Here is a 72,089-nt window from a genome sequence, read left to right as displayed (position 1 = left end):
AGGATATTGTTTGCTTCCTTTAGAAGAACAGCCTGTTCTTTTGCAAGCCGCTAATGTGACTTGGTTACGAAATTGCCTAGCGTCTGTAGATCAAATGCAACGCTTTGTAGCTAAACAATTAGGCCACAAACAGAGACAAATTAAGAAATATTTTGACACCAAAGTTCATGAAGAAGAACTACAGATTGGTGACAGATGTATGGTTCGAAATTACAAACATAAACGCCATACCTTAGAAGCCGATTGGTATGGACCATTCCTCATTGTGGACAAACTAAGTCCAGCAGTGTACAAAGTCAAAATTCAGGAAAAAGGCAAAGATACTCTTAAATGGTTTCACATCAATCAGATAAAAACTGTTAAGTGATCACTGCTACCCTTGATCTTTCAGGTGTTCCTGAGAGAAAATGGAGACCATGATGCTGTTCCTCGTTGGTTTCCTGGGGGCTGTCATTGATACTGCAATATGTTTACAAACAACCATGAGACTCCATAACCATTATGGGAATTGCAAGCCTAAAATTTATTCTGAATGTTGATAATCTGACTTAGATGTAGAAACTGCTGTAATAGTATCCATGTGTGTTATCCACATTTAAATTCTATAATAAGTGTTACTGGATCTGTAGTTAGTAGACACTTGGTTTGTAATATATATGATGTACAAACTTGTCGATCTCTGCCACTTGAATTTCTATAACTGTTGAAAACTGTTAGTGTTACTAATTGAAACCACATATAGACACTAAGTCTATAGGTTTTGTTTTTATTTTGTATACAGATAAAATGTGATGAAGTTCCTGCATAATGTGTATGATTTTGGTATTATTGCACATGGAAAAGTATTAACTCTACGACAATTACCTCCATTTGTAGGTCAAATGAGAACGTCATGGCATGTTGTGGATGATACTGAATGTTGTATTACCTATCGCTCTACAATGTTGTGTACATGTAACGTTACTGGAGACTCATTACAGTTTAGGGTTAATAACATTACCAATTTATCAACCATACATGCTGTACCTGTGGATAAAATAGGATATTTGCAAGCACGACTAGTAGGCAATCACACGTGGTGCATTACAACAAACCGTTATTATTTGTACAATAATTTCAAATGTCGAATAACTAACTTCACTTTCTGTGTTCAAACCAGAAGTGCAATTAAGATTGGTGATCTGACCTTGCCTTATATTCCGCAAGACATAATTTTTGCACCCATGTTGCCGGCTATGTTTGCAGAGATCCTGAAACCTGTTGATGCTGAAGGTCTTATTAATTTATAGGAACTTTCTGATATAATTCTTCTCAAACTAAAAAAAAAAAAATCAATCACAGTTCAACAGGGGGTACAACATTTGATTTCTGATGGAAATATGGAGATCACTTACAAGCATTCTTGGTGGGAATTTGCTTTTAAAGTTGCTACTTTCTTATCTGTGTTAATTGTTACTATGTGTATGTTTTATTACCCATGTCCTCTAATATGTACTTATTATAGTGATGTTATCACCATTCGGCGTGAGACATTAGTTTCATGTAATAAACTTGGTAAATCCAATCTACCTCACAACTACATATAATAGGTGCATTGGCTAAATGTTTATTTGTATTTTGTAATTCCTGTTTTTATTTATTTTTATTTATTTTTTGTTTTGTTTTGTTCTGCATTCTTTTTAAATTATTTTATTATTTACTGAAAGGTCAAACATCTATTGAATGTTTTTCCCTCCCAAGGTGGGGACTGTAAGATATTATTTGTTAGAATGTATTTTTCTATGGCAAATTCTATACCATCTGGTTTGGTAGAGGAAACAGATCTCCTCCTTTTAGCCCCTGGTAGCCCCTGGTAGCCCTGGTAACCCTATCTTTATGACCAGAGACCAAAAGGGACCTGTCCTCTGATTGGCTCTTAGCCAAACTCAAAATGACCCCCACTTCTAGATTACTTTAGCATAAGACACCCAAGTCATGGTGGTGGCAAAATGCTATTGGTTGGAAGGAAACCTTATAAAAGGGAAAACAAAGAGAATTTTAGTTCTCTTAATTTCTTCATCTTGCAACGAGAGACAAGACAGAGCTGGAGAGGAGAGACAGAGAGAGACACACCGCTTCCTGCCTGACCACACTGGCCTATAAGCTGTACTGTGAGGAGAAAGAAGAAAATGGGTGTTATCTGTTTCTTACTGTAATCCAGCAGAAGCTTAATATTACTTATTTTCAGTAATATAATTGAATGATATTAGTTTCCTATTTTTGTCAAAATAAATGATTATTGCACATCTGTGACTTGACCGCATCTTCCCTCTAAAAAGAATCTTAAAAGAGAAACCAATTGACCTATGGGTTTTCAGTTCAACAAATTATTTAGATTGACTGAAAAACCAAAGCATTTCCAAATGCTCTTACAAGCTGAATCTCGCTGCCTCGCTGTGTGTAAAGTTATTTGGACAGCAGGTCTGTGATCCTGCTCTAGCTGTGAGCTGGTATAGCAGTGGACCGCTACCACTGTCATGTGACATGAATTGCATCCTGCACCCTGAGAGACATACTGTTGATTTTGTCATGGTAGAGCCTACTGTTGTCCTGCATTTAGCTGCGCCAGTATGTAATAACTACTCCCGTGTTACACGGAGTGTGCCTGGTCTGTTCCTGCACCAAGCGATGTGTACAGTTATTATGACAGCACAGCGGAGTTGTGTTGACGAGGCCCCCTAGCAGTACACTTCGGGGAAGGCTCCCTTATCAGCTAGCGGCCTCCTCCCTTGCGACGGTTTTATTATACAGTAACCCCTCCCCCTTGGCCAGTGCTTCCGACTTGAAGATAATGATAGACTGCGAATGCAGCTCCAGTTATCTGATAAAGGAAGCACTGCCCAAGGGTTGCAAAGTCACGTGGGAGTCCTGGCTCCCAGCAAAATAGGACGAACCAGCGCTAACGTCACCTTTTATGCAAACAGGAAGTGGAAGGGATCTGTTTGTGTGACGTGCACAGGGGCCAATGGCAGCTTTGACAGAGTGACGTTTTTGGTCAGGTTTCTACGGATCTATGGATGTGCACAGAAACCCCTCCCCCTTGGGCATTACCCCCCAAATGAAGCCCCTGTGCATTACTGTGGCCTTTAAACAAACATGCCTGTGTCATGTGTTAAAGTTGAGGTCTGCTGTGTGAAGTCCCTATCAGCAGCTGGTCATTGTGTGCAGCTGTCCCAGTGCCAATTAGGCACTTAGCAAAGTTCAAAGTTCAGTCCATCCCAAGAGGAAAAAAATGGCAAAATCCTGAAATCAAAACACGGACAAATGAATTACCATATTACAACAATCCCATGATTTTGCTAAGGTTAGGAGTAGAAATATAGTGTAACCAAGACTGTTAAGAGTGAATAATAATAACAATGTAATAATAATAATAATAATAATAATAATAATAATAATAATAATAATAATAATAATAATATAATGCATCGTGCAGTCTGATCTCCTCCTCTAATATAAAGTGAGTGATGCTCTGTGCTGAACACACTGGCACAGCAGGCTGACAGCACTGTACCCTGTCTACCCCAGCAGATACTGGGGACGGCCATTCTCTCTGTCAGCAGCAGCGACGGCTCACACTGGGTTCTGTACCTGCTGTTCTTATAGAGCCCCCCTGGTCTCTGCCAGGATCTGTCATAGCAGAGAAGAACCCAGTACAGGCCCAATGAACTCGGCTTTCTCAGTCAGCTGGTTTACAGGCAGAGCACATGCTCAGTCATGCAGTCAACACCACCACTCTGCTCCTGCTCTGTTAATGGAGCCCTGTCTCAGATTTAATGGCACTTGATACGATTGAAACTAGCAGTATGGCCTCCTGAGCAGTAATTGTAGCTACAGGACTCAGGTCACAAAAATACATTCAGTGGAGGGAAGTGAGTCTGGAGGAGAGGCTGTGGGTGTAAACATTCAGCTGTGGTCCTCTGGAGGCCACGTTGCTGTTCTTCCCAATCCTGTAAATCACATGACTATCAGGAAGCTGTATTAGATAAGCCTGTGTCTCTTAAGCACCCAGCGCAGTTCTCATGTCCCCCACAAAACTGCTTCTGCCTCACGGGGACCAGGGCACCCCTATATATCACTTTAGCCCTCATCCTCCCTTCCTTCCTATCTCTGCTCACCTGCCCGTTATTCCTGCATGCAGTTAACCTCTGACCACAATCCCACCATTAAGAGTTTATTGCAACTACCTCTCAAATTATAAACATCCTGGCACCACATACACTACCGGTCAAAAGTTTTAGAACACCCCCATTTTTCCAGTTTTTATTGAAATTGAAACTGCCAGGGGTTAAAAAGAAAAGTTTAGTTTACCAAAAACTGAAACATCATGTACATTTCAGAGTTATATACTGTGTTCCTGCACCCTCTTAAGCATTATTTGGCAGTGTTACACGCAGCTCCTGTGCATAGAAGTGACACTGTATTCCTACAATGCGTGCATCATTTGAAAGCTCATTGTCTTGGCTATTGTTTCATTCTCAAACACATCCGATTTACAGTTTCTGTGTCGCCTGCCGTCATTCAGAGCCCGGGGGGTTAACGCGCAGTCTGCTCTGGGGGGGTCTCATTCAGATGGGCACAGATCACTCAGGTTCGATTGGATTTCTTTGCAAATAGGTTAGATCCTGTACAAAACATTTTCTTTTTTTCTGAAGTCTGTGAGGAAATGTGATCTAACCCTCAACTCTGAACAGAGACATGATACAGACACCAGTGTTCAGCATCAGTTATTGATTTTATTTGATTTTTTGGACATTGATTTTGACCATTTTCATCCATAAGTTGAAAGTCATCCTGGCTGTTTTTCTTCTGATATTTTTGTCTTATAGGCTTTCTACAGGGTGCATCTATTTCAATTATTGCATAGGAAATGGTTAGAAAAGGCTTATTGAAATGAAACCGATTAATTGCAGATTTTATAGCTGAATTTCAATGCTTGTTTTATGTGGGAATGAATAGCGTGCATTATTCAAAATAAGCTTTTTTAAATGAAAGAATGTGTAACACATATAACCAGGATGAGGTTGTTTAACTTTTCATAGTTTGTCAATGATGAGCAGTTTCTTTTAAATGCATTTATTTTGCTTGTGTCATGTTTATATTTGGGAGAACGAGTTACTTAAGTACACAGTTATGAAGACAACTGAGAATTTGTACTTTGTTGACTAATCACAACAGAACTGTACTGGGTAACAAGTAAAGAAAGAAATACAAAAATGTGTCCCCAAGAGGACTCTTCTGTGAGAACTTGTTTTTACTACTGAAGAAATGTTTATGAAATAGTAGAAAGCCAGCTTACCCAGTACTGAGTGTTGTTTAGACATCCCTGCAGTGCGCAGTGTTGATCAGCCCAGGTTGCAGTGTGTCTGCTGTCTGTCAGTGTCTCCCACAGTGTTAGTGTTTCAGTTAAACCCCCGTCTCTCTTTATATCTCACACTGGGACAGCCCTGGACACAACCCCTGACACACTCACCCAATCACAGCACTGGATTTGTACAGAGGGCAGCTGATCACACTCAATAGGAGTTACAACTCTTTTTGTTTTCTAATTTATTGGAACTCAAGGGGGACGTGTTTTCTGTTCCTGGAGGTTTCCCCTCTCCCCTCTGTCCTCAGTGGTTGGCCTGCTCTGTGTAAACAACGATTCAGAGCGGAGCGATTCGTTCCTGTCTGCAGCCATACATCCTCACGGCAGACTGTTGCCAGTGCAATTTGTCCCCACGGCAACTCATCCCCATGAGAACGCATCCTGGAGACAGAAACCCCTTCCAGACTGCAGGGCCACCTGGTGCCCGTGTCCCCTGCCACACCAGAGCTGACAGACAGATAGACAGACAGACAAATAGATCGATGTACAGTACATAAATAGTTAGTGAAAACAGTCAGAGAGACAGATAGATGGACAGACAGTTATACATAGTTAAAGAATGAGAGACATAGATGTAGAAGCAAACAGAGACAGATACATGGACAGACAGACAGACAGGCAGTGAGAGACAGAGATAGCTAGGCAAACATACTGACAGAGCGAGACAGATAAATACTGTGATTATTATGATTATTACTACAGGGCCTCATGACACAGTTGAAACGTTGTACCTCAGAACCCGTCCTCCCACAGGAACAGTGTTATAAATGGGGAACTGGTTCCAGAGACCAGAGTACCCTGTTCTCACCACAGTAAGCCAGGCTTTGTACTCAGTCAGCCATAGACCAATAATACAGTACACTCATTAGCATATAGCGAATCGATTAGTCTGATTTCAATTAAGTCATTTCCAGCTGGTCTGGAACACAAGCAGGAGCCCCAGACCAGGCTGAGGAGCACTGCTTTACACTGATGAGAGGAGCAGGATTTTTACATTCTGTAGAGAGAGGCAAACTCTCTGGACCTCTTTGTGTCCCGCAACTCCCCACGCAGGCAAGGGCAGAGAATTGAATCAGTTTCACATGTCCCTCTCACTGTTTCTGTGGCATAAAAGTTTAAACCAACACCACAAAGTGAAAACAGGGAATCGGGTTTATGCAGCTCATAGACGCAGTTCATCCTTCAGGACTATTTGTATGGATATTATTAGTATTGACTCTCTGTTTTGCAACACCGATTACAAAGCATTTCTGTTCTGCTGCTGTTGTGTTTATAGATCCTGCATCAGGAGGGTTAATATCAGTTTATATGGTGAAGTATTACAGCAATATGATCTGACCAGTAATCCTGACTGCAGTGTCACCTGTGTGACAGCTCAGCTCTGGACACATGCAGGGGCACACAGCCTCCTCACAGTCACACTGAACACACTGGCTCTGCGCCCTCAGGGGTCACTGACTCTGGGTCTGTCAGCACCATTGAACACACACAGCTTCTTCACAGTCGCATGGTTTACAGGATTGGGAGGGACAGCAACACGGCCTCCTGGGGACCACAGCCGAGCAGCACCTGAGCCTTTCACATGGGCCTTTTTACAGCCTTACCTGGTCACATGCTTTATAGAAAACGGCTGCAGTTTTCATTCCCGCAAACCACGTGATTGTCGAGAAGCTGGGCTAACTGTTTACCCTGAATGCCTCCATCAGAGGCAATACGACAGGGAGAGGCCATAGCAACTGCAAGTGCAAGAGTAACACACAGATTCTCTAATATGAAAGTAAATGGTTTCACAGGAGAACAATCTCAGCAGGCAGCCGCCCTGTACGTAAGAACAGGGTCACTGATCATAGAGTCTGAATAATCTTTGAATCTACGCCCTCATAAACACAAACTGCTCCTCGCTTAAATTAATGACACAGGAAAATGGACAGCACTAGAGCGATCAACATAATTAAATATTGTAACAGACTTTTACTTCTAGTGGCTACTAATGTAATACAGGTAGTAACACCTCGCTGCCACCACCTTTGTTCACCCGCCAGGTCCAGAATAAGTGGATAATAATAGGCATCGAAAGAGAGGAGGGGGTCCACGCCACAAAGACACCAGGAGCAGCGTCTCCAGTTAAATGTTTATTATCTCACAGATTTCAACAAACGGAGACAAGCAAGGCACAAAAAATATTGGCTTCAGAAAGGGGCAAACACAGCCACCAAAATCTATTCATTGTAAACAGAAAACCAATTAGCAAATAGCAAATACAAACAATACAAAAACAGCTGATGTTAACAGTAATTATACACAGTAAACCTAATGAAACAAACCAAATAAGAAACCACATTGGTTGCGCATGGTCTCCATAGCCTGATTAAATCAATATAGACTAAAACAGCACAATACAGATAGATAGATCATGTTAGATAGAGCTAAAACATCTGGACATTATAATCTAAAAATGAGAAAGACTGCCCAGTCATGTACTAATCTGTCAGTCCCCCTACGAAATTAAAATTTAGGACCAACGTTCCTCACTCCTCTCAGTTGCAAGTCCTTCTGAAGTCCCTATCAGCAGCTGGTCATTGTGTGCAGCTGTCCCAGTGCCAATTAGGCAATTAGCAAGTTCAAAGTTCAGGCCATCACAAGAAGAAACAAAATGGCAAAATCCTGAAGTAAAAACATGCAAAAATGAACTACCATATTACAACAATCCCATGATTTTGCTAATGTAGGAGTAGAAATACAATAACAGTGTAACCAAGACTGTTAAGAGCGAATAATAGTAACAATGTAATAATATAGTAATAATAATAATATAAAAATGCATCGTGCAGTCTGATCTCCTTCTCCTCAAAGTGAGTGATGCTCTGTGCTGAACACATTGGCACAGCAGGCTGACAGCATCATACCCTGTCCTGCCCCTCATTCCTTTACACAATCACTGTGTATATTATTACTGTACAGCTATACGGTCATTGGCAACTCTGTCAGTGGTTTGATAGTCGACCCCAGCAGATATGGTTCCTGAGCAGTAATTATAGCCTCAGTGGGTACAGGACTCAGGATTAAATACATTCAGTGGAGGGAAGTGAGTCTGGAGGAGAGGCTGTGGGTGTAAACACAGGCATTGCTCAGCTGTGGTCCTCTGGATGCCGCGTTGCTGTTCTTCCCAATCCTGTAAATCTTATGTCTAAGGAAGCTGTATTAGATAAGCCTGTGTCTCTTAAGCACCCAGTGCAGTTCTCATGTCCCCCACAAAACTGCTTCTGCCTCACGGGGACCAGGGCACCCCTATATATCACTTCAGCCCTCATCCTCCCTTCCTTCCTATCTCTGCTCACCTGCCCATTATTCCTGCATGCAGTTAACCTCTGACCACAATCCCACCATTTACAGTTTATTGTAACTACCACTGTCTCCAATCATAAACCTCCCAGCACCACATACACATTCTCACACCTGACCCAGATCACTACAATAAGTTGAAAGCAATAACAAGGACAGAGAGGGTTTATTCCAGATCATAACTTTGTTGCACCCAGATCATAATTACCTAATACCTAATAAAGCATAAATGTCAAATCACCTGTCATCTCCAGGTGTCAATCAGTAGATAAAGGACACATTAAACACCTGCAGGAATCCGGCCTTGGAGGACTGGAGCTGCCCAAGAGTGGCATCAGACCGGTCACAGCGAAGTGCCAAAAACTTCTGCCTTGTGGTGAGCGAAATAGTGTTTGGCTGTCACATCGATATAATGTTGGCCCTATTTCTGTGCACTGTGCATGTTTCAACACAATTGTAAATAACTTAGATATAGACAATATGTCTTATAAAGCAGTTTACAAATCTAAACATTTGAAGTGAAATACAGCTGGTGTCTAGCATATCTGTACAATATCAGCCCTGTTTCTGTTTACTATGCATGATTATTTAAGGTTTGAAAAGGGTCTTTTTGAAGAATTGCAAAATCAGAAGTTTTTCTCACACTCGTACTAGAAGTGTTACTTATTTGCAAAAACATTGCAAAACCGTAGAAAGAAATACTTAAAGTCAGACACACAGTTAAGAACTTCATAGAATTTATGCGGAACATAATTTAGAGATGTTACTGAATGATATTACTCAGTAAGGGTAGAGATAGAGGATCTAGTTTTGTGTTGTTGATAGAACCATACAGCTCCCTGAAAACCCCACCGCGGTGCTGAGAGCAGGATGTGCTGCTTCTAAAGCCCCTCCACTGCAGTGTGATCGTGTCAGGGCCTCAGACTCTTCTCTTTTGGAATGATTGTTGTGGAAGGAAAGTTAGAATTATTTCCCTCATATCTATTTTACTCTCTTGTATACTTAAGAAAGATAAGGTCAAGCCAGAAGGACAGGCCAGAAGAAAGCTTGATTTCTGATTGTTATTTACGATGAGAATCTTGGAGACAATGTCAAACAGCATGATTGCAGTGCCTGCTCCCTAATCCATGTGTTGACCTATGAACTCTGTCTTATAATGATATAAATTCTGCATAGCTAACTCTCTAAGATAATATAGTAATGAATTTGTGATTGTAACCAGATCTTTGATTTTTGTGTATAAAAGCCTCTGACTTTTAAAATGAAGGCAGAGCGACTTTGGGATCTTCTTGATTCACTGTTCCTCTCCATGCTGCGTGTATTAAAGGCATTGCAACTAACGTTCCAACCTGATTGAAGATGTTTTTTCTTCCACACTGTGTAAACTGTTTTGGTGAAATAAAAAAATCAAAAGTTGAAAAGTAAATTCTTAATAAATCATTCAAATAGTTGACTGTGTTGGTTTTTTATTTATAACTCACACTTGTCCCCTCTTATTATGTTTATGTTATTGATTTATGAATTGAAAAAACTGTATCTTTCTGTGTCTCCCTCATTCCCTCTGTTTTCTCAATTTACTAAATTACTAATTCGGTGCATTATGAATTCTGCTTGGGCTTCCAATAATGTATTAAGTTTACTTTTAAGTAGTGCCAGACTTTTCCATTGTTTTTTAAGACAATTTTTTTATTAAGTTTAAGTTAATTTTCAATTACCATTATTTGCTTCTCTAACGCAAATATTTGTTTTATTCCTGGAGGAATTCAAATGGGGGGTGAAGGCAGTGCAATGTCCTGTTAAAAAACATTTAGTTACCTCCCATTGATCTTGAGGGTTAGCGGCTGAATCTGAATTAAAGAGCAGAAATTCTTTCAATTTGATATTTAATTTTTTTAATTTGAACAAAGCAAGGCAAGGAGTATTATTCAACTGCCTTTTAGGGATAGTGGGAGTGATATGTGTTGAAGGCTACTGAGTAAAATGAGTTGGACCAGGGATAACGGGGGGTGTCACCTGACAGGGGTGTGGTGCCCTGTTAGAGAGATGTTTATTTGGTGTCGCCTGACAGGTGTGTGTGTGTGTGTGTGTGTGTGTGTGTGTGTGTGTGTGTGACTGGCCGCTTTTGTGTAAGATTGTCCTGGTAGAGTGTCAGGGTATGGTATAATTGCCTTTTTTGTGGGAGTGTCTGGAATTTGGAGGGATTGCAGCCAGATATCATAGATCATAGAGTGCCTCTGTATACAGCAACCAGGGTCAGTGGTTGTGATCAGGTGATTCTGATATACATGCAAGTCTGTTCGGTAAGGCTGGCTTGATGACAGTATAGAGCATTGTAGAGGATAAAGGAATTAATTTGAGGTGTAAATAAAGAGAGAGAGACAGACAGAAAGACAGACAGACTTTGACTTTTAAATGTACTTTATTGCAAACAAGTGCATCAATCAACACGCAAATATACAAAATGCATAACAAAATAAAACCAATGCACCCTCAAAAAAATGCAGATATAAATAAGTATCAAATTACCATTAAAACAGAATAGGCATCACTCTTTATATGTTTAAAACCAAACCCTCATTCTCAACCAGGCAGACAACCCTAGCAAAGCACCATAACTTCTCAACTGATCCACACTACACATTGTTTTATGGTATTCATAATCAACATTGATTTGTGCTGCCACACTAATTTTAAAAAGAAGTCAAAACCTCACAAAACACACCCTCGAAGAAAAACACAATGATAGTTGAGCACACCTGCAGCCTTCCTGCCGAGGAGTCCACACTCATTCAGCCACCCCCCCTCCCCATCAAAACCTGCCTATAACACCCGCCTTAACCAGCCTGCTGGGCAGGCCCTGAGACTCCAGCATAGTGAGCCGCAGTGCAGGGTTACACAGAAACGGCTCTCTCAGAAGCCAAAGAGCCCCCAGCCTCTCCATGTCTCTGTGCACCCGCACTAGCCACCACGCTTTCAAGACACTATGGAAAAAGGTGGAACCCCTCTGAGATCCAACTGAGACATGTCTGTCACAAACAGCTGCCTGTCCAGCTGCAGCCCCCACACTCTGCGCAAGAGAGCAGAGCCCATCTCTGTTAATTGCGCCCATTCCTCGGAGAACAGCAGCTTCCGTATTATCTGTAACCTGAACACACACTATATCTGCCCTACTGGTCAGATATAAAAGTCCCTGCCCACCTTCCGCTACTGGCAGAAAAACCACACTCAGCTTGACCCAGTGCAGCCCATCCTAAAAGAACTGCAACAGGATCCTCTGGAGTCAGGTGCGCACACCCACTGGCAGTTCCACACACTAGCCTGTGCCACAGCATTGAAGCCACCAGATTATTAATGACCAGCACCCTCCCTCTGTATGAGAGCTGGGGGAGCAGCAAGTGCCAGCGCCCCAACCTCTGCTGTATCTGTGACTCTATCCTCCCCCAGTTCCTCCCAGCTCCACCTTCTCTCCCCCCATTGCGAATGAAACCTTTGTCCAACAGGGGGCTTTGAACTGTATTTTGACGGTCTTTCTCTTCTGTTTGCAGGGAGCTGTTCCACCAGGCCAGACGAGACGAGACGGGGAGATTCCGGTTGACAGAGCTGCAGAGTCCTGGGTCCTTGGAGCGGTCCGGAGGCCGAGGCAAGCGGAGATTGGGACGGACCAGGAGCAACAAGGGATCTAGCCAGGACTTGCCCCGACCTCCAGATTGAGAGTCTCTGGACCCTTTCCCAGGTAGGAGACTGCAGTATGGCCCAGCAAACCGCTGGTGTGAGGCGCCACAATGCGTTGCGCTTCAGCCAAGAGGCTGGAGTTGAGACCCCGGCCCTCACCCGGCTGGAGTTTAGCAGGTCCGTGCTGCAGAGGGGCCTGGGCTTCGCCCCTTCTGAGCTGAACTGCGTGGTAAAACTGCCTGGACCTAGGGATGTGTTTGAGGTGAGTTTTAAGAACCCTCAAGTGCTGTAGAGTTTTTGGAACATCTATAGAGAGAAAAAGGAATGTATGCCCCTGAGTGACTTGTAGTCGATGCCTTGACAGATAGAGAGATGAAAATCGTGACGATTCAGTTCTATAATGAAGCAGTGGCAGAGTACGATGTAGAGGTATGGCTGAGGAGACACTGTGAGATCCTTTCTGAAAGTAAGAGGGTCAATGATGAGGATGGGGTTTGGACCGGTGCTCGACGGTGGCAGGTGCGCCTGCAGGTGGAAGTGGCCGTCATCGGCGGAGTACGCCACCTGCCAAGCACCGTAGTATTAGGAGCAAACAGGGGGCTTGTCTTCTACCTCGGCATGCCCAAACTGTGTAGGAACTGCGGGGCCCTAGGTCATTTAGCCGCAGCCTGCACTGTTATTAAGTGCAAAGTCTGCGGTGGGGAACATCTGACCAGGGCCTGCAAGCAGGAGAGGGCCGGCAACCTGTGCAGTGGGGGAGGGCACCTTTTTAGGAATTGTCCCTCCTCCTATGCAAACAGGGCGCGGGCCCTCAGGGGTAGTGGAGAGGAAGAGAAACAAGTGGTGGCTCCTCCAAAGGAGACACCCCAAGATGGGGGTAGAGAGGAATCAGTCCTCAGGAGTGTCATAGACTCCCTCTCCGACTGTGGGTCGGAAGTGGAGGCAGAGGGGGAGTCGACAGTTCCACAGGCGTGGAAGAGGAGAAGGGCAGAGAAGAGGAGCGTGGGTAGGGGGGGTGCGAAGAGCAAGCGGATTAACACCTCTCTGCTCGATGACCCTCTTGATATTAAGACCTTTAGCAGACACCTCAAGAAGTGGAGGACCCTGAGGGACCTCTTTGATTCTCCCATAGAGTGGTGGGAGATGGTGAAGAAAAGGACCAAGGGCTACTTCATTCAGCTGGGGAAATGGAAAGCTTGCGAGAGTCGGGCGAGATATTCCTATCAAAACACCCGCCTTCAACCTAGCTGAGGAGATGGCCTCGGAGAGTCCTTCGCCCTCTATCGGGAGGAGCAAGAAAAGATCAAGGTCCTTTCCAGGGTCCGCATCATGGAGGACGATGAGAAGTGCAGCCGCTTCTTCTTCAAGAAAATGACGGAGAGGCGGCCTGCAATGTCCTCCATGATCGACTCCTCGGGGCAGGAGGTGGAGGGCAGAGAGGCTGTTGAGACAGTGGTGCGGGACTTCTACAGGGAGTTGTATGATCAGAAGGTGGTGGATCAAAATCTGATCCATCACTTTCTGTCCCTGTTGGAGTCCCGCAACGATGGGGACGAGGAGGTGGAGGAGGATCCAGAGATCACCACCACTGAACTCTCCCAGGTGATAAAGAGTCTTAACTCTGGAAGGACACCGGGTCCCGATGGGATCCCTGCTGAATTCTATAAGATCTTTTGGGAGGTGCTTAAGGAAGATCTGACTCAGGTCTTGGGGTCGATGTAAAGAGAGAGTAGAGTGGCCCCTTCTATGAAGAGGAGTATCCTCTCTTTTTCATAAGAAGGGAGATCCGAAGGATCTGAGAAACTGGCGGCCGGTCAGCCTCCTGTGCACCGACTACAAGATACTGGCCAAAGGACTGATGCTCCGGCTGCAGCGGCCACTCCCTCAAGTCGTGGGTCCCGTCCATGTCTGCGGTGCCCGGGGGAGCTCGGCAGCCGACAACACCATGCTGCTCAGGGATGTCGTGGCCTACTCGAACGAGAGAAGGCTTCCCCTGGTCCTAATCAGTCTGGACCAGGAGAAAGCCTTCGATAGAGTGGGCCACGAATACCTGCAGCTTGTCTTGGAGAGGATGGGTCTCGCTCTTGGTCTGAGGAAGTGGGTGAAGATCATCTACAGCGGCCTAAGCGGCAGGGTCCTTGTGAACCGCCACCTGACCGAACCATTTCCGGTCAGGTTGGGGGTCCAACAGGGTTGTCCCCTGTGGGCCCTGCTGTACGTCCTGTGCTTGGAGCCGTTCATGCAGGCGATCCGCCGGGACGTCCGGGTGACAGGTTTCCATCTCCCGGGTTCCGGCGGAGAGCAACTGAAGGCCCTGGTCTACATGGACGACGTGGCCGTGGTCTGCACGGACGCCCCGTCCGTGGCCAGGGTCGAGGAACTGCTGGACGGCTTCTGCAGGGCGACGGGGGCCGCTGTCAACAAGGCCAAGAGCGAGGTCTACCTCTCCAGGGCACCCGGAGCTGGGAGGAGGCCATATCGAAGGTCCAAAAGAAGATCCACGGCTGTAGCACAAGGACCTTGACGATGGCTGGTAAGGTGCTGGTCGTAAAGGCCATCCTCTTCCCGATACTCCCCTACGTAGGAATGATCTTCCCCCCAGACAAGGTCATCGCAAAATTAGTGACCCGAATTATATTTTGGTTTGTCTGGGGGAGCAAAATGGAGAGGCTGAAAAGAGTGCAGATGGTGAAGGGTACCCTGGATGGAGGCAGGGGGGTCCCGGACGTTGTGTGACTGATAAAGGCGCAGGGGCTGGCCTATGTGGTCAAGAACATCCAGGCTGCTGGCAAGAAAGTGAGTTTCATGAACCGCTTTTATTTTGCCAGCAGCCTGAGACCATTCGGCCTCTGCGCAATGGATAACACCAGGCCGCACTCGTGGGATCCCCCGCCGTTCTACAGGGCGCTCCGAGCCTTTGCGCTCGAAGTAGGCCTCCATAAAGTCGTGCTGGCCTCCTGGGATTATAAGACCATCTGTAGCCAGATGAGATCTACCCAGGAGACCAACCGGATAGAAGATTTCCCTCCCGAAACCTGCAGGTTTATCTGGGCTAACGCTACGCACGTTTGCCTCACGAATACGCAGAAAGATGTCTCCTGGATGGCTGTGAGTCGGTGTCTCCCCACCCGAGTGTTCATGCACAGAAGGGGCATAGCTCCTTATGACACCTGCCCCTATAAGGGTTGCCTGGGGAAGGAGACGGAGGCTCACATCTTTAGAGAGTGCCCCTCCGCCTACAGGGTCTGGCTCCTGTTTTCTCCGTTCCTCCACAGGTTTGCCGTTCCTCCGCGGGCGACCGCCCAGCAGATCTTGTACGGTCCTACCGGGGGACTAACATCTTCCACCCTGAGGTGCTGGTGGCGTGTCGTCTGCGCAGAGAAGCAGGCCTTGTGGGAGGGACGGAACATCTGTTTATTCAATAAGCAGGAGCTGGACCCGATTGTCATTGCGCGGAGGGGCATGGTGCTCGTGAGGGACTACGTCAATCTGGAGGTCCATCAGAGGGGCAAGGAGGAAGCCTATAAGAACTGGCATATACAAGATCTGGGGGAGCTCAGGATCCCATGATGGGACCCACCTCCGGAGATGGCCATCTCCCCCTCCTGGAGCCCGAGTTTAAGATCTCTTAACATCCTTTAATGAATGATTGTTTTTAAAATTACAGGCAGAGTTGGCTTCCCAGAGAGGAGCGGTGCTGTGGTCACTGAGAGACTGGAGAGGTGGACACGGAGAGGAGCGGTGCTGTGGTCACTGAGAGACTGGAGAGGTAGACACAGAGAGGACAGTGTGGTCACTGAGAGACAGGAGAGGTGGACACAGAGAGGAGCGGTGCTGTGGTCACTGAGAGACTGGAGAGGTAGACACAGAGAGGAGCGGCACTGTGGTCACTGAGAGACAGGAGAGGTGGACACAGAGAGGAGCGGCATTGTGGTCACTGAGAGACAGAAGAGGTGGACACAGAGAGGACAGTGTGGTCACTGAGAGACAGGAGAGGTGGACACAGAGAGGAGCAGTGCTGCGGTCACTGAGAGACAGGAGAGGTGGACACAGAGTGGAACAGTGCTGTGGTCCTGACCTGTGAAAAATATTCCCAAACACGGGACAATTTAATTAATAAAATCACTCTCTCCATCCCACAATTCCCAGAAATGACAAACACAGAAAAACTGTCAGTCGTGCTGGGAGAGGGACACACAGCCCCACTCGCTTCCCAATATGTGTCCACCTGTCACAGCCTGAGGGACAGTGCATGACACTGGCCTGAGGGACAGGGTACAGTATATAGACACCATGCCTGCTAGAGGAAGGGCGGGAGGGATCCTGTTCAGTTTGTATATGTGTTGTATAACAGTGGGGGGTGGGGAGTGGTATATATATATATATATATATATATATATATATATGTATGATTCCGAACCTGCCTTATCCCTTTTGTATGTTTGCCTGTCCTGTGTTCGGCTCTGCCAACCCAGGCACTTATTTCTGTTATTATTAGTGTTTGATTGGTTAGTTAGGGACTGTTTAGGTTTATTCAGTGCTCAGACAGAGCTAGGTTTAATTTTGTATACTTTGTTCACACTGCACCCACCACTGCCAGCACAAGGAACTAATTTCACTATGCACATGCGCAGTACATTACATTCGGCACCCTGGCTGAGTATGATCGCTGCAAACACTCCAAAGTTTGGTTAAGCTATGCTGAAATTGATAACACCACCACAAAATGCAACACCTTTGGATTTGGTGCAATGGAGGAAGCATCTCCAATATTCAACACGGCGTGAATCTAAAGGAATATACCATTTTTGCTGCACCAGATACAGCTAATATTCGCAGTAGCAGCATCTCACCCTCAGGTACAAAACACAGATGAGCAGACATTCACAAGAGAATCATTGTTTAAAATGTCGTTTTTATTTAAAATTGAGATCAATAGAGTAATGATATAATCGATACAATCTTTATTTGTAGAGCCAGAAACTCCATTCACTTTAGCCATGAAGGGGAAAATAAGCAAGGAGGAAGTGGATGAATGTCACCAGGCGGTGACAGTTTTTCACAGCAATATCAATGGACTTTAGCTTTGTTTGATATTCTCCTGTGTCTCATAGCACATCAGAATCAGAGCCAGCTAACAACATTATATTCCACAGTGAACTGTGTAGCATTATAAGTGTATATGGATCACACATCCTTCCGAAGAAGGCAGACATGCTGATTTTTCTTCAAAAGAATTGCTGACTTTGCATTGCAGACTCTGTTTGACATTGTTACTGGTTCCAATAACTGTCTGTTACATATTTTGTTATGTTATATTTTCTGTGTTATATTTACTTTAAAAGGTTTGGTTTGTAATTGTTTTTGTTGATCATTCCTCATTAAAACGTGTACTATTTATTTTTATAAATGAAGGGGAACTGTCTACTGGTTATAGCCTAAATGTGGCAAGTATAAAAGGTAGGGAAGTATTTGCTCTTTTTTTCACTCAAAAAAAAATATTGGAATCAGAACCTAGATTCAATAAGAACCAGATTCGATAACCAGAATCGGAATCGGAATCGATACAATTGAAACCCTACCCAGGACTGAACGCCTGGTGATGTTAAAGCCTTTCATACATACAGGGCTCTCAGCTCAACATTTACAAGGCCGTTTGGACACTATTATCAGTGAGGCAATTCAAAGAAAGGCGAGATACAGTGGTTACATTGGACACAATATTGATATGAATCTTGATATTGAAGAATTGAAATCTAACAGGTTTTTCTAATGGTCTTCACAGGGGGAAGAAAAAACAAACAACTCTCATATTCATCCTGCAGGTCTCAGGTGAAACCACATCTAGTCCTAATGCCTATATCTCAAAGAAATACTTTATACATTACAGGTCTTACTGGGAAAATCCAGCAACAGAGGTCAGTGCTTAGAGAGCAGACCTCTGCCTTCCTGTGACACGTACACCTTTTCTGGGACAGAGACTACCTCACATCTGAATACCGTATATAAGAGACTGGTCTGAAAACACACAAAAGCATGAAAAGGAGAAATATATTAAATTCAAATATTTCATTTAAATCCTTATTGATTTAAATTACTCTCGTGTGGTTTGTCTTTTTTTGTTGATCTGGACATCAGGTAATGTTAGAAAACACTTGTTATACATATGAAGAATACAAAAATAATCAATATTACTGCTGCCGCTTCATGTACAAATGATGAAATCTCCCTGTGCTGTACCTCTGTGTTCTTGCCTGCATGTAAGGAGGTGCTTTCTTCATATTCACACACAGACCCAGTCTGCCCAGCACTGCCAATTCAGGGAAACCAACACTAGGTGGCACTGTGAGATCAAACACACACACACACACACACACACACACACACACACACACACACACAGGTCTGGATAAGAAATTAGGATGTGTAGTAGGGTCTTTATTAATCTTAATTTGTGTGATGTTCTATACTGTAATTTGGTTATTAAATGCACATGTGTATTATTATTATTATTATTATTATTATTATTTATCACTGATAAGAAGAGTTGTATTTATTTTTTACCCTTTTTACCCCTAATCTACTTCTCTCTACTAGATGGGACCAAATGCGTGACTGTATGACTGAACTACATCTGGCCAAGGCACCCTCACCGCCTGGCAGTCATGTCTCCCAGTCCTGCTCTGTGCCCAGTGGTCGTGCTTCGCTTCCCCCACCCTGCTAACTGATCCGCTGTCTTTAGAAAGTTTGGATGGGAGGCTGTGAGGGAAATGATCTTGGGAAGCAGTTCCCTGCTGCAGAGCCGAACAGGTGTCGAGCAATGAAGAACAGGCTTGTTCTGTCAGTGATGAGGCAGAGGGACAGGCAGGAGGAGGAGGAGGAGGAGGAGAGGGTAGTTGAATCGGTGAGGAACAGCTTCATGATAACGGACTCGCAGGGAGGGAAGGAAGAGGGAGTAACCTGTCCTAATGTGTGTGCTCAGTGGCGGATCCTGGCCCGCCACGCAACTTTTACACATGACTTTCTTGTCTTCTTTATAGTTGATTTCAGGTAGTTTCTATCTATGGTAGTACAAGGATTGAAGTTCTCCATTGCTATGATGGATTTCCGTCAATTGCAGGGTTCCCGTGGGTCCTTAATGTCTTAAATTCACTTTTCATAAATTAAAGGCCGTAAAAAGTCTTACATTTCTCAAATAGTGTAAAAATGTCTTGATTTTTGTTTGTAGAGGTCTCAAATTTACGAATTTAGATTCACACTGCTGAGAGGATCTGATCACTCTCTCCACTCACTCCGCTGCAGCACCATTCCGTGTTTTCCATTCCCGCTCACTGAGTTAAACTGCTTCGTGTTCAGTCCATAAGAAAACTCTAAAGTTATTTTAATCTTTATTTCTTATATCACGAACGTCTGAACACAAAATCTATAATACTATATATACTATACATAAAATACTTTGGGAAAAATGTCATGCTTTATTGAAACAATGCAAGCAAACAAGGTTCACGTCAGTAGAAAATATAGGATGTAAATGACGTAAGAATAGAGAGATTTTCTTTTCTTTTTCTTGTATATGTTGTACACAGTTGTATACTTACATTTTATTAAATAATTGGAAATTATACTTTGACCTTTTTACAATTTTACTTGAGCTTGGCCACCAGTGAGTACACTGGTGCACTTAAACTGGTATACACAGTAATTATACACACACATAAACATACACAGTGTTTGTGTGTGTGTGTGTGTTTTGAACAACAGTGTATATATATGGGTGGCATCCGACTGGACCGATTCTGGATCGTAGAGGTGGGCCGTCTGGACCAAAAGTGCCAGGGCTGATTTTTGACCCAGTCCAGCCCTGATTACTACTACTATCATTCCTGCAATTGAGTAGCTTTTTCGTTTACTTGTACTTTTTTGAGTATTTTTTGAATGTGGCAATTGTACTTTCACTTAATTATGTTTTAAAAAGGCAGTAAGCAGTGAGTAAGTAGGGGTTTATATTGTTTATCTGGAATCGAAAATCGATCAAAATGAGCATTTGATTTCTACCCTTAAATGTAAAGACATGGGCGCAATTTATTTATTTATTTATTTGGCTTCACCAAACCAAAATTCAAGTGTCAGAATAATAAAAAAAAACACATAGTAAATCTCTCTGCGTGTGTGCATTTCTCCCGCTTTCTCAAATGTTACTAAATATTTGAATTAAATACCTATACGGCGGTTCAGCTTTGAACTCCTTAAATGTATTAATTTATGAACACTTTCTTCTCCAATTTTGACACGTGACAAGTACTTTGAAGTCTCATGAGTGCTGTATTAATTATGTCCAAAAAACACAGTACACACACACATATACAAACATAATTTTCTCAAATTATACATTTATTTAAAACAAATTCCAATAATTTCCAATAATTTATATAGACTATAGACTACACCTAATTAGAATAGTTGGCTGCGTTAGGTTACTTAAAAAAGGGGGCACTTCTTGCTGGTGTAGTTATTTTCGATGCAATAGGGAAAACAGCATTTTTAATTTTCACACTTGCATATTAAAATCTGATTATTCTGCACCTGGCCTGGAGAATGATAGCAGAGATTGCCGATTTGACCTTTGCAAACATGGCAAAAACAGCCACCGTTACAAAACAGGCACATAACCCTCAATCCAATCACTGTGCCCCTTCTCCTGTTCTGACTTTGGAATTATCCCTTCTTCATGTGCCCACTTATCTATTTCCACCTGGGTAATTTCTAGTAAATTTGGTAAATGAAGATTTGTGGGCCAGATTGCCACGTCTGTCTCAGGCAAACTGTCTGCCAGAGTATTTGTTTGCCTTCCGAGCCTTATTTTCAAACCAAGATGGAAGTGGTGTGAATAAAGTCTATTCAATTACTCAGCAGCCAGTGCATCTACAAAAGAAACATTAATTAAATCTGAGCTATAGAAGAGATTAGGGAAGATGACAACACATATAGTCAGAGCATTAGGAGTTTCAGATTATTCTATTCCACTTATTACAGCATTCTACACATTTTCACTGAAGAACCACAAATGTACACTGAAATGTCTATTGATCTCAAAATGAAAGTTGAACAATAGCCACGTTGATACCAAATAGTTACATAGGTTCTTTCAGACAAATACATACAAATCTATTACATAATACTACTACTACTACTACTACTACTACTACTACTACTACTACTACTACTAATAATAATAATAATGTATTAATTTTGTAAAGTTCCTTCTCAAAGACTCAACCTTCTTTATACAAAATAAATAAATAAAATAAGATACATAAATTAAATCCTTATATATATAAACAACAAAATATATATATATATATATATATATATATATATATATATATATATATATATATATATATATATATATATATATACAAACTTTTATACTATGCAATTAAATGTTTTACTGATCATACCCCTGGCATTCTGTGCTTTATTTTAATAACAAGTGGGTGATTTCCGACACAGCTCCTGTCTTTGGTTGTGATGCTGCGAGCCTCGCTTTCACCACCAGTTTCTTTGTTTTCGTTTTTTTTTTTAGTTTATGAGTTTTGGCACTGTTTTGTCGTGAATCATAACTGTTAATTTATTATGATTATTACATAAATGATAGTGAAAATAATTCAACTTGTCATGTATATTTTATTTATCATAAAGAGATAATAGAACTGTTTGTTTCCGGTGTTTGCATCCACCATTTGCCATTTATTTTTGCACTCTGCCGCCAGTTGGATTATGGGAAATAGGTGTTGGAGAGTGTACTGTTTTATTAGTTTAGGTATTTTACATAACAATAATAAAAAAACATTCAAAATTGTAATACTTATGATTACAATTTTTAAAATCCATTTCTAAATTTCATTTAAAATGAATTCCTAAAAATTAAATGAATGCACTAGACAAATCAAAACCAGAACAACATATCAAAATGAAACAAAACAGTCTAATGCATTCTTTTTTTTTTAAAGGATGGTCAATACATCAGATAACTCATAAAAATAACAAAATATTTAAACAGTGTTTTAAAAACATTTTAAAACAATAACAATAATCAATATTATTTTCAATAATTAAAACAAATATTTTGACAATCAACCCTGCAGAGGAGGCCCTCACAGTCCTGATGGAGAGTTCTTCCTATGCTTCCCAGTGCTGATGCTCCACTCCGGACTGGCTCCTGTCTCTGGTGTACTGGCTCCCACCTCCACAGGCTGTGGTCTCCTAGTCAGTGCCCTCACAGTGTGTGGATGTTGTCTAGGTGCCAGCGCCTCGGCTCCTCACAGACCTGCAGAGAGAGAGAGAGAGAAACCGAGAGCCGGTCAGGGTGCACATGAGAAGCTTCACTCAACGTCTGTACCACTGAGACCAGCGTGTCAGGTTGGGCTCTGCTCCTGAGATGGGGGCCCAAGGACCACCGGACTAGACATGTTAGGAGGAGGAGTACCTTTCAGCTCCTTCCTCCCCACCTATTGATCTTCTTAACAAAATGGAAGGAGGGGGGAGTAGGGGTATCTCTTCTCCTCTCTCTTCTTCTCTCTTAACTCCAACTCTTCCTCCGTCACTGAGGCCTTGGCCCCCAACATCTCTGTGAATTTCTCCATGGCTCCTTCCTCCAGGTATGGAACTCCTGGAGGGTGAGACCGTGGAATGGCAGCTCCTCTGTATGTACAGTGAGGGAAAAAAGTATTTGATCCCCTGTTGATTTTGTACATTTGCCCACTGACAAAGAAATGATCAATGGTCAATGCGACTGGACCCTGGTCATGTATATTGACGTGGCACTGCGGTTGTGTGTCTCGGCCTTTACAGTAGGAGAGGTCTGGGCCTCCACCGCCGCTGTCCAGCCAGAGGTCCCGGCCACCGCCATCGTCCAGCCAGAGGTCCCAAATAGAAGAAAAGAGAGAAAAAAGAAAAAGTTACCTCCCCCAGTCCCGGCCTCACCTGCCGCCGAACCAGAGGTCCCGACCCTGGCCATGCACGCCGCCGAGCCAGAGGTCCCGATCCCGGTCCCGATCCTGGCTGCCGCTGCCGAGCCAGAGGCCCCGATCCCAGTCCCGATCCTGATCCCCATCCCAGCGGTCGCCGCCGCCGCCCAGCTCGAGTAGTTGCCAACTCTGCCCTCGACGGTCCCGGCGCCTGCGTCTACGGCTCCCAAGGCTTCCATGCCTCCTGAGGCATCCACGGCTCCGCCTTCTACGGCTCCGGCTTCCGCAACTCCGCCTCCTGAGCCTCCTGTGGCGCTGCCTCCCTCGGCTCTGCCTTCGGTCCCGTCTTCCACGGCTGCACTGACTTCCTCGATGCCGCCTCCAGTGTGTCCAGCACATCCTCCACCTGACCTGCACCCTGCCTCTGCCCGGTGGCCCTCTGCCAGACCTCCTGACCCCGCTCCCGTCCTGTGGCCGCATCCTGGACCCCCTGACCCAGTCCTGTCATGTGGCCATCCCCTTCGTGTCTGACCAGTTTCGGCTATGCCGATTGTGGAGGGGGGAGTACTGTCATGGTTTTCAGCCATCGCCCTCTATCTCCACTAGAGGCCGCTGTCTCCCTGTCTTTCCTTTTCCCTTCATTGTTCATTTTTCACCTATCAATCACCCAATTAACATTCCTGACACCCTTGTGCACTTCTGCTCGTGTCCTCTGTTTTCATTGGCTCTGCACCTTTCTTTCCTGTTCCTGATCCTTGTCTTAAACCCCTCACTCGGGGCGAAGTCTTGTCAGCACAGCTTACGACTCCGAGCCCTGTTTCCTCCGAGCCCTGTTTCCTCTCCTCCGACCATCACCAGTGACCTCGACCTCATCTTCGCCCAGGCCTTGTTTGCTCTGTTTGCCCAATCCCACGACCCCCGCCTGTGACCTCGACCATGACTCTGCCTTGCCTCTCTTGCCCTGATCTGCCGGTACCCGACCCACGCCTTCCTGATGATCCCTCGATCCAGCACTGCACCTGGGTCCTCTGTTCCCAAGCCCCGAGGCATACGTGACAGCCTGATTGCATTGTTGTTTTTGTTGTTTTAATTTGGGTGTTGGTTCTCTATGGACCTTGATTTCAAATGGTTAATTTTAGAATAAGAGTTTTTTTCTTAACTTAGTATATAGAGTTTGTGTATATTCTGGTTAGGAACACTTCATTTTAACATTATATATTAATAGTGGAAATCACTTGCAGATGTTATGCTCAAGGCCTTTTCAGTGGCACACCAGAAGGTGTAGTATCCTGACATCTTTTAACTGATATAATTAATATTCTGAATCAAAATGGCTTAACTTCAATCCTTTAGTTAACTCATTTACTAGTTTAAATTAATGCTAATGTCATGATGTACAACAGTCAAGAATGTGATGGCTGCCTTGGATTTTACACTAGATTTGTTACTATAATTACTTACTAGAAACAGCACTGAAACAATATCAGGATATGGCATGCGATGATACGCCAGAGATGTGGTAAGGGAAGACATATATAATGTATTACATTACTAAATTAACTTACTTTGAGTGAAATGTATATCTTTAGGTCTCAAATTTTGTATCAATATGACTGGTTTGAGAGTCCCTGGTGTGTGAAGTCTTAAGTGACTCTGCAGTTAAATCAATTAAATATACACAGTATATATAAATATATATGTAGTCACATCACAAGCATGAATCCTTCATCACTCCAGTCACCGTCTAGATGCCGCCCTCATCCCATTCTTTTGAATTCTCTTCCATTCAATTATTGAATTATCATCGTAGATTATTGCTAACATTACCTCACCTGACCCTGCTCATTAATGCCTTGTTTATACAACTTTGTTACTCACCTTTGTTGCAAAATCTTGTTTACATCATTGTAACATTTCTTCTCAGTTAAAGTGTTGACTCTCACTATCCTTCTCTCCACTAATGCCTTTTGGATTTCCCTCTTAGTCTTGATACACCCCATTCTTTGACCTATTGCCTTTCCACTCGACCAAGTATTTCGGATCCCCCACGCCAGGAGTTGTGTGCTGGTCCTGACCCCTCCCTATATCTGGTTCTGTGAGTTCAGATTTTTAACCATACAGCTTCCCTGTATAGTTGGAAACGCTGGGGCGTGTATTTATTGACAAACAAAACAAACAAACAAAAACCTGACCTGTCTCTGGACTCTCAAATATACATTAAGTGAAAACAACTGGCCAGGGACAGCTATGTCTGTTTACCCTGTAAAGAAACCTGCCTTTGTTTCCCCTTAGCACTTTGTTACCTGTTGTCTTTTCCTTGAGACTCTCCTTTGTAGTCCCTTCTCACCACTCCCTTTGTTCCCCATGTGCTTCTTATATAATTCTCCTCAAGTGCATAAAATTATCCTAGTACAACCAATTATAGTCTCTACCAAGATGGCCGCCTTGTCTTCAGCCTCCTTACCCTGCACCTTCCTCAACCTGCAGGGTCCCAGAGCCTCCCACTCCACCTCTGGGAATGTACACTCCATCACAATATATATATATATATATTGTTGTGTTTGTAGCCTTGGAGCACCTACACCATCAGATTGTATATAAATTAGTTTCCTCATGATTTGTTTTGAATGCTGAAACATCAATCGAAGACAATGATAAGTGCGAGAGTGTCACTGTGCTAGACGTGTGCATGAGTAGCGGTGTGTGTGTGTGTGTGTAGGAAGGGGGGTTTGTCTTATGCCTGTTATTACTGTCAGATACTCTTTCTTTCAGAAAAACTGTCAGCGTTTCCCAGTCTCTCTGTGAGAAGGAGGTGGCGTCTGTTCAACAAAGACAAGCCAAGATACTCCAGTGCCTACAGAAACTGTCTATTCCTTGTGATGTGGTATGCATTGTGATTGTGTGTAGGCTTCAGATCATTATCATGCTGGAAAGTACATCTGTCACAGAGGGTTTTATTGGCTCAAATTGAAATCCCTTTATCCCTTAATTCTGACATGAAAAACAGATTAAAAGCAGCCCCAATGTCCCTCCAAACTTCTCTTTGTTTATTTACCACCAAAATCTGTAATACCAAATATCTGTGTGTCCAAAAAGTATTATTTTTGTATCTTAAATGTAGTGTGTGTCATTGTATAATGTTAGTTTTATTATGATTTTACAACACACACAAGTGTCTGTAAATGTTTGGAGGATACGATCTAGATCTATATGTATATATGTATGTAAGTTATCTCTGTATGTAACCTTCATGTGTAAGACTCCCAGAGATTCTCTTCCTCAGGCTTACGTGCCCCCGATCGGAGTTCTCGGCTCTGGGGGGGGCTGCGTGCCATGGTGTCTCTGATGGGGACGCTGACTGAGCTGAAGACTCAGAACCTGCTGGACTCGATCCTGTACCTGTGTGGAGTGTCGGGATCCACCTGGTGAGTCTGCAGCACTGGGGTGTTATAATGACATGTGTAGCAGGGTGTGCAGTCTACAGTCACATCAGGAAGATCTGTTTTGCTGAGTGTGCTTGTGTGTGAGCCTGTGTATGTGGTTACAGGTGCATGTCATCTCTATACAAGGATAAGGACTGGTCCTCTCGAGTGGAGGAGACAGAGAAGAAGATGGTGAAAACACTCACAAAAGGAACAGTTTCATTTTTGACAATATTGAAAAGAATCGCAACAGCCTTGCTTGACGAAAACTGCTCTCTAACAGGTTTCTGGGCTGGCACTTTGGTTTATTCTTTTGTGAAAAAGGTAAAACATGCCTGTCAGTCTGGTCACATGTCTTTTCCTAGCTGTGTGTCTTTTTCTGTCTGTTTTTCTCTTTGAAGTAATTGAATAGTAAAGTAACAAAATAAAAATGAAGCCACATCCTCAGAGATCCTCTGATGGCACTTTGCTGGCACCATTCTGTAACTGCTTCTCCTCAGTAGGTAATCAACAGGGCCCACCGTTTTTTTTCATTTGTAATTCAACTGCTATGTCCTAGATGTTCGTGCAGCAATTTAAAGTAATTGAATAAGCAATTAAGAAATCATGATATTGCACCTCGACTAATTAGAAAAAAAAAACATTTTGTACAAATGGTTCTTGAATAAATTTGTTCAAAAGAATGAAGTTTACAGTGGCCTAATGTGCTCAGATTTCCTGTGAGTAACACTGTCAAAGCTATCCAAGCCCGGTGAATATGATACAAAACATGGCTGCTCTACACCAATCAAAATGTGAGCTTTTCACATTGAACCACGGACATAATGAAATTCCTTATACAGACCTCTAGTGCCATCTTGTGACCAGGTTTTGAAATGGACTAAGACAAGCATGCAAACTACACATATATGCTAAAATGTATTGAAATACAATTACACACCTTAAGTAACACAACTGTGCAATCTACAAGTCTTTATTCAAATCCACTGACATTGAAACACAGACCTCAGATAACACAGGCACTGAAACTATAAATGCATGCTAAAATCTGAAACCTGCTGACGCCACCAAGTTGCATACAGCTTCTAGTTATTTATAATAATATAAATAATACAAATTTTAAGAAGAAGAAGTAATAATATAAACACCTGCTTCTCCAGACTTGTAAATGGACATGTTTATTGATTTCCCAGGAGGATGAGAAAGCGCTCTCCCGTAACACAGATGAGACCATGGTGAATCCCTATCCAATCTACGCAGCCGTGGACCAGTGGAGACTGCAGAACAAGCACAAATATGACAAAGGTAAGACACACACAGTTAGCAGGGCTCCCAGACATGGCGACATCTGTAAATATTACTGCTGTAATAATAAGCAATAAAAAAGTCTAAGCCAGTGATGCATGTTAAGGTTAGTATATGATATGTTAGTATACATTTAAAAATATATGGCAGTACATGCCTGCTGTTGTCACCTCAGACCCTTCATTCCTATGTCATGAATGACTTTTGAAACAGTGCATCCTCCCACCCAACCAGAAGACCGCACACAGCTTTCAGAACCTGAACAGAGTGAAAAGAGACAAGGGTAATAGAGAGAACCCATCTGATTGGCCGTGGCACTTGATTTGTCTAGGTGGGGAGGGAAGCCTGAAAGGTATATGAAGAGTGTACAGTAAGGAAGGGTGTCTGGGGACATTGGAAGAAAAGTAAATGTTTCTCAGAATACAGAGTACAGATTGCCATGTAGAAAGACAGTATTAGTGGTAACCCTTATGCATGTTAACTCTGGTCCCCCCCATCTCTCTCTCTCTCTCTCTCTCTCTCTCTCTCTCTCTCTCTCTCTCTCTCTCTCTCTCTCCCCTCAAAGGAATATGGTTTGAGTTCACATGCCATCAAGCTGGGTACCCTGGTTATGGTGCTTTTGTAGACACATCAGTGTTTGGAAGCCACTTCATGGCAGGAGAAATGATGGAACAGAAAGATGAGATGGACATGCTGTATCTGCAAGGTCTCTAGCCCTTTTTTAACTCATGGATCTAAATCAGGGGATATGCCTGACAGGTATCTGGGTTTAGAGCAAGGGACCTCACCCCAAACTACAGTTCCTTTCACACAGTATCATCTTCTACCCGGGTCGACCCTCCCCAGGTTATGACAGTGTCAAGCAGGTCAAGTACACGCTTTCACACCCCAGGTTCAGTAAGTTAGATCTGCGGTCACACAGTGTGGAGATCCTTGTGTCTTGCTCTACCTGTATCAGTGCTGCTGAGGGAGGTTGCTCTTGACCCAGGTCACCCCACTTTCTGTGCTGCTAAAGAGGGGGTCATAAACTGGGCTGGTGTGCTAGTGTGAAAGGGGCTTAAGTAGTAGTAGAAGTATTTTTCAAAATAATGATTTTATGTAGGTACCCTGATTTGAATCTGTATGGGAAACAGACAAAGATGAATGGTGACATTTATGTATAATACGCATATTAAAAACTACACTATACTGCATAGACTTGAACTGTTTGATCACGCTTCTCTGCAGCTGTATGTGATACTGACTAGTTACATGGTCAAGGCAATATTATATATTTTTCTCTTAATGACGTGTATGAGGAATATATAACTTTCCTAAATTGAGGTCCAGGCCAACATGGAAAAGAGAAAGGAATGAGGTGGACAATGTATTAGATTCGAATTTTTCAAAATGAGGCGGTATTCAGAAGTGAGTTCGAATGTGTTTGTTTGTAGCCTTGGATCGTGTTCTGTTGGTATTTTGTTGGTTGTATTGTATTAGTGTTGTTTGGTTAAACCCTGTGTCTCCTTGAGCACCTGCACCATCAGTTCCTTTGTGATAGGAAGTTAGAGCCCCCTAGCCTTCTATTACTATACAGCACCGAGGGTAATATGGGGGTGGGGGTTTATTTATCAAAGGGAGGAACTGGGATAGACAGGGTTCGAACAAAGGGAGAGAAGTACAAAGCTGCTACTGTTTGATATTTCTGTTTGAATATAAAAAAACACTGCCTTTAACCCTTTTATTTCCCCCTTATCTTGTTCATGCTGCCAATGCAGGGTTTTAATATTATGCCAGATTTTTTCTACTGGTTTTATGTACTTAAAAATAAAAAAATCTGCCATATGAATGTTTTAAAGATTTTTGTTACCTCCCCATCGCTCGTGTTGTAGTTGGCGGCAGTGGTAGGATTCATGCTTAATCCAATGCAATTTTGAAATTCTGTTTTGAAATTACAAAATGCATGGTACAGACTTCAAGGAGATTATGTTCTTGTTCTAGATTGATATATTGGTTAAAAGATGTATTGATATAGTGATGCAGACCTGGAGATTGGGAGCATGATAAATCCACTGTATTGTGAAATTCTGCAAGACTTGAAAAAAGTATAATTTCACATAAAAATGTGTGTTAGAAATTGTTTGGTATCCTCGCCATGAAAATGGGTCATACATTTTCAGAAGACTGGTCTTAAAGTCTTAAAAGGGAACCATGTGAACATTTTTGAACATTTACTTACATATTACTTACTGTTGTCTGGTTAACGTATACGCAACAATTTTCCAGGGTTGGCAGGTCTGGTGATGTTTTAATGGTAGGTCTTGCTTAGCCCTGTCTGTTTCCATCACTGGCCTTTCACTCTTCTTTCTGTTTCTTTCCAGGACTGTGTGGAGACATGAGAGAGAACATTAAAGGATTATGGGTAAAATAAATTAAAAACAGCTGTCAGTTCCAACACATAAAGGTGCTGTATTAAATTCAGTGTTTTGAATCTGGACTGTGGTAAAGCTCAGTGCTTCTCAACCCTATTCCTGGGGGGTCCCCATTGGTGCTTTGGTTCCATCCCAGCTCTCAATTACTTAATTGAAATCTTAATTGAACAAATCATTTACTTAACTGTATTTTTTTCAATTTTTCAGCTTACAAAATGTTCAATAATTAAAATGATTATGTAATTTTCTAGTTAACTTGATCTGTTCAAAACAATGAAAAAGCTCTGATTAGCCAATGTATGAGTTTGGACCAAATCAAACCTTTGACCTAGCCACAAATCATACATTTCAAACTTGTACCCTATCATGTTTTGTTTTATAGCTAGTAGAAAGTGGCTTCTGACAATAAATCAAACCAGGATAAGGTGCAGGCTTGTGCTTAGCTGCTAGGTCAAAGTTTTGAATGGGTCCCACCCCTCTATTATGTTGCATATGTTGATGTCACCTGTGTACTAATGAAAGGTTTCCTGTTGCAGAGTGGATCTTCCATGCCATTTTTGATTGGGGGAACAGTTGAGTTAGAAAAACGGATGATGTCATTTGAGAAAGGTGAGGGACTGGGATGTTGGGATGTTGAAGCTGGATTTCTTCAGCCAAACCATTTTTCTTTTGCCATTTGACAACATCGTACTTTGTGCTGGTGCTGTTTGTACTGTTATGTGGGTCTCAGCCGAAATATGGATTGGAATGAGCCGGACAGATGACATAGGCAAAGGAATCTGCAGGAAAGGGGAACTTTTATTTACTAAGTAAATACACTGATAACAATTGGGTCAGTGTCCCAAAATTATAATAACTAAATATTGGCTATAGCAATATTCCACTTCTCCACTAGCCTAGGTAATACTGCTGCTACTTTCAACTGCTGCTCAACAGCTCTCTGCACAGGGCTGGATCTCTCCTTATAAAGCTTATTGAGCTAGCTTGAGGAAACTCCCCTCAGGTATACACCATAGTATTAACTTAATGCAGATGGAGTCTTCCAAGAACATGTATATTTCATTGAGTTTTCACATTCAAATGACAACAAATGATGTAATGATTCTCATCCATTATGGGAGGGAGAGAGCAAATGATATAAAACAACTGGGAGCTTACTGTAGATGAACACTGCCTTGCTTTACCATGGCTGCAGAAAGTGATTTTCAAAACAATATGGCTTTCATTTTCATTAACATCTTTCATCACAATACATGACTACTGCAAACAAGGCTGTGAATTTTGACGGCCTCCACTGCTTGGCTGAATTCGAATCAAACTCAATGAATTTAATGTGTTTATTTTAATGTATTTGTCCCTCTACTCTCCTCTCTCACTGACAGGCGTTCACTGTGATTGCAAGCACTGCACTGCACTCTTCCTATTACTCGAGCTACATGAGGCCTTTCATTCTGGGAAAGACTGCAAATCCACTCTCCACTCATTAATGTCCACCCAGGAAGGTAAGAGCTATTGTCATGTAACCTGAAACCAAAACGGATGCCTTTAATGAATAGATTCAGTTGTATCAGGCTATAGCTCTTGATAGTTTGTACATATGTATTTATTTTTAATAGATTTTTTCATAGCAAAGTGTTAATCCAGCCAACCAAATAATGCTGGGGTAATAAAGCGACCACATAATGACAGGACGTGGTGGCATCATAGATTTGTAGCCTCCACAGTATCCTCTCTAAAACAGAAAAGTGTATTATAGTATTATAGAAAATGTTCAACAAAATGAACTGTATTTATGCATGCAAAATAATATAAGTGATGCCTGATACGTATTCAAGTTTCGGGTAATGGGCAGACAATGTTCCTGACAGGGGAACTAGACTTCAGATGCATCACAACAGCTCTTGACTTTTAAAAATGTATTTTAGTTTCTTATGCTTTGCAATCTGCTACTTTAGGTTAAATTCCACCCCTGTGTTGTTCGCTAGTGTTTGTTGTATGATTCTATTTTAATAGACTATACATTTATCATTCTCTAAAAATGTTTGTGTTATGTTATTTTTCCCATGTCCCCATGTAAAGGGGAAGGCTATACACTGCTGTCGGACATTTTTGAAACATGGGAGGAGAAAATCGAGGAAGAGCAAAACATTTTAGTTTCTGAAATCATCGATCATTGTCTGCGGAACAATCCAAGGCAAGTACACAAACAAACAAAAAAAACTTTATTAAAAGGGACACTGTGTGGGTCCATTTTCAAGCTTTTATAATTGTCATCTGTTTTAGGGATTTCATATGAGGTGTATCAGCAAAGCAAAGCAAGCAAAGGATAATAAGCTGCAGGCAACAGTAATTTGTTGCTGAGGGGGGGCAGCTGTATTTCATAGGAAGGGAATAGGAATGCTTGCTCAATCTCACAATGGTGCACCCCCCAAAACTTGTAGGCCATGTGTGTCTGTGCACACTAGGGCTTTAACTGTTCCCAGACCCAGGTTTACATAATGGATAGAGTCTCAACTGTGTCTTATTACGCAGGCAGAGAAACATAGTATGCAACTGTGTATTTAACAGTTTGTACATGTAATATATACCTGTGAAAACACAGATTGTGCTTGTTTCTCCATGGGGTGGGGGGCTACCCATGTGATGTGGCCACTGAATGTATTTACTGAATAGACCTTAAAAGATGAAGATTGAGGGTAAGAGAGGCGCAAATAGTCAGTGGATTCAAGTGGTTATGCTTAATATAGTTCACTCAATGTCTGTGTTTTTGAAGATAATGCTGAAGAAATTAAGAAACTATTGAAGAAGCTTTGCACCCTTGTTACAAATTGGATCTGGGGAACAAAGTACAACTTCTTGCATGATTTGCTCCACCCAGGTGAGTACATGATGATGCAATACAATCCTGTTACATTCAGAAGAGTAATATTAAACACACTGTATAATACAGTACAGTGCCATACATTATACAATACAGACACCTATATTCTGGCAAAAGTATAAACATATAATAATTATAATATAATAATCAGTAATAATGAAGGGTTCTGAACAGAGGAATTGATGACATTGGGGGCTTAGTCCAAGTGGGGGGGTCCCGGGGCATATGATTTTCAAAGCTAAATATATCGATCTGGTGCACTTTTCTGCACATCTCAGCCACCATACAGGAACATTATTTTATCACTGGAAAAAGCACTGCCTCGACCATCTCTACCCAGGTTCTAACCACTTATTCACACTGGGTTTGTTTCAAACTAAATCGGTTCGGTTAGTTTGCTTTGAAACAATGTATCAGTCAGTGTGCTCGCTGTTCACACTTGTCTTGTGTACACTCAGGGTCATTTTCATGGTTCACTTTCATGTTTTCTCAGGACTTAAATCACTTCTGTTCACATTGCAATAATCAAGTGAGCTTGGTTCGTTTTGTATTAATTAAACACTGCATATTTACACTACCATTCAAAAGTTTTAGAACACCCCCATTTTTCCAGTTTGTATTTAAATTTAAGCAGTTCAAGTCCAGTGAATAACTTGAAATGGTACAAGAAATCTTTAAACCCTGGAACAGAGGAGACTACATGGGGACTTCAAAATCATGAAAGGCATCGACCACATCAAACCAGAGGAGCTTTTCCAGATCAGTAGGGACACATGGACCTGAGGACACGAATAGAAATGTAACACTTTACAATAAGGTACCAGTATAATTCATGAATTAATATATGAATACTATGGGATTTAAACTTCAATACATCATGAACGTCATCTGAGTTCTGATGTTGAGCACATGATCCCGCACTAACCCTAAGCCTAAAACCTAACCCTAACCCTGTTATACATGTGAACATCAGAACTCGGATGAAGTGCATGACATGTTAATGTGTTTATCCTGTGGTATTCATGCATTAATTCATGAGATATACCCGGTATTTATTGTAAAGTGTGACCAATGGAAACTGGGCTTCAAGACAGAAAACAGGTGACACTTCTTCACACAGTCGTTACAATCTGAACAAACCCCCCAGTGATGTGGTTGAAGTGACAATTTGGGAACATTTAAAAATAGACTGGATAGGATCCTTGGATCACTTAGTTATTAATGGACACCAAATGAGCACAATGGGACGAATGGCCTCCTCTCATTAGTAAACTGTCTTATGTTGTTATGTTCTTGTATGTGAATGGGCTCAATGCAGTGATGCTAGAGCACCGAGCACTGCACCCTGCAGCTCTCACACCAGTCTGTTCTTATCGATCCCTCTCCAGAGCTCCCAGATGAACTGATCCAAGATGACAAGATTCACCTGATCGACGCTGGCCTATCCATTAACTGTGCTTACCCGCTAGTCCTGAGGGCAGAGAGACAAGTTCAGCTCATCCTGTCCTTCGACTTCAGTGAGGGAGACCCATTCCTGGTTAATATACTGCCTTCTAGTGCAGTGAAAAACAACTGACAAGATCAACACAGTGTTATATAGAGTACAGCAGTGAGTGCAATGTAATACAGTAACATATAGAGCTGTATAAACACACTGTTAGTTAATGTGTGGTAGATCAAGACCTAAGTCATCTCATCCTGAACCTGGCTGTTTATTTAAAGTGTCATACACAAATGCCAAACAAGTACAGGATGATGCTTTATAAAACTGAACTGTGCAGTTCAATATACTGGAACAGATTACACCTTGACACAATGCCTTAGAGAGTCACAGGTGGAGTTCACGTGTACAGTGAGACAGTTTGCTCCATCCAAAGACACAATGACTCCTCTCTCCCTCTCGGGGATCATATTTTACTTTCCATGGTGAGTGCATTGAGATCTGGGGACCAAAGATTACTAGCAAAGATGAGGCTATGCTCATTGGGAGATCAGGCTTTCGCCAGTTATGTGCCTCATCTTTGGAACATGCTTCCCCTTGCATTAAGGGAAGCCCAAGCCCAAGATATTTGTAAATCAGTTTATTGTAGCATTATGTTGGGTGTATTTTGATAAGAGCATTTTTGCTCTGAGCTGATGCAGTGATCTAAAGAAGACCTCTCCCCTCAAAGTTATCAGATTTCCTTAAAGTGTGGAACTGGTTTACATCAAAGTGACAGTTTTGGGAAGATGGCACCGAGAATAGGCCAAATAGTTTGGAATCCTGCTGTGAGATGTCTGGAGGAGGGGGCCTGTAGGTAATAAAAACTCCTTGAAGTGGACGAGAGCCGAAATCCCGACATAGAGCTACGAACCCGGGCCAACCGGCAATTCCAAAAGATGGCATGGATTGACATCGGTCATAAATCAACCCCCCCTCCAATAGGACACTGGGGGCTGAAACCAAAATCCAATCTCACAAACCCAAGAACCAATCACCTATTGATCTGACAGGCGTATAAACAACAGCGCACGGTCTCTCTCTCTCTCTCTCTCTCTCTCTCTCTCTTTCAAATAAAGAACTTTACAGACTGCGCTGCCCGCCTGTGCCCACCTGATCAGTGGAGTTATACAACTGGACAATTGACTGAGTCGACTAAATACAAAAGTGTCAGTCATTTAAATAGCTATTGAGTCTTAAGAAACTTGACCCTTGGAACCGAACTGGGCCCTGATTTCCTCAAAGACATTGTCTTCAAATAAGAACTTCCAGGTGCATCGACTGAGTGGAAGTTCTTGGACAAAGCCCAACCGGACTGCCTTTGTTCCAAACCACATGGAACTCGTGCCGTGTGCTGTTATCTGAGCCCGAAGACAGAGAGGCCTCTCTGCGACGAAGTTCAGATAAGTTTAGCAGTTTGAAGTTTGTGATTCATGACAATTGAGAAATCAATTAGAAATGTTAATCTGTGATTCATAACTCTAGAATGTGTAATTTCATTTAGTTTTCTTAAATATAAATGTGTGTTGCATTCAACTGTTTTGTTGACAATATAAGAAATAAAATTAAATAAATAAAATAAAATAAAAACGCCAAGAAATATCTTCTCATTCCTGTTTAACTGTTTAGCCTGAAATTGACACACGTTAATAGACACTAGATTATTGGTGGCCCTGCCTATCCTTAATCATTGAATAATAATCAGTTAAGGGAAATTGTGGTAACAAGTAATGATAGGATCTTTCTCGGCACCTAAACATAAATGTGACTGATATATACAGTGAGAGAAAAAAGTATTTGATCCCCTGCTGATTTTGTACATTTGCCCACTGACAAAGAAATGATCAGTCTATAATTTTAATGCTAGGTGTATTTTAACAGTGAGAGACAGAATAACAACAACAAAATCCAGAAAAACGCATTTCAAAAAAGTTATAAATTGATTTGCATATTAATGAGGAAAATAAGTATTTGACCCCTTTGACTTCGTACTTGGTGGCAAAACCCTTGTTGGCAATCACAGAGGTCAGACGTTTCTTGTAGTTGGCCACCAGGTTTGCACACATCTCAGGAGGGATTTTGTCACACTCCTCTTTGCAGATCCTCTCCAAGTCATTAAGGTTTCGAGGCTGACGTTTGGCAACTTGAACCTTCAGCTCCCTCCACAGATTTTCTATAGGATTAAGGTCTGGAGACTGGCTAGGCTACTCCAGGACCTTAATGTTCTTCTTCTTGAGCCACTCCTTTGTTGCCTTGGCTGTGAGTTTTGGGTCATTGTCATGCTGGAATATCCATCCACGACCCATTTTCAATGCCCTGGCTGAGAGAAGGAGGTTCTCACCCAAGATGGCCCTGTCCATCGTCCCTTTGATGCTGTGCAGTTGTCCTGTCCCCTTAGCAGAAAGTTGATGCCAAAGAGCTCGATTTTGGTCTCATCTGACCACAACACTTTCACCCAGTTTTCCTCTGAATCATTCAGATGTTCATTGGCAAACTTCAGACGGGCCTGTACATGTGCTTTCTTGAGCAGGGGGCCTTGCGGGCGCTGCAGGATTTCAGTCCTTCACGGTGTAGTGTGTTACCAATTGTTTTCTTGGTGACTATGGTCCCAGCTGCCTTGAGATCATTAACAAGATCCTCCCGTGTAGTTCTGGGCTGATTCCTCACCGTTCTCATGATCACAAGGTGAGATCTTGCATGGAGCCCCAGACCGAGGGAGACTGACAGTTATTTTGTGTTTCTTCTGAAGACTCTGTACAGGAAGTTGAAGAAAGTGTTTTGTGATAATTATTTAATGTTTTGTATTGGTACTAGCATTGGTACCAGATTAGATTTAGCAGGACAAGTAAAGGGTCAACAAGGTCGATTTGTTAGAAACTCCTGTTGGTAATGAAAGATTACACAGTGCCGAAATAGCCTACAGATGTCTGCTGTGAATTTGTTTATGGCTTAATCGTTTCTCCAGATAAGGCAGGAATTGTTTCTGTTACTGAGCGATTGACACTAGGTAAATGAAGACCGTGGGATCGCATCTTCCTAGTGCACATCAAAGACGGACATCTGCTTTTTGTATCCATCACCTCTTCACGGGAGGACAGATCGTAAACGGACCCGGACCTGTATCTTCTGATTGGATGAACGTCCATAAGATGTTACGTCATTTTTCCTATAAAGTTGTACTCATGTCTGTAAACATTAAGCCTCACTGAAGGAGTTATTCCTGACGTGGAGCTTCCGAGCGGCTCGATTAAAGTTCTGTTTGCTTTGTCTCCGCGACTCTCCACTTATTTCAGACTCGGTTCTACACTTCCATTTGTGAATAATCACACCAACTGTTGTCACCTTCTCACCAAGCTGCTTGGCGATGGTCTTGTAGCCCATTCCAGCCTTGTGTAGGTCTACAGTCTTGTCCCTGACATCCTTGGACAGCTCTTTGGTCTTGGCCATGGTGGAGAGTTTGGAATCTGATTGATTGATTCCTTCTGTGGACAGGTGTCTTTTATACAGGTAACGAGCTGAGATTAGGAGCACTCCCTTTAAGAGAGTGCTCCTAATCTCAGCTCGTTACCTGTATAAAAGACACCTGGTAGCCAGAAATCTTGCTGATTGATAGGGGGATCACATACTTTTTCCCTCATTAACATGCAAATCAATGTACAACTTTTTTTAAATGCGTTTTTCTGGATTTGTTTGTTGTTATTCTGTCTCTCACTGTTAAAATACACCTACCATTAAAATCATAGACTGATCATTTCTTTGTCAGTGGGAAAACGAACAAAATCAGCAGGGGATCAAATACTTTTCTCCCCTCACTGTACAAAGGGGAGATCCAATAATCGTAATCAAAGACAGTCCAGAGGTAAATCGATTGGACAGACAGGCAAAAACAGAGAGATCCAAAAGGGGAGGTTGTAAGGAACAAGCAAGAGGTCAGAAACACTAAGAGGCATGCAACAGGGGAATGCTTAAAAATGACTCTGGGAAGAAGACAAGATTAGCAGTGACTAACCGGCAAACGGGTTTAAGTGCAGGGCAGAGTGGAGTCAGTGGAACTGGTAGGGAGAGGTAGAACCAATGAGTGCAGAGGGATGTTAGGCCATTGCACATGGTGATGTGGAATGTTAATTGAATGATTGGTAATTTGGTGAGGGAGACTGGCTAGTATTCAGGTGACGAGGATGAACAAGTGCAGCGAGCAGGCCTGGCAATAATAAAACAAATGAAAATGGCATGGACAAAAATGATGGCACCCTCAACCTAATATTTTGCTGCACAACCTTTACAGGCAATCACTGCAATCAAATATTTTCTGTAGCTCTCAATGAGACTTCTGCACCTGTTAACAGGTAGTTTGGCCCACTCTTCCTGAGCAATCTGCCCCAGCTGTCTCAGGTTTGATGGATGCCTTCTCCAGACTGCAAGTTTCAGCTCTATCCATAGATGTTCCATAGGATTCAGATCAGGACTCATAGAAGGCCACTTGAGAACAGTCCAATGTTTTGTTCTTATCCATTCTTGGGTGCTTTTAGCTGTGTGTTGGACCCATGACCTGTGACTGAGAGAGAGCTTTCTGATACTGGGCAGTGCATTTCACTCCAGAATGCCTTGATAGTCTTGATTTCATTGTACCCTGCACAGATTCAAGGCACTCTGTGCCAGGTTCAGCAAAGCAGTTCCAAAACATAACCGAGCCTCCTCCATGTTTCGCTGTAGGCATGGTGTTATTGTCTTTAAAAGCTACATTTTTTCATCTGCGAACATAGAGCTGATGTTACTTGCCAAAACATTCCAGTTTTGACTCATCTGTCCAAAGCAAATTCAAGTCTGGATTTTGTATGTTTTTCTTTCAAAAGTGGAGTCCTCCTGGGAGGCCACTTTCACTCAAAAAGTGATGGATGGTGCAATCAGAAACTGACATACCTTCACCTTGGAGTTCAGCTTGTATCTCTTTGGCAGTTATCCTGGTTCTTTTTCTGCCATTCAAACTATCCTTCTGTTCAATCTGGGGTGAATTTTCCTCTTGTGGCAAAGCCCAGGCAGGTTGGCTACAGTTCCATGGATCTTGAACTGTTGTCACAGGAACATCAAGCTGTTTGGAGTTGGTCTTGTAGCCTTTACATTTACCATGCTTGTAAATTATTTTCTTTCTGAACTCCTAAGTTTGAAAAATCACTATCATCTAATTATGTATTATCTTTTCTAAGGGGTACCAACAAATTTGTCCAGGCCATTTTAGAATATGTTTGTAGAATGAGCAATAATTCATCTATTTTCACAGCTTCTTTGCTTTATGCTATGACATACCAAAGGCATGCAAGTATACATGATGCAATAGCTTTTAATTTAATCACTTTTCAGGAGGAATGAAGCATTATTTCAATGAGCTGTAAGGGTACCAACAAATTTGACTACGTCTGTATTTAGTGCTTCTTGTCAAGATGTTAGGTCAAAGTCAAGGGCCAAAGGAAAGGGAGCATAGGGGAAATCAAAATAACAATATGAGTAATAGTAACACAAGATGTATGTTAAAACATTGTAAAGTGCTGTATTACAGGAGAGTAAGGGACTAATATTACAAGCACTGTCTGAAAAGATGCATCTTGAGTAAGCGCCGGAAGGAGGTCAAGGACTCGGCTGTTTTGACTTCAGTGGGAAGGTCGTTCCACCATTTAGGGGTCAGGGATGAGAAGGAGCGGCTCTGGAGGAAGGGGAGTGGAGGGGAGGCAGAGTTAGTCTTCTGGCACCGGAAGACCGCAGTGGTCTGGAGGGGATGTATGGAGAGATGAGTGACTGAAGGTAGCTTGGTGCAGTGTGGTCAAGACAGCGGTAGGTGAGGGTCAATGTCTTGAACTGTCGGGAGCCAGTGGAGGGAGCGGAGCAGTGGAGTAGGGTGTGTGAATCGTGGCAGAGAGACACCAGACAAGCCGCAGAGTTCTGGATGAGCTGGAGCGGCAGGTAGTAGATGCAGGCAGGTCGGCCAGGAGGGAGTTGCAGTAGTCCAGGTGGGAGAGGACCAGTGACTGGACGAGCAGCTGAGTTGAGTAGTTGGTGAGGAAGGGACGGATCCGGCGTATGTTGTTCAGGAAGAATCTGCAGGTGCTTGTCTGCCTGGTGATGTGCTGGGTGTAGGAGAGCGCAGGATCATGGGTGACTCTTAGGTTTTTAGCAGAAGAAGAGGGAGAGAGTGGATTTCAAGTGGATTGAGATAGAGAGATCAGCAGAAGGTGAGGAAGCGTGGAGAAAAAAGAGGAGATCTGATTTGAGAGGTTGAGCTTGAGGTGGGGCAAGTGCATCCAGGCGGAGATAGCAGATAAACAGGAAGAGTTGCAAGAGGGAATGAGACGGACGGAAGAGGGAAAAGACAAGAAGATCTGGGCATCATTTTCATAGAAGTGGTAAGAAAAACCATGGGATGTGATGAGGGGCCCAGGGAGCGAGTGGAGAGAGAAGAGAAGCAGTCCCAGGATGGAGCCTTGGGGTACACCTGTGAGGACAGGTTGGGGGGTGGATGAGGAACCTTACCATGTCACTTGATAGGTCTGGTCGTTGAGGTCATTCAGGAGCACAGCCTCAGTGGAGTGAGCTGTGTGGAAGATGGAATGCAGAGGATCCAAGAGTGAGTAATGGGAAAGAAATGCTGAGAGCTGACAGTGGACAACACAGTCAAGGGTTTTTGAGAGGAAGGGGAGTAGGGACACAGGGTGGTAGTTCTGAGGAGAGGTGGGGTCAAGGGTAGGGTTCTTGAGGAGTGGTATGACAGTAGCTTGTTTAGAGGGGAAACAAACACAGATGAGTGAGGAGTTGAGGAGGGAGGAGATAAAGGGGAGTAGATCAGGAGCGGTCACTTGGAGGAGGGTCCAGGGCACATGTTGTAGGTTTGTGACCTAGGAGGAGAGAGGAAAGTTTAGAGTCCAAGAGAGGTGAGAATTAAGAAAATAAAGGTTGGTAGGTGGGAGACATGGGTGTGATGGGAGTGGAGGGGGGACTGTTGAAGAGCTTGCTGCTGTGTGTGATCTTGGAGGAGAAGAAGGAGGCAAAATTATCTGCAGTGAGAGATGAGGGAGGAGGGGTGGGGGGCGAAGAGGTAGGCGAAGGTAGAGTAGAGTTTGCGGGGGTTGTTGACGGTGGATTCAAAGAGTGATTGGAAGTAAGACTTCTTGGCTGAGGTGAGTGAGGAGGAGAATGTGGACAGAAGAGAGTGGTAGAGTTCGAGGGCAGCTGGGAGTTTGGACCTTTTCCACTTCTGTTCAGCGGCATGCAGACTGGATCAGGTTGAGTAGAGAATGGAAGAGATCCAAAGCTGAGGCTGAGGCTTTTTTATTCTACAACTACACCACTGGAGGTGACTACATATTTTGGTGGAACTATTATTCCACAAAAGTAAAACCTGTTGTTGTGGTGGAAAATGATCCAGTATCGTCTGCACCACCCTTCAAAGTTAATGTATTTTCAGTGTTGGTGGCATCTATAGTGGAGTTTACTTGTGTGTTTACAAATCATTTACAAGAGTATTTGTGTTTCTCTGGGCCGTTTTTCTTGACCACATAACTGATGCCAAACGTGCCCGCGCATCATCACTTCAAGAGTTAAAACCCCTGCATGTCAACTCCCCTGTAATGCTCATCGCAGCAGCTACTGCCTAACAAAGCTGAGATGCTTGTGTTTTTTAAATATAATTACTAGCCTAAACTACATGTAAGTTGTAAAGTGACTAGTAATAAGAACTTAAGAAATCATGTTGAACATGTTGAACAGTTAATTCAAAATGGCTGACGACCTGCAATTGTTATAGTTTGAAAAGTGAAATAATATTAATACAAGTACTCCCTTACATTCAATTTTAGGACTATGAGCTGATGTTTTTCCAGCTCTATTTCACATTTACAGCATTTAAATAAAATGTGTTAATTTTTTTTTTAAATTAAAAACTGTAGCAAATTGATTTTACAGTAATACTGGCAAATGCAAAATACCCCTCAGCCTACAACTCAATACACTACATCTGCATCCACATTTGCATCTTCATTACATGGATTTAATGCTTTAAAATCTGCATTCGACGGATGCAGATTTCTGTCAGCTCCATCATACCCCTAGCCAAGAGTTGTGCTGCGCTGGGGAGTGGATGTGTGCCCCCCCAGCTCTACCTGCTGGACTACAATGGCATCATGTGGGCTTCAAATACTTGGGGGTGCACCTGGGGGATGAAGCTTCCAAGGAGAAGAACTAGGAGGGTGTGTTGGAGGGGGTGCAAGGGAGGCTGAACCTCTGACACTGGCTGCTTTCTCAGTTGTCCTACAGAGGGAGGACACTGATTATCAATAACTTGGTGGCTTCGCTTCGGATTTATTTTGAGACAAGCTCCCGGGAGGAGGGGGGCAGGGTCTGATTCATGTCAGCAGCAGGGTGCAGTGCAGTGCATCAGTGCATCATAGAAGACCCCGCCCCGCCTGGGGGAGCCTGTACAAGCCTCCACTCCCCAAGCACTCACCAAGTGGAGGCCTCTGCATGGCGTCACCACAGCAAACTCTTTTACCTCACTGTGGGTAGAGAGAGATGCTTTTTCACTGTTTCTGCCACTGCCCTAGATTAGAGCTGCTGTTCACTCTGCTGGAGGGGCTGTTCAAGCAGCTAGGACAAATTTTCTCTCTCACTGTGTTTATTTTAGGAGTACAGTACAGGCAGTGCCACAGACATGTTTGTCAATTAACAAACCTTCTAGTGAGGCAGGCTAACCTGGCAATCCTGAGCAGTAGGAGAAGTCAGACACAACTCGAGCAGCAGCAGTGTGCACTCTCCTGCTTTGTCTCTCATGCGCTCCAGGGTGCGACTGGAGTACAGTTTGAACAGTTTGACAGGAGACCTGGACCCCTTTCTGTGGATGTGGGGGGTTGGGGAAGCCCTCTGTGCCATTGGATTTGAACACTCAAACCAACTGGTTTTATTAATCTGAATCTTTTAATTGTATCATGTGTGCAGTGTTTTTTATTGAGGGTTTTTAGAATGGGATGGGTTCCTATGTCAGAAACATCTTCATGTTTTGTATGTGTTTCTAGGTCGTTTTTAGTGTCTTGTAAGGTATAATCTAAATCTAGTCTAAATCTAAAAATCTCTCTCATTCTCTCTCACAGTGTCAGCTTGTAACACCCACAATGTTACATAAGTGGGTGGTTAAACAGCCACCTGTCCTTTTAACTAGTTAGTAGCCTGGCCAGGTAAAACCTTCACTCCAAATACTCCAAGCTGACAAATCAATCAAAGCAAAGCCATGTCAAAACAGGCAACACAAAAATACTATACACCACCATTCATTGCTTTCAATCAGGCCACCACCACACATTTGTTCCCCCCTTCCTTTATAATGAATAAGGACTGCTTGCTGAATGAACAATTTTGCAAAGATGTTTTGCACACATGCAGAAGAGGTTCACATTCATGGGAGTAATTTGTAGTAGATGTGTCCAAATGTTTTCATTTTGTTTGACATGATTTACTCAACTGAGGTTTGTGTCTTTTGTTGTGTTGTGTTTACAGTTAACATTAACTTAACATTTGCATTTTGAGAAAAGCTATGAGAAATGACTCAGTGTTTTGCAAAAATAAATACTGTTTTTCTCATTAGGTTAATATAGAGATCAAGTTGACCCCAGTGTCATTAAAATTATCTTAGCAATCGAAAAAAACTGTAATTTATTTTGTTACTTTGCAGCACAGTTCATTTCACCTTTACTTTGTTAAGTTTCTTCTGCCTATTCCCAATTGCACTTCCTGGACTGCATCCATTTCAATCCCATTTATCTCCATTCTAATCCATACATTTAATTGTTTTCTACATTGTGCATTTGTTGGGTTGTCTGTCTGTGGAGGGTCTGAATGCTAGTGAGTGTTTTGGGCTCCTGCTTCAGCTCAATACTTTTTCTCCTGTTGTGTTCCCAGCACTTTTCTGCCTTTTACCAAGTCCTTTACCACATATCAATTAATATCCCTTCACTATCCTTATACTGTAGTTGTATTCTGCAGTCTTTCTTTTGTCCTATATTCTGTACTTCACTTATTTAATGGTTCCTTTCCTATTTATCCAATTTCCATTTCTGTCATACTGAATCCCCACAATAAACTGCATTGGTTAAGAATTGACACACATGACGTCCCTGAATTTGCTGTTTGTCACCCTTACTGACAACTGTTTATAAAATGGGCCAGTAATCACTCCATTTGGAGGACAGTGCAATGGGACAGCTGTCCCATTGTTTGTTCACTCCGCTCTCTCTTCTTTCCTCTCTGGTCAGATTGAGATGTTTATCACCTAAGGAATCTTACCCTCTCTCTCTATTTCACCCCTAACCTATTGTGTTAATTTATTAGTGAGGAATTCTCATGTCATTTTTCTCTGACCTCTGACCCTCAGCTTCCTGAACATCCAGAGCCCCTCAGCGCTGTCATTCGTCATTGACACCACGGGCAGCATGTCCGACGACATCGAGGGCGCTAAGATCCGCGCCTTCTCCATCATCGACAGCAAGAGGGGCACCCCCAACGAGCCCTCTACCTATGTCCTGGTGCCCTTCAATGACCCTGGTCAGTGACAGCCAAGTGGCTTGGGCTTGTGTGCGTCTCTGCCCCTTCCTCTCTCCTTTGACATACTTCTCCTTCCACATCCCTTATGTCCATTCTCTTGCTCCAAGTCTCCCTCTTCCCATCTCTCTCTGGGCCTCTCTCCCTGCCTCTCTCTATAAGCACTCCTATGGATAAAGTAGTGAAGGTTTGGAAATGAAAAATGTGGGGGCTGTTTTGAACAACAGCACATTCAAACACCAACACACTAGAGGTTACAGTTACTCTCCCCATCTCTGTCTTTAGACTTTGGACCAGTCATGAAAACAAGCGACCCGGAAGTGTTTAAACAGAAAATCTCAGAGCTGACAGCTTCTGGGGGAGGAGATTACCCAGAAATGTGTCTTTCTGGTCTGCAGGTACTTACGCCACACAAATGTGTATTAAGTGTGGTACATTTTTATAAGCACAGACTCTCTGGTACACTGTGGCACGGCCAACCTCTCAACTGCAGCTAATTACAGCACACACCATTTGTGTCGGGTACTGGCATACTCTACACTTACAGTGTGTTCCATCAGTACATACAGGGGTTGTCATTGTAATGGAGATGTGTGCCTGACAGCGTTATTTCTTACCCATGAATGATAAATGAGGGCTAGGTAAACCAAGTATTTATTCAAAAAATCAACACAATACAACATTAAAAGAGAGAGGGAGACACTTCTTTACACAGAGAGTAGTCACAATCTGGAACAAACTCCCCAGCGATGTGGTAGAAGCACCACTATCTGCAGATTTTTTTTCCTTACATTATGTGTCTAAAATATTGAGATGAATCTACAACAATTTGAAATAAACATATTGGCTACAATACCATTTCAGTTTGAAGTGTTCATCCTCAAGTATTAATTACTACTATTACTACTACAACTATTACAAACAATGATAATAATGCAATAAATGACCAACGTGTGTCTAAAGTAACATTACACTGAAGGAGGGACGAATGTGCAGACTGACTGAATATTATTTAGCAGTTCTCATTGGCTAAGCAGAAGTAAACAAAGCTGGTCATTTTGACTCAAATTATGGAATAACACATATACATCGGTTCATTTATTTATCTCCAGAGAAATAGTGTTATAATGAATCCGTATTGTACAAGGTACACGCAATGGGGTATATCTGTTCAGAGTACAGCATTTACTCTCTCTCTGGCACCCAGTGGCAGCGTTTCTGTCCTTGCTGTAATGCAGTACGATCAGTCTGAATTACTGCTGTAGGGTCAATCTCCCTCTGAACACAACAGTTAGCTTTTCTCTCTGAAATCAGTACAATGCAGTTACTCTTTCCATACAGTCAGTGGGACCATACTGCATAGCCTCTCTCTGTTACATTACATACAGAGTTTGGAGCTACCCAACTGCCTCTGATTGTTCCTTTTGTCCATTTCCAGGTGGCCCTGATCAGCACCCCCTCCTCCTCTGAGATCTTTGTGTTCACTGATGCCCCTGCCAAAGACAGCTACCTACAGAGCACAGTGCTAGCCCTCATTGAGAGCACCAAATCCTCTGTGAGTATGGCTCCATCATGCAGTTCCCTGCAAAAGCATTGCTACTACTTTTAAGAAATTCCAGTGCTAACTCAATAAGATGATGCCACTTCCGATTGTAGATTCCTGAGTGATGCTCAATCTGGCTTTCTTCTAGCTCCATCTTCTGTCACCCCTCTGTCTCCTCCCTCCCTTCCTTTAATGATGACCTCACTCCTAGTAGTAATATCTGGGTGATGCTTTAATAATGGGTCTCTCTCCACGCTCCATTTCTCCCTCTCTAAACTTGAGTCCCATCTTTCCTCAAAGCCTAAAATGGACTGATCACCACACTGGTCTGTTATCTAGCTACCGTCTGAAGCACTCGGAGTGCTCTGTTGAGATATGCTTTATCCAGAGAGCAATACAAACACATAAAAACAGAACTGCCCTCTCTCCACTCGCAAGTGAGTTTCCTGCTGACTGGCGGACTGTTCCGGAGGAGGCGAGGCCTTCAGGACCAAGGCCAGCGGAGCATCCGATTGGCAGCATCTGAGTCACACCTGTATGAGGACCTGGCACTATCCTCGGGGGGACATGCCATCCAGACCACCAAGTCCCAGCTTTTAAATACATCTGTGATCATAGAGGATTCCTCCACTTCAGCACTGGTAACTGCATTAGAGAGACAAGCTTAGGCAATTTTGAGCAACAAAGCTTGGATAGTGTAGTCTATGCTGTACTTGAGTATCACATCTCTCTCCCTCTCTTATTCCTTCTGTCTCTACTTTCTCTCCTTTCTAAATCCCTCTCTAATTTATCATTCTACCTTCCTCTCTGTCCCTCCTCTCTACCCAGGTGACCGTGTTCCAGGACAGGAGTGACCCAGGCAGGACACAACAATCCTTCTATTTCCCAGTGGATGCCTCCCTCAGCAACCTCACCGTCTACCTCTCTGCAGGGGCCACAGCCTTCAGCATCACCAGCCCCCATGGTAACACCTGCAACTGTCCCTCGCTATCCCCCTCCTCCCTTCAGGAAACCCAAATCTCACCATTGTCCCCAATTCTCCCTCATGACTAGTCTTTCCCCAGTGAATACCTGTCGCTCTCTCACTCTCTCTACCATCTTCTATATAAGCCAACACCATGCACTACCACTCATGTCAAGGTTTGTCCCAGTCTGGGCAGTATAATGAGGGAGGACTCTATCTTTACACTTAAATGCTGTTCCAAAACCAGTATCTTGCATTTGCCTCCAACATACAAACACCCTCCTGAGTGCAGAAACACAGATAAATCCCATTGCTGACAAGTGTATTAAATCAACCACACAACCATTCAATCTCCATAGACAAACATTGGCAGTAGAATGGACTTTACTGAAGAGCTCAGTGACTTTCAGCGTGGCACCATCATAGAATGCCACCTTTCCAACAAGTCAGTTCATAAAAGTGCTGTTATTGTGAAGTGGAGATGTCAAGGAACAACAACAGTTCTGCGAAGTGGTCTTAGTCCTGCTCTCAGCACATCCCTTGTTCACCACTTCATCATCCTCATCACCAGAATACTAGCCAGTCTCCCTCTCTCAATAAGCTATCATCCAATTAACATCCCTACATACCATGTGCACTTGGCCCCACTAACCCTCTCCACTCATTGGTTCTATCTCTCCCTACCAGCTCCACTGACACTCTGCCCTGCACTTAAACCCCTGTTTGCCCTTCTGTAACTGCTAAGTCATGTCTTCATCAAAGAGTCGCTTCTAAGTATTACTTATATATCATTTGTCTATTAGTGTTCCTGACCTTTCACTTTCCCTTACAACCTCCCCTTTGCATGCCCCCTTTTTTGCCTGTCTGTCCAATCAATCAACTTCTTGACTACGCCTTTTGGATCTCCCCTGTACTTTTGCCTTTGCCCTCTTTTTGATTGTGTACACACTTGAATCCCTCTCTGTTAGTCTCCAATACATTACAAGTGGAGGGCCACACAAGCTCACAGATTGGGACCACCGAGTACTGAAGTGAAAATAGTCTGTTCTCTATTTGCAACAATCACTATCGAGTTCCCAACTGCCTCTGAAAGCAATGTCAGCACAATAACAGTTTGTGGGGAACTTCATGAAATTGATTTCCATGGCTGAGCAGCCGCACACAAGCCTAAGATCACCATGCGCAATGCCAAGAGTCAGCTGGAATGGTGTAAAGCTCACCACCATTGCACTCTGGAGCAGTGGAAACATATTCTCTGCAGTGATGAATCTTGCTTCACTAGCAGTTCGATGGACAAATCTGGTTTTGACAGATGCCAGGAGAATGCTACCTGCCCGAATGCATAGTGCCAACTGTACAGTTTGGAGGAGGAATAATGGTTCAGGTCTGTTTTTCATGGTTTGGGCACCTTCCAGTTCCACTAAAGGGAAATATTAATGCTACAGCATACAAAGACATTCTAGACTATTTTGTACTTCCAACTTTGTGGCACAGTTTGGGAAAGGACATTTCCTGTTTCCATGATGATGCCCCGTGCACAAAGCAAGGTCCATACATACATGGTTTGTAGAAAATGAGCATTAGAAGCATCTCAAATTTAATGGTAGAATGTGTCCTTGAGGGACAGAAGGAAATCCGGTGAAGTGCTTGCTTAACATCTGGCAGAGTCATCAGGATACCAAAGATGACTCGTTGACCATGAGAAGAAGTCTTACAAGAAATGGCCTTTTAGGGTCTGTTGCAGCAAAAAAACTATTCTTGCAGAAAGGCAACAAGCATTCAACTTTATGCTGGAGCTACAACCCAGTGGCAGAAAGTCATAATTTGAAATTATTGGTTTATAAAGACACCACTATTTCAGAAGAAGAGTTGTCTAGAAGTACATTGATGCCTGCAGCCTTCTGTGAAGCATGATGGTGCTTCTGTCATGGTCTGGGGGCACATTTGAGCCAGTGCTGTAGGAGATCTTGTCAAAATCAGTGGAATTATGAATGCTGAGAAATACACATTTTGATTCATCATGCTGTAGCTTTGGGAAAACGATGGATTGGCAAAAATATTATCTTTCAGCACAATACCACGATTAAGACCGATTTGGGTGGAAGTATTCAGAACACTCACAGTATTAGACTAGCCACCTCAGAGCCCTGAACTCAACATTATTTATTTATTTATGTATTTATTTATTAGCAGATGCCCTTGTCCAGGGAGACTTACAAAATATAAGAGCAATACAAAGTGCAATAATACAGTGCAGTTCAAGGCATAATACATTTTACAAATTTAGAATATACACAAGTGTACACCAATCTGCCATAACATTATGACCACTGACAGGTGAAGTGAATAACACTGATAATCTCATTATCATGGCATCTCTCAGTGGGTGGGCAGCAAGTGAACATTTTGTCCTCAAAGTTGAGGTGTTATAAGCAGGAAAAATAGGCAAGCTTAGGATCTGAGCGACTTTGACAAGGGCCAAATTGTGATGGCTAGACAACTGGGACAAAGCATCTCCAAAATTGCAGCTCTTGTGGGGTATTCCCAGTCTGCAGTGGTCAGTACCTATCAAAAGTGGTCCAAGGAAGGAAAAGCGGTGAACCGTTATTGGGGTGTCAACATGAAACAGGTGAAGTGAATAACACTGATAATCTCGTTATCATGGCACCTGTCAGTGGGTGGGATATATTAGGCAGCAAATGAACCTAGCTACCTATCAAAAGTGGTCCAAGGAAGGAAAAGCAGTGAACTGGTGGCAGGGTCATGGGCAGCCAAAGCTCATTGATGCACGTGGGGAGCGAAGGCTGGCCCATGTGGTCCGATCCAACAGACGAGTTACTGTAGCTCAAATTGCTGAAAAAGTAAATGCTGGTTCTGATAGAAAGGTTTCAGAACACACAGCGCATCGCAGTTTGTTGGGTATGGGGCTGCGTAGCCGCAGACGAGTCAGGGTGCCCATGCTGACCCCTGTCCACTGCCGAAAGGGCCTACAATGGGCATGTGAGCATCAGAACTACACCACGGAGCAATGGAAGAAGGTGGCCTGGCCTGATGAATCACAAGTTCAAGGTGTTGACTTGGCCTCCAAATTCCCCAGATCTCAATCCAATCGAGCATCTGTGGGATGTGCTGTACAAACAAGTCTGATCCATGGAGGCCCCACTTCGCAACTTACAGGACTTAAAGGATCTGCTGCTAACGTCTTGGTGCCAGATACCACAGCACACCTTCGTTAAGTCAAAGTTAAGAGCTAAGGGAAAGGGAGCGTAGGGGCAAAACGTATAAGTGCAATCTTACAGGAGAATGAATGACAAAATTACAAGTAAAGTCTGAAAAGATGTGTCTTGAGTAATCGCTGGAAGGAGGTCAGAGACTCTGCTGTGTTGACTTAGTGGGCAGGTCATTCCACCACTTAGGTGCCAGGGATGAAAAGGAGCAGCTCTGGAGGAAGGAGAGTGGATAGGAGGCAGAGTTAGTCTTCTGGCACTGGAGGAGCACAGTGGTCTGAAGGGGATGTATGGAGAGACGAGTGTCTGTAGGTAACTTGGTGCAGTGTGGTCGAGGCAGCGGTAGGTGATGGTCAGTGTCTTAAACTGAATGCGTTCTGGTATTGGGAGCCAGTGGAGGGAGCGGAGCTGTTTTAAGCTGTGTGGCATCACTCTTGGACAAGTAAAAGAACAAAAAGCAGCCAAAGTCAAATTAATAGAAATGGTAAATCCTGCAAGAAGCTTGGAAGACTTTACCACAAGACTTCCTGAAAAAATTACACGTCTACCAAAGAAATATGCTTCCATTTTGGATTCAAAGTGATGCTGCACAAAACACGTGAAGTTTTATTAATGTTTCTTTGTGTTTGCTTCAATGTGATTTTTTTTGTTTGTTTTTAACAAATAAACACTGGTTTACTTTAATGGCTTTCCTTTCTCTCAGAGTGGCCTAAAACTTTTGCACAGTACTGTATGGCTTAAAATGGTCTCAGGATGTTACCAAGGGTACTGACCAGCTTCGGTCCTTATGCTGGGATGAACAACTATTTAATTTTCAAAACTGCCCTGGTGACTTAAAACATGTATTGTACAAATGCTAAATCACATGAGAAGTCATCATGGGGTAGTTGGCTTTTGAGTAATTATTAGTTCTCTATTGTCTCCTTCATACACAGATAGATATATTTCAATTTTTTAGGCACCACGCAGAACAGCACTGTGGCCCGGGGTCCTCTGGGCAGGGTAGAGCAAGTAGGCAACTTGTGGGCTGTCTACCTGGAGCAGGAGCTGGGGCAGTGGGAGTTCAGCATCAACTCCATGCAGTCCTACACCATCAAAGTCACAGGTACTGCCCTAGTCAAACAAATAATGTTGTAGCAACATTACAGTAAAGCCAACACAGAACAATATCACATTGTGGGAACATTGTAACAGCAACACACATCTGTTGGGGGATTGGCAGGGGATGCCATCACAACATTGTGAAATAAAGTTATCACTAATACAGCTATAAACATGTAATTTAATTTTAATTTATTTTATTTTATTGCCACACCGTCAAGCCAGTGGAAATTGTCTCCGGTAAAGTATGATACAAAAAATGTGCTCCTTTACATACATGTAAAACATTTGCTCATTTATATACATACACCTTGTGAGGTGCCTGTGCTAATGGAAAGAGAGCTAGATGTTAACTTAATTGATATGTATACAACTACATAACAGGGAAATTATATTGACCTATAACAAAATGCAGTGTGAAAAGTTAATTTTAAGTAAAGTTAAGCAGAAATATGTTACTATAGAAAAATGCAGCCCTCTCACCTGGTTTACAATCCTCTTGTTTTGTGTGAGGGATTCTTCTCCATTCTTCCCCAGTGCTGTTGTGTGTTTGTGGCTGAGGTGGTCTCTGAGGTATCTCACTCTTCTTTTTGCTGTACATTTGTGCAGGTTTACTCCTGAGACATTCCCACTCACCTCCTCTTCCTCCTATCATCCTCCTCCTCTTATCATCTTGCAGACGTCTGTTATTTGATCTCTTTATCTCTCTCTCTCACTCCTTCGGTGTGTCCATTATCAAAGAGTTTGATCTTGTCTCCTGTTGTCCATGTTTCAGAGATTCTTTCAGCATCAGCCACTGGAATTATTCCACACACAAATGCATTAACCTTTCCCATAGCCCTTGACTGTGACCTAACATCTTGACCACAATTAGCTTTTAGTTTCCAGGATGTAAGACCTAATTTATTGTATTTATCTGTAAACTGGAATTTGTACAATGTATTATGCTTTGAATTGCTTTGCATAATGTACATTTTAATTTGTAATGTTTGATGCCTTAAGAATACTGAACTGTATTCTTGCACTTTGTATTGCACTTATATTTTGTTAGTCGCCCTGGATTAGGGCGTCTGCCAAGAAATAAAATACTACTACTACTACTACTACTACTACTACTACTACTACTACTACTACTACTACTACTAATAATAATAATAATAATAATAATAATAATAATAACCACTGCGGCAAATCTGTGTGGTTCTTCCTCAGGGCAGAGTATCATCAGTTTCCTGTATGACTTTGTCACGCCGTTCGGAGGAGCTCACCCAGGCTACGCCACTATTGAGGGACGCCCACTTGCTGGTAAGACAATACCATAGACAGGGACTAGGAGTACATTGTTTCATTGCTGTTTGCTTGATCACCCTATGACCAAGGCTTAATTTGTGCAGGATCCAGCACCTGGTAACTCTGACCTCTCATATTCAGACCTGCACTTATTTGGAAAGATATGGCTCTCTTTCAACAACAAAACGCATACAAACAAATTAAAACATTCAATGAAAACAAAACGGTCACAAATCATTTAAATGATTCAGCAAATTACTTAATTTTACATAAATAAATATAATAATCATATGAAACCTATATATAACAAGAAACGTAAAACTTTTACATTTTCTATAATTCATTTATTTTGGGAATTAATACAGAAATGTGCATTAGCTAAGAAACGTTACACAGTTTAAAGTTACTCAGATACTATTTGTATTTTTAAAAATAGACCGGTTTATAAACACTTAAGTTTCATAACAAAAATAACATATACAAATCCCTAGAATATTCCATTTAAAATACAAAAAAATAGATGTTTAAAAATAACTGTTCCAGAGATATCATCGGTTTTGCAAGGAGCACACCTGTCTAGAAGCCTGTCAGAAATACACTGCAAAACAAAGGAAATGGGCCATTGGTTATCCTTCGAGTCGAGAAACCGCCCAGAGGGGGAGGGGCTATGCAGGTGTGTCCCCCAAAACAGACCACCTCTTCCATCTGCTATAATTAGTGGGACACACATACCCATTCTTCCTCTTTTGCCGTTCACGACTGGGACTTGATCCACGGATCTGTGAGCATTAAAAGACGATTTACATATAGGCTCATTGTCTTATTAAATTGTTTTGCTGTGCCTAACCCCTCTCTACATGCTCTCTACATGGCTGGCTTGATAGAGACCCTTGGCCCTGAGTCTGCGGGCCCCCTCTGAGAACTGGCAGCTACAGGTGACCTCCTGGTGGACACCTTGCGTCACAGTGCCCGGGCCACAGGCCGGTCCTTGGCAGTGATGGTGGCTTTGCGATGCCAGCTGTGGCTATCCCAGGCCAGACGTGTCCCGGAGGTGGACAGAGCCCGCTTTAGTGATGCGCCTATTTCGCCCGGGTTTGCAGGAGTGCGGCATCCCGTTCCAAAAAGAATACAAAGATCTCCGGGACACTTGGACCCTAGGAGAATCCTTCTGGTCGGGGTCCAATGTGTCCCGAGCGGACGGGATTGCCGTACTCCTGAAAAACCCCTTCTTAATAGTTAAAACATTCAAGGTTATAGAGGCGGGCAGACTGGCCAGCCTCGATTTTAAATACAAGGGGGCTGTATTGAGGCTGGTCAATGTCTATGCCCCCACCAGCCAGAGAGAGAGAGTCCTCTTTCTCCCTCAGCTACGCCCGCTCCTGATCGGCACCTTGCCAGTTATCATTTCAGGTGATTTCAACTGTGCTCTGAGGGATGTAGACCGGAGTAAGCCCCGCAACGATAGATCCAGCAGGGACCTCGCTGCGTTCGTGGAGGACTTTGAACTCTGCGACGCAGGTCGGGACCTGGTCCCCTTGTTCACCTGGGTGAGTTCTTCTGGCTCCTCCTTCTCCAGGATAGATCTCGTCCTCCTCAGCAAGCCACTGGAGAGGACCGCCATGTCTTCGGAGGCGGTCTTCTTTTCAGACCACAGGCTCCTGACGACAGAGGTGCTCATTCCGAGCACACGGGAGTCGGGGCCTGGGGTCTGGAAGCTCAACACCTCTCTGCTCGATGACCCTCGTGTGATTAAGACCTTTAGCAGACGCCTCGAGGAGTGGAGGACCCTGAAGGACCTTTTTGATTCTCCCATAGAGTGGTGGGAGATGATGAAGAAAAGAACCAAGGGCTACTTCATTCAGCTGGGGAAACGGAAAGCTCGCGAGAGGCGGGCGAGATATTCCCATCTAAACGCCCGCCTCCAGCGCCTGAGTCTTTTACAGCTCAGAGGCTTCGACCTAGCTGAGGAGGTGGCCCGGGTCAAACTGAGTCTCTCCGCCCTCTATCGGGAGGAGCAAGAAAAGATCAAGGTCCTTTCCAGGGTCCGCATCATGGAGGACGATGAGAAATGCAGCCGCTTCTTCTTCAAGAAAACGAAGGAGAGGCGGCCTGCAATGTCCTCCATGATCGACTCCTCGGGGCAAGAGGTGGAGGGCAGAGAGGCTGTTGAGACAGTGGTGCGGGATTTCTACAGGGAGTTGTACGACCAGAAGGTGGTGGATCAAAATCTGATCCATCACTTTCTGTCCCTGTTGGAGTCCCGCAATGAGGGGGACGAGGAGGAGGAGGAGGATCCAGAGATCACCACCACTGAACTCTCCCAGGTGATAAAGAGTCTTAACTCTGGAAGGACACCGGGTCCCGACGGGATCCCTGCTGAGTTCTATAAGATCTTTTGGGAGGTGCTTAAGGAAGATCTGGGCCAGGTCCTGGGGTCGATGTACAGAGAGGGCAGATTGGCCCCTTCGATGAAGAAGAGTATCCTCTCCCTTCTTCACAAGAAGGGAGACACGAAAGATCTGAGGAACTGGCGGCCAGTCAGCCTCCTGTGCACCGACTACAAGATACTGGCCAAAGCACTGACGCTCCGGCTGCAGCGGCCACTCCCTCAAGTCGTGGGTCCCGACCAGGTCTGTGGTGCCCGGGGGAGATCGGCGGCCGACAACGCCATGCTGCTCAGGGATGTCGTGGCCTACTCGAACGAGAGAAGGCTTCCCCTGGTCCTAATCAGCTTGGACCAGGAGAAAGCCTTCGACAGAGTGGGCCACGAATACCTGCAGCTTGTTATGGAGAGGATGGGTCTCGCTCTTGGCCTGAGGAAGTGGGTCAAGATCATCTACAGCGGCCTAAGCAGCAGGGTCCTTGTGAACCGCCACCTGACCGAACCATTTCCGGTCAGGTCGGGGGTCCGGCAGGGTTGTCCCCTGTCGGCCCTGCTGTACGTCCTCTGCTTGGAGCCGTTCATGCAGGCGATCCGCCGGGACGTCCGGGTGACAGGTTTCCATCTCCCGGGTTCCGGCGGAGAGCAACTGAAGGCCCTGGCCTATATGGACGACGTGGCCGTGGTCTGCACGGACGCTCCGTCCGTGGCCAGGGTCGAGGAACTGCTGGACGGCTTCTGCAGGGCGACGGGGGCCGCTGTGAATAAGGCCAAGAGCGAGGTCTACCTCTCCAGGGCACGGCCTGTCGGCCGGGGCCCGCCGACCGTGTTCCCTGTGAAGCCGTTTATCAAGGTTCTGGGGATCACGATCGATGGGACCAACACGGGCACCCGGAGCTGGGAGGAGGCCATAGCAAAGGTCCAAAGGAAGATCCACGGCTGGAGCACAAGGACCTTGACGATGGCTGGTAAGGTGCTGGTCGTAAAGGCCATCCTCTTCCCGATACTCCTCTACGTAGGAATGATCTTCCCCCCAGACAAGGGTATCGCAAAACTAGTGACCCGAATTATATTTCGGTTTGTCTGGGGGAGCAAAATGGAGAGGCTGAAAAGAGTGCAGATGGTGAAGGGTACCCTGGATGGAGGCAGGGGGGTCCCGGACGTTGTGCGGCTGATAAAGGCGCAGGGGCTGGCCTATGTGGTTAAGAACATCCAGGCTGCTGGCAAGAAAGTGAGTTTCATGAACCGCTTTTATTTTGCCAGCAGCCTGAGACCATTCGGCCTCTGCGCCATGGACAACACCAGGCCGCACTCGTGGGATCCCCCGCCGTTCTACAGGGCGCTCCGAGCCTTTGCGCTCGAAGTAGGCCTCCATAAAGTCGTGCTGGCCTCCTGGGATTATAAGACCATCTGTAGTCAGATGAGATCTGCCCAGGAGACCAGCCGGATAGAAGATTTCCCTCCCGAAACCTGCCGGTTTATCTGGGCTAACGCTACGCACGTTTGCCTCACGAACACGCAGAAAGATGTCTCCTGGATGGCTGTGAGTCGGTGTCTCCCCACCCGAGTGTTTATGCACAGAAGGGGCATAGCTCCTTATGACACCTGCCCCTATAAGGGTTGCTTGGGGAAGGAGACGGAGGCTCACATCTTTAGTGAGTGCCCCTCCGCCCACAGGGTCTGGCTCCTGTTTTCTCCGTTCCTCCACAGGTTCGCCGTTCCTGCGCGGGCGACCGCCCAGCAGATCCTATACGGTCCAGCCAAGGGAATTTCTACATCTACCTTGAGGTGCTGGTGGCGTGTCGTCTGCGCAGTGAAGCAGGCACTGTGGGAGGGACGGAACATCTGTTTGTTCAATAAGCAGGAGCTGGACCCGATCGTCATCGCGCGGAGGGGCATGGTGTTTGTGAAAGACTACGTCAATCTGGAGGTCCATCAGAGGGGCAAGGAGGAAGCCTTTAAGAACTGGCGCATACAAGATCTGGGGGAGCTCAGGATCCCATGATGGGACCCACCTCCGGGGACGGTTAGTTCCCCCTGCTGGAGCCCGAGTCCAAGATCTTTTAAAGATCTTTTAAAGATTTTAAGAATGATTGTTTTTAAAAGAAGATTTTAAATAATGAATCTTAATTGTTTTTAAAGATTTAGTTGTTTTTAAATCACATTGTTTAGGGTTTTTGGTAGAGTTTTGTTATATTTTTTTGTCAAATACATTGACCGTTTTGGGTTTAATTTAAAATGCATTAGACTTTTTTGTTTGTTTTTTATTTTTACTTTTTAATTGTTTTTTTAATTTGTTTAATGCATTTTCTGTTATTTTCAATGTATTTGACTCTTTTGTTGGTGTGCAATTTTTTTGCTTTTATCACGTTTTGTTTATTTGATTTGAGCACGTTTATTTTAAAGTTTATTGTTTTAGTTTTGTTAAAAATCACAAAGATTTTAAAAATTTTAAGTGATTTTAAGAACTGATATTTTAAACGATTTTAATCATAAGTATTAAAATTGGAATTGTTTATAATTTTGTAAAATGTGAAATACTTTAACCAAATAAACAGTATTTCGCCCGGGTTCACATTTGGCCCTGTGGTCGAGGCCATGCTCACCCACTCACTGCAAGCAAGGGAACAGTCTACCCAGCTGGCTCAGGTCTACCCACAACGCACTCCTCAGGTGCCACCCAGACCTCAAGCGCCCCGCCCTCTCCAGAGGTCCTCTCCAGAGGACCTCCCCTGGCCTCTGAGTGGTGGCTTCACCTGCAACTGGTAAAGCGGATTTGGCACCGGTTCTGCAGGGTGATCAACGCGCTGGCACGCAGTCTCCTCTATGCCTTCCCGCCACTCCCTCTTCTGCCAGCCGTACTGGCAGTGATCAGGAGGGAGAGAGCCACAGTCCTGCTGGCCTCCTGCAGCTCTGGGTCTGGCCCCTGAACGGGAAGGCCTCTCAGCCCTAGGGCTCTTAGAGGCAGTGGTGGCTACCATCCAATTGGCGAGGGCTCCCTCTACGAGGTTGCAGTACTCATACCACTGGCAGGCCTTCAACTCCTGGTGCCTGGAGAGAGCCATGACCCGGTCACCTGTCCTATAGCGATGATCCTAGAGTTTCTGCAGGAGCTGTTGGACACGGGCATGGCCCCATCCACCCTTAAAGTGTACTTGGCGGCCATCTCTGCGTGCCATGTCCACATTGACGGTGCATCACCTGGAGCACATTTCCTGGTGTCTCAGTTCCTGAAGGGCACACGTCAGCTTTGGCCCCCACATGCCTCTTCTCTACCAGCGTGGCGCCTGGACGTAGTGCTGGATGCACTTTCCCAGGCCCCCTTCGAGCCACTTCACTTGGCTGAGTTGAGGCTGGTCTCGATGAAAAAGGTGTTTCTACTGGCCATCACATCTGCAAAATGTATAGGTGAGCTGCATGCACTTTCGGTGCACCCATCTTGCACTCGCTTCTCTGGCAATGGGTCCAGGGTCACACTCCAGCCTAACCCTGCTTTTCTCACTAAGATCATCTCCCCCTTCCATGTCAACTCGCCGGTAGAGTTGATGGCCTTCCATCCTCCATCTTTCTCATCCGAAGAGGACAGGTGACTGCACCTGCTGTGCCCGGTCAGGGCTTTGCGGTGCTACATGGATTGCGATAGGGATAGCCGCTCTACGGACCAACTCTTTGTGTCTTACACGGCATGGACGCTGGGGAAGGCCGTCTCTAAATAACGACTCTCCCACTGGATTATGGACACGATCGCTATGGCCTAATAGTCAGCGCGCATTCCATTTCCACTTCCAAATGGCGCTTATATACAGTGGGGGAAAAAAGTATTTGATCCCCTGCTGATTTTATACGTTTGCCCACTGACAAAGAAATTATCAGTCTATAATTTTAATGGTAGGTCTGTTTTAACAGAGACAGAATAACAACAAAAAAATCCAGAAAAACGCATTTCAAAAAAGGTATGAATTGATTAGTATGTTAATGAGGGAAATAAGTATTTGACCCCTTCGACTTAGTACTTGGTGGCAAAACCCTTGTTGGCAATCACAGAGGTCAGACGTTTCTTGTAGTTGGCCACCAGGTTCGCACACATCTCAGGAGGGATTTTGTCCCACTCCTCTTTGCAGATCCTCTCCAAGTCATTAAGGTTTCAAGGCTGACGTTTGGCAACTCGAACCTTCAGATCCCTCCACAGATTTCTATGGGATTAAGGTTTGGAGACTGGCTAGGCCACTCCAGGACCTTAATGTGCTTATTCTTGAGCCACTCCTTTGTTGCCTTAGTTGTGTGTTTTGGGTCATTGTCATGCTGGAATACCCATCCACGACCCATTTTCAATGCCCTGGCTGAGGGAAGGAGGTTCTCACCCAAGATTTGACGGTACATGGCCCTGTCCATCGTCCCTTTGATGCGGTGCAGTTGTCCTGTCCCCTTAGCAGAAAAACACCCCCAAAGCATAATGTTTCCACCTCCATGTTTGACCGTGGGGATGGTGTTCTTGGGGTCATTCCTCCTCCTCCAAACACGGCGAGTTGAGTTGATGCCAAAGAGCTCGATTTTGGTCTCATCTGACCACAACACTTTCACCCAGTTCTCCTCTGAATCATTCAGATGTTCATTGGCAAACTTCAGATGGTTCTGTACATGTGCTTTCTTGAGCAGGGGGACCTTGTGGGTGCTGCAGGATTTCAGTCCTTCACGGCATAGTGTGTTACCAATTGTTTTCTTGGTGACTATGGTCCCAGCTGCCTTTAGATCATTAACAAGATCCTCCCATGTAGTTCTGGGCTGATTCCTCACCGTTCCCATGATCATTGAAACTCAATAAGGTGAGATCTTGCATGGCGCCCCAGACCAAGGGAGACTTACAGTTATTTTGTGTTTCTTCCATTTGCGAATAATCACACCAACTCTTGTCACCTTCTCACCAAGCTGCTTGGCGATGGTCTTGTGACCCATTCCAGCCTTGTGTAGGTCTACAATCTTGTCCCTGACATCCTTGGACAGCTCTTTGGTCTTTGCCGTGTTGGAGAGTTTGGAATCTGATTGATTGATTGCTTCTGTGGACAGGTGTCTTTTATACAGGTAACGAGCTGAGATTAGTAGCACTCCCTTTAAGAGAGGGACAAGGGGACAGGACAACTGCACCGCATCAAAGGGACGATGGACAGGGCCATGTACCGTCAAATCTTGGGTGAGAACCTCCTTCCCTCAGCCAGGGCATTGAAAATGGGTCGTGGATGGGTATTCCAGCATGACAATGACCCAAAACACACAACTAAGGCAACAAAGGAGTGGCTCAAGAATAAGCACATTAAGGTCCTGGAGTGGCCTAGCCAGTCTCCAAACCTTAATCCCATAGAAATCTGTGGAGGGATCTGAAGGTTCGAGTTGCCAAACGTCAGCCTTGAAACCTTAATGACTTGGAGAGGATCTGCAAAGAGGAGTGGGACAAAATCCCTCCTGAGATGTGTGCGAACCTGGTGGCCAACTACAAGAAACGTCTGACCTCTGTGATTGCCAACAAGGGTTTTGCCACCAAGTACTAAGTCGAAGGGGTCAAATACTTATTTCACTCATTAACATGCAAATCAATGTATAACTTTTTTGAAATGCGTTTTTCTGGATTTGTTTGTTGTTATTCTGTCTCTCACTGTTAAAATACACCTACCATTAAAATTATAGACTGATCATTTCTTTGTCAGTGGGCAAACGTACAAAATGAGCAGAGGATCAAATACTTTTTTCCCCCACTGTAGTCAATTGTCCAGCTGTAAAACTCCACTGATCAGGTGGGCACAGGCAGGCAGCACAGTCTGTAAAGTTCTTTATTTGATAAAGTCCTTTAAAATAATTATTCGTACGGCTCAATCTCCTTCTCCCAGTTTAACTCTTCTGTTGCTAGCAAAGACTTAGTTGGTTTCTGGTTCCGGTTCGGGCAACAGAGCTACAGGTTGAGCTGTGGCAGCGAGTTACTGGTTCAGGTGAGAGAGAGAGAGAGAGAGACCATGCGCTGTTCTTTATACGCCTGTCAGATCAATAGGTGATTGGTTCTTGAGTTTTTGAGATTGGATTTCGGTTTCAGCCCCCTGTGTCCTATTGGAGGGGGGCTTGATTTATGACTGATGTCAATCCATGCCATCTTTTGGAAATGCCGGTTGGCCCGGGTTTGTAGCTCTGTGTCGGGATTTCGGCTCTCGTCCATTTCAAAGAGTTTTTATTACCTACAGGCCCACATCTCATAGCAGGATTCCAAACTATTTGGCCTATTCTCGGTGCCATCCTCTCAAAACTGTCACTTTGATGAACTGTCACCAGTTCCACACTTTAAGGAAATCTGATAACTTTGGGGGGAGAGGTCTTCTTTAGATCAGTGCTTCAGCTCAGAGCTAAAATGCTCTTATCAAAATACACCCAACATAATGCTACACTATGGTTTACGATTTCTTAGGCCACCTTTCTGGAATACCCCCCAGATGTACTTACTATTGCTGTTGTTATTACTACCAGTAGCATTTAATCATAACAATGATAATAGTACATGCACATTGCTTACTTTTAATTGATAGTAATAGCATGTGTCGGACTTTGTTTGTCGGTGTAAGTCCCACAATTTAATAATGTGGGCACAGACCAGTTTTGACAGTATTAGTGCTAATATATTAAATACAATCAACATACAAATAACATCTTTCATCCCCACTTCTGTGTCACTCCTCCCCTCCTCCTTACCCTGTGCCCATCAATTTTGGTTTTCCTTCCTATACTCACACTCCCATTGTCTGTCCACTCACCTCTCTCTCCCTCTCTTTCCCAGGGAACAACGGGACAATGCTGGTGATGGTGACGGGGATGGGGGCATCCCATTCTCTATCAGTGACAGGGGTCACTCTGCGGGGACTCTCAGGTGCCACGGTGACTGAAGGCCGTCTGACACCCATGCGGGAGTCAGGACAGTACCTGGTGTTTGTACCAGATGTGCCGGGTGGCCAGTTTTCTGTACTGGTCAAAGGGCTGCTCAACGGCTCCCAAGTCTACCAGCGCCAGTCCACCACCCTGCTCACACCCTCGGACATCGTTGTCAGGGTATGGCCCAACACTGCCCGGGGTCCTTGTAAGAGAAACACCACTTTGCCATAAAAAAACAAAAAAACACACTGAAGACTGATTGCCCTTGGTTAACTGCTTTAGTTTGAGAATTGGTGGCAAACTCCTTTTTCTCTCTTCATCTCCCTGTCTTTCTGTGACTCTACCTCTCCTATTCTAACACGCCCATGCTCCTGCTCTCTCCCATTTACTCCCATTGACTGTCTACCTCTGCCTCTCTCTCTCTCTCTCTCTCTCTCTCTCTCTCTATAACTCACTAAACTGCTCTTTATCTCTAACCCCACAGACAGATCTCAACATCCTACTGGAACCTGGACAGGATTACATCATCCCCTTCACTGTTGACACCAATGGGACGGGTGGCACTTTCTCCATCAGCGTGCGGGATGACAAGAGATTTGTAATAAATGCTACAGAGAGGTGGGTGGGGGGTGAGGGTGTCCATACTTTCCATGTAGTAAATCCCTTAACCAGCTTTGGAAACACAGACCGAAGGTGTCATTTTCAGTTCAGTTCAGTCAATTTGTTTTTGGTATAGTGCTGATCTCCCACAAGTCACCACAGTGTGCTCTAAGGAGTCAGAAAGCCGCTGTCCTGCAATGTTGCTGATGAACACTGCCTTCCTCTACAGTGTCACTGTGGGGAGTAATGGCACAGCCGGGGGTACAGATGTCTCCATCACGGTGGAGGCCCAGTCTGCCTCCACTAGCGACTTCAACTATGCAGTGCTGCGGCTCACCATTAACAAGAAGGTACCAGTCAATCGGTCAGATGGTCAGGCTTTAATTAATACAGGATGGGAGTTGCCACTGAATGCTTTGCAGAGGCAATGCCTGCATGAACATAAAGTAGATGTGAAGTATTGAGGCTGCGGGGGAGGGGGCAAAGGGAGAGAATGCATCTATGTTGGGTCATTTTGCACACTGTGGGCAGGTTCAACAGGGTCTGTTTTACTTAACCAATGACTTCCAGGGACTTCCAGTGTCTGTAAGCTGGCAAGACAGGACAATCAGGAGTTCAGTTAAGACCTCAGCAGGAATGAAATTTACCAGACACAGGGACTCCTCCTCAATGAGCCACTCTTTTGAGCCTTGCTTCCCCTAGACCAATACTGAACTTACCCCCACCTCCCTTCTTGATTCTGATGAGATGCCACCATCCATGTGTCTAACCCACAGGTGGAAGACTTTGTGCCCCCTGCCTGTCGTGTGACCCAGGTGTTGGAGAACTGCTCGTCCCCTTGTGGCCTGGGGGAGTGGTCCTTGCAGGCCGAGGTCCATGATAATCGTTCGGTAGTGGTGCGTGTCTTCATCCGCGTGGGGAACGGCACGCTGAACACCACAGAAGAGAGCAGTGGGGCCGGTGGGAATGTGACGCTGGTCAGCTACAACGCCTCCTGCTGTGTACCCGATGTGGTGATCCTGGCAGTGGATTCCGTGGGGAATGTGGGGGTTTGTTCTCACTCCATCAGGAGTGCCACCTCTGCCCCCTTCTCCACCTCTAACCCCTTCTCCACCTCTGACGCCTTCTCCACCTCCACTCCGCTCCGTTCCGCAGTCTCTCTCCTGCTCTGCTGCTTGCTGGGCCTTGCCGTACCCTTCTGACCAGAACACAGGGACTGCAGCCAACACAACCTACACCACCCTTTTCTCTTACCTTCCTGCCCCCAAACACCTCTCGAACTCCTACCTTCCTCCTTCCCCATCATATTTTCCTTCCATTCCCACCTCCCCACATCTTTTCCTCCCCTCCCCAGAACCACCTCCTTCCAAGTGACCTTCCTCCTCTCTCTCCAACTCCACCACAACCACTAATATGGGCCCTATCTGAACAGTGCTGGGGATCAATGTGACATTTGCACATTACGTTGAAAGAAGTGATTCAACTTGAAAATTGCAATTGTTCTTTCTGCATGTCAATAAAAGTCACTAAATTTGAAACATAAAACTATTGGGTTTGTCACTTTTATTGAGCAATTCCTCACACTAAACAACAGCACACTCCCTGTGGATCCTTTTGAATCAGAGAGATGCAGAAAAAGTCATTAACCAAGCAAAAGCTTTCTTTAGTTGTAAAATTACGTTAAACTTTTGAGAAAATTAAGGCAGAATCGAATACCCTTACGAGGACTGAGAACATGTACAAGGACAAGGTCTGCAGAAGTAAGATGCTAGAAGCAATGGCTTATTGGAAAAGAGACCTTGAAATGTTCCTGCTGGGTCTGAAATTTGAAAACCATGACTGCTCTATTTGAGAAGTATTGAAGAACTGTAATGACTTTGAAGGTTTACACCGGAATCGTGTTTAGGATAACATGATATTTGAGACCCATTGTCTGATATTACTGAGCTGAGTGTTATATTAATTAACTACAGCACACTTCATAGAATCTGAATAACTTATTGTTACATCTGGTTATTCCTTAAACATACACAGGTGTTGTACTACAAACACTGTTGTCCCTCAACAATTCTACCCATTCATCAGGTTCCTACCTAGTACTACAGTGGCTCTCAAAAGTATTCACCCCCTTGGACTTTTCCACATGTCATTGTGTTACAACATTAAATCAGAATGGATTTAATCAGGAGTTTTTCCCTGAAAATGTCCATAATGTCAAAGTGAAAAATATAACCTGAAAATTGTTCTAAATTAATTACAAATAAAAAATGGAAAATACATACACCAATCAGCCATAACATTATGACCACTGACAGGTGAAGTGAATAACACTGATAATCTCGTTATCATGGCACCTGTCAGTGGCTGGGATATATTAGGCAGCAAGTGAACATTTTGTCCTCAAAGGTGATGTGTTAGAAGCAGGAAAAACAGGCAAGCGTAAGGATCTGAGTGACTTTGACAAGGGCCAAATTGTGATGCCTAGACGACTGGGTCAGAGCATCTCCAAAATTGGTCAGTACCTATCAAAAGTGGTCCAAGGAAGGAAAAGCGGTGAACCAGCAACAGGGTCATGGGCAGCCAAGATTCATTGATGCACGTGGGGAGCGAAGGCTGGCCCGTGTGGTCTGATCCAACAGACCAGCTATTGTAGCTCAAATTGCTGAAAAAGTTAATGCTGGTTCTGACCAGACCAGTCAGGGTGCCCATGCTGACCCCTGTCCACTGCCAAAAGCACCTACAATGGGCATGTGAGCATCAGAACTGGACCACGGAGCAATGGAAGAAGGTGGCCTGGTCTGATGAATCACGAGTTCAAGGTGTTGACTTGGCCTCCAAATTCCCCAGATCTCAATCCAATCGAGCATCTGTGGGATGTGCTGGACAAACAAGTCCAACTTAAAGGACTTCTGGATCTGCTGCTAACGTCTTGGTGTCAGATACCACAGCACACCTTCGTAGGTCTAGTGGAATCCATGCTTCGACAGGTCAGGGCTGTTTTGGTGGCAAAAGGGGGACCTACACAATATTAGACAGGTGGTCATAATGTTATGGCTGATCAGTGTAAGTATTCACCACTTCAGTCAATATTTGGTAGAGGCACCTTTGGAAGCAGTTACAGACATGAGTCTATGTGTATAAGTCTCTACCAGCTTTGCACATCTGGACACAGCAATGTTTGCTCATTCTTCTTTGTAGAATTGCTCAAGCTCCATCAAGTTGAATAGTCAACAGCAATGTTCAACTCTTTCTACATATTCTCAATTGAATTGAGGTCTGGGCTTTGATTGAGTTTCTCCAGGACATTGACCTTTTTGTTTTTAAGACACTCCAGGGTAGCTTTGGCTGTATGTTTGGGGTCATTGTCCTGCTGGAAGATTAATCTTCTCCTAAGTCCCCTCTCACAGGTCTCTTGCAGACTTCAATAGGTTTTCTTCCAGGATTTCTCTGTACTTTGGTGCATCCATTTTGTCCTCTATGTTTCTGGTTCCTGTAACTGAACTTCCCATTGCTATCTCTGATAAATCCAGTATATAAGGCACCTTCTGACTCTATCAAGATAGCATTTCTGAATATTGGGCGGTCCCACTGTGACTGGTATCAGTCCTTGAGGCCAGACTCCTATTAGTGGTTCATGTCCATCAGGTAGGTCCTGTTCATGCCCAGTCTGAACTGGTGGAAATGCTACCATCTTTTCCACTGTTGTAGCCCCTCCTGTAAATAAATGGTCAATATGCACTTTGTAGACCCTGTCTCTGAGCCTGATCATGTAGACTAGTGGTCCACATCTGCCCATGTTCCTATGTCTCCTTCCCTTCCTGGAAGTAATGCCCCTTACCATATCTCCATTGGTGAGCTGTCAAAGTGAACTTAGTATTCAGCTGCTGTTTAAGAAACAACTGTCCTGGTGAGCAGCCAGTAAATGCAGCCCTGTTAGACACCAGTTGGAAGGGTGGTATTACCATATGTTTGATGCCATTCCTCAGCATAAACTGTAAAAACTGTGCCGATGTGAACTGTTGTCCATTATCTGACACCACTTCCTCAGGAAATCCATACGCTGCAAAGTGCTAGTGAAGCACTTCAACTGACCTGAGCATCGTGATGCATGAAGTTGTAGTGGATGTATTCTCCATTTCCCATAGAGTCTCAGGACTCATGTTGATTATCAGCTCTGTATATTTTATTTAATAAATGTAAGAGAAGAGCCACAGATTTCTCATTAAGTGAATAAGCAACTCTTAAAGCATTGGCAGAAACACAGAAATATATATATAGCACTGCAAAAATTTTAGGCAGGTGTGAAAAAATGCTGTAAAGTAAGAATACTTTCAAAAATAGACATGTTACTAGATTGTATTGATCAATTAACTAAATGTAAAGTGAGTGAACATAAGAAAAATCTGAATCAAATGCATATTTGGTGTGACCACCCTTTGCCTTCAAAACAGCATACATTCTTCTAGGTACACTTGCACAAAGTCAGGGATTTTGTAGGCATATAGTCAGGTGTATGATTAAACAATTATACCACACAGGTGCTAATGATCATCAATTCAATATGTAGGTTGAAACACAATCATTAACTGAAACAGAAACAGCTGTGTAGGAGGAATAAAACTGCATGAGGAACAGCCAAACTCAGCTATCAAGGTGAGATTGCTGAAGATAGTTTACACCATGGCAAGACTGAGCACAGCAAAAAGACACAAGGTAGTTATCTTTCAAGTCGGAAGCACTGCCCAAGGGAGAGGGGTTTCTGCGCACTTCCGTGGGAACCCGATCGAGATGTCACTGTATCAAAGCTGCCATTGACCCCTGCACTCGTCACTCAGAACAGGTCCCTTCCCACTTCCTGTTCTATAAAACGTGACGTCAGCGCAGGTTCGTCCTCTTTTGCTGGGAGTTTGACTCAGGAACATAAGCTCTCTGTGTCTGTGTTTGTAATAAACATTCAAACTGCATATTTCGGCTGGCTGGCTCACTTCATAGTGTTGTTCACCACCGTTTTCGCTACACATCGTCTCTGTCTTGTGTGTGTTTAGTGATTATTGATAGCTAATTCCGATTCTGTCCCATCTGCGCACCGGTCTGGCTGTGCTTTCGGTTTCAGTTTCATTCACAAGAAGAGCCTTTTAAAAATAATAGTCATGTTTATATAGTGCTATATTCCTTGTATTCCTGCACCTGGTGTTGGCTATACACAGGTGTTCAGTCCGGCAACAGCAAGGTTGCATGTGGTTGGTGTCACAGTGCCCCGGTGTATATAAACGTTGCCGGGTGGAGACGCACTTACAGCGGTGGGCCCGCTAGGCGCTCCACTTGTTGCAGAGGTCTTCCAGTTGTTGTGTGCCCACGTGGTGCAAACACTGATCGGCGCCTCTGCTGCACATTTTCCTGTGCACGTGCATGTCCGCTCGGCGCTTGGTGATGAGCTCCACTTGCCCCCGCCACTGTGCCGCTGTGCCCCACCTGGAGTGGGGAAGTCTTATGCCCTGTCTGTCTGGGCACCGACAGCGGACGCGATTTGGCCGCGACTTCCGGGTCCGCTACGGCTGCCGCGCCTGGCAACTCCCCACTCCGGCGAGTGACGGGGGAGTCTCGTAACAGACATGCTCTTTTCATCTAAACCAAGAGCAAGGGGGGTGGCTACTTTTATACAATATTTTTACTACGTCATGTATTACATCACAGTTAGATGGGTGGGGGTGTGGGGGTAATATCGACAAGGTCATTGTCGATGTCTTTGGCAGCATGCAACCAACCCCTGCCACATTTTTGCCCATCCTCGCTGTTGAAATAAAGTCTCTTTTTAACAAACTCTACATATTTCCTCAAGACCTCAAAACCCTCATTAATTTCTTGTATGACCGTTTTCATTTTCGACCAATCCTGGGCATAGAAATCAATTTCGGTAACATATTAATTTTCATCCTCAGGATCCATAAAAATAGGTTCAGCATTGTAAAAAAAGCTAATTTGCTTGGCATAGCGTGTTTTCCTAAACACAATTCTGTTGTACCCTGTCATAGTTAGAGTCATTACAGTTCTACTATGATTCACAGATAGAGGGCTTTCCCAGTCCTGACTTTCAAACATTAGAGGCAGCGGTGCAGTTTCACGATCTCTATTCCACTGTTTCAATGCTTCTAACGCTTTATCCACATCCCCTTCCCTTGTCCAGTCCTTTACATGCATCCAATCCTCGTAAGCGTACTCAATTCTGGTTACAAAAGGCGTAGACATCTCCTCACCAGCTCTTAACTCAAAAAGCTCCAGACCGACATACCCCTTGTCCATTTTAAAACGGTATCCACGCCTTGTCTCATCATCCCCCAGAACCCAGATTCGGTCGAGTCTCACATCATATCGTGAAGGAACCCTAGCCCGGGCTTTCCTCTCGGGTGTTTTCTCGTAGATACAGTCGGACATGCTGAAGACACAGAATCACCTCACACGTGTAAAGAGAAAAATATCTATTTTACTAAAGAAACAGTCTGGCTTAAATACAAATCTTTTGGAGGACTTGAAAAAACAGTTGAAGACCCCAACCCCCTAGGAAGGGGCCCCCCAAGTTCAACTCAAGTTCAGGTCAAAGGTCAAATCCCCCGCAGCCCCCCTTCCGAAAAAGTGCCCTATATTACTACTGACCTTGTCAGCAAAGACCATTTATTTAGTGATTCTGAAGAAGAACAACTGAACAGAGCAATAGAAGAATCACTGAAGGAAAGCTACCATTCACCTGCTGAGTAAGCTTTGTAAATTAAGCTTTGTAAATTAAATGTGACCAGTTTTATTTACACTGTACTTCTTTTGTAAAGGCTTATTTTAAGAAACCAAAACTAAACTTTACCACTTTTCTTTTGGTAATACACTATATATTACATATAGTCATTTTAACATTTTCATATAGACTTACTGTACAATTGTCCATCCACATACAACAATACTGTACTTGTAAAATGCCGGTCTGATTTAATGGAATTGTATTGCAATTTAAATTATGTATGGATAGTTGATCAATTACATATTTAATCTATTTTAGTGCAAAATAAGTCCTGTGGTCATTGAGACGAGAAATCAGTGAGGAAGAAGTTGTTCGCATCAACATAAACAGATGTTTGGGATGGTGCTGTAAGGACCATGAAGAGGCCAAACTTCTCCACAAACAAACACATAGATGTAAAATTTACAGATGAAGCAGGTGTTTCTGAAGGAGCTGTCGATTGTGGAGGGCCAATGAGGGAGGTTTTCTGACTAGTCCTTCAATATATAAGAAATAGTCCCATGTTTGATGGCCCAGAATATCAGTGCACTCTCTCATGCCATGCACAGTGTAAGTATGCCAAAAAAACATTATGTTGTGAAAATAATAAAGATAAATAATAATTATCTGGAAAACATATATCAAATGTAAATGGTATGTATTCCAGGAAATCAAACAGAAGTGTGATTAGGAAATCAATATTTGTCCATTGTTGACTGCTTGTGCAAAACAAATATTTAACTTGCACAATTCCCAACAACTACCTTAGTTTTTTTTAACATGATGGAAACAGATATGTGCAGTAACCACTATGACTGTTCAATTTGAGATATTTTAGATAATAAACATAATAAATTAGCTTAATCAAACTGGCATTAGAAATAAAATCATGGGCATTACGTTAACCATAGCTAACTTAATGCTTTGTTAATTATATTTTATTTTTTCTCTCTAATAGCATTGAAAGACAACAGCAACTTCTTTGCAGGACAGTTGATAGCAATGAGCATAGTGCAGGGAGGACCCTCACCCCATTTCTTTACCCCAGTGTTGCTACAAGCAGTAGTGCTAGGCCCTGACAATGTGCACGCAGATATTGAGGATATTACACATTCTGACATAAAAAGTCAGCTGTCAGAGGTAGGAAAGTGAAGATACAGACAGTGAAGGAGTAAAGGAGTTTTATTTGGTAATTGTTACATTTTTAAGGCTTATGTTCATAAACAATCTTTGCCACTGGAAGTGACAATATACCAGCATTAGGTTTCAACCCTGATCCAACTGTAGAGTTTCTGCATGATGGTTCATGCTTTCCACGAGCAAACACATGTGCCAACATATTAAGTCTCCCATGCAAGGACTCGTATGACTCTGAAGAAAGCATCTTAAATTAATGAAAACGGCAGCGCAGGAGTTGTGTCACAAATGGTAAAGAAGTCTTTTAATCAGGCCGGCCCGGAAGAAAACCAGAGTGAACTCGTGTTCAAACATCTTTCTTACAGATCTCTTCCGGGTTTGCATTTTTATACAGTTCTAAACAAAAGGCGAATAATGTCCAATCAGCAGAGGTCCCAGATGTGCATGTGGATTGGCTCAGCCCTCTGCTTCTCTACTTCCTCCTCCTCCTTTGGAGTGTAGGGTTACAAAGCATCGGGGGTGACGTTGCCATTTCCTCCACAAAGCATTTTGGGATGCGCAAAGGACTGTGTGGTTCGACGTGTTTTGCAAAAGAGAAAAGTCGCTGTGCAGGGGGAGGGAAGAGATCTTCCACGTGTTTTACACGTGTAACCAGAAAAGTGGGTGTGCAGGGGGAGAGAGACAGACAGAACTATACACTTTATATATTCCAT

The 72,089-nt window shown here is 43.9% G+C and overlaps 1 protein-coding gene across 1 annotated transcript; it reads left to right on the top strand.

The window, feature by feature from the left end:
* The first annotated feature begins 26,724 nt into the window (after positions 1-26,724).
* Positions 26,725-65,004, top strand: LOC136751893 (hemicentin-1). Its single transcript, XM_066707645.1, has 15 exons — positions 26,725-26,816; positions 26,939-27,005; positions 28,007-28,118; positions 28,965-28,989; positions 45,299-45,468; positions 45,751-45,863; positions 46,904-47,024; positions 47,447-47,649; positions 47,837-47,972; positions 52,158-52,304; positions 53,513-53,605; positions 62,782-63,050; positions 63,358-63,491; positions 63,703-63,823; positions 64,250-65,004. Exons 1-15 carry the CDS (start codon positions 26,725-26,727, stop codon positions 64,673-64,675), a joined length of 2,229 nt encoding a protein of 742 aa, XP_066563742.1. The 3' UTR covers positions 64,676-65,004.
* Positions 65,005-72,089: the final 7,085 nt, after the last annotated feature.

Source organism: Amia ocellicauda, chromosome 6 (genome assembly GCF_036373705.1).
Source record: "Amia ocellicauda isolate fAmiCal2 chromosome 6, fAmiCal2.hap1, whole genome shotgun sequence".
Classification (NCBI taxonomy): Eukaryota; Metazoa; Chordata; class Actinopteri; order Amiiformes; family Amiidae; genus Amia; species Amia ocellicauda.
This window is presented reverse-complemented; position numbering and strand designations above follow the sequence as displayed.

Bases quoted from the DNA above. Each gene is read 5' to 3' on its own strand.
- LOC136751893 (XM_066707645.1), top strand. From the start codon at position 26,725: ATGGTGTCTCTGATGGGGACGCTGACTGAGCTGAAGACTCAGAACCTG. The intron at 28,119-28,964 runs GTAAGACACACA...GACCCTCCCCAG, and splicing joins CAAGCACAAATATGACAAAG to GTTATGACAGTGTCAAGCAG. The intron at 47,650-47,836 runs GTAACTGCATTA...CTCTCTACCCAG, and splicing joins ATTCCTCCACTTCAGCACTG to GTGACCGTGTTCCAGGACAG.